General features: G+C 53.8%; 3 protein-coding genes across 4 annotated transcripts; all 3 read left to right on the forward strand.

Moving 5' to 3' along the window:
* The first annotated feature begins 8,525 nt into the window (after window positions 1-8,525).
* HNRNPL (heterogeneous nuclear ribonucleoprotein L) lies at window positions 8,526-21,251 on the forward strand. Of its 2 annotated transcripts, none has more exons than XM_054010250.1 (13): window positions 8,526-8,678; window positions 9,999-10,117; window positions 10,315-10,552; window positions 11,088-11,173; window positions 11,925-12,021; window positions 12,759-12,831; window positions 16,320-16,391; window positions 16,487-16,767; window positions 17,590-17,711; window positions 17,832-18,033; window positions 18,974-19,031; window positions 20,148-20,243; window positions 20,928-21,251. In XM_054010250.1, the coding sequence occupies exons 3-13, from the start codon at window positions 10,328-10,330 to the stop codon at window positions 20,984-20,986; spliced, it is 1,371 nt and encodes a 456-aa protein (XP_053866225.1). In that variant the 5' UTR covers window positions 8,526-8,678; window positions 9,999-10,117; window positions 10,315-10,327; the 3' UTR covers window positions 20,987-21,251. The 2 variants fall into 2 exon arrangements, with proteins under 2 accessions (XP_053866225.1, XP_053866223.1); XM_054010248.1 differs by having other exon boundaries at window positions 8,527-8,678; window positions 20,136-20,243.
* A 3,126-nt stretch (window positions 21,252-24,377) lies between these two features.
* On the forward strand, window positions 24,378-35,778 carry ECH1 (enoyl-CoA hydratase 1). Its single transcript, XM_054010272.1, has 10 exons — window positions 24,378-24,479; window positions 27,314-27,491; window positions 29,761-29,849; window positions 30,350-30,474; window positions 31,684-31,732; window positions 32,216-32,280; window positions 33,610-33,680; window positions 34,364-34,435; window positions 34,891-35,041; window positions 35,511-35,778. Exons 1-10 carry the CDS (start codon window positions 24,434-24,436, stop codon window positions 35,613-35,615), a joined length of 951 nt encoding a protein of 316 aa, XP_053866247.1. The 5' UTR covers window positions 24,378-24,433; the 3' UTR covers window positions 35,616-35,778.
* A 4,372-nt stretch (window positions 35,779-40,150) lies between these two features.
* LGALS4 (galectin 4) lies at window positions 40,151-47,637 on the forward strand. Its single transcript, XM_054010271.1, has 10 exons — window positions 40,151-40,258; window positions 41,613-41,701; window positions 42,820-43,024; window positions 43,814-43,948; window positions 44,464-44,493; window positions 44,918-44,953; window positions 45,460-45,489; window positions 45,927-46,015; window positions 46,619-46,784; window positions 47,392-47,637. The coding sequence occupies exons 1-10, from the start codon at window positions 40,214-40,216 to the stop codon at window positions 47,536-47,538; spliced, it is 972 nt and encodes a 323-aa protein (XP_053866246.1). The 5' UTR covers window positions 40,151-40,213; the 3' UTR covers window positions 47,539-47,637.
* Window positions 47,638-56,226: the final 8,589 nt, after the last annotated feature.

Below are 56,226 nucleotides of genomic sequence, written 5' to 3' on the forward strand. Positions count from 1 at the left end.
GACAGGTGAATAGGGGCCTCCCTTCCCCACAGCCACTCGTCTGGTTATCACTGCAGCTCTGGCCCCAGCTTCCATTCCCAGAAGATCTAGGGCTGAGGGGGCGATCGATTACGTAGACTCAGGGTGGGGAATGGCTCTGTCGCTGCTCCCTCAGGCTCTCTCGGCCAGAAGGGACCATTGTGAGCATCTAATCTGACCTCCTGCACCTTGCAGGACACAGAACCTCACCCACCGACTCCTCTGATAGACCCCTAACCTCTGGCTGAGTTACAGACATCCTCCTAGCATGAGTTAGATTCTCTGTCACGGGAGTCTGCCATTTACGCTCGTTTAAACCCGCCACTGCCCTGTGCCCCGGAGCCGGCTTCTGCAGGGGAATGGTGAGTTCGCATCCCCATTGCAGAATCATCTCATCTGGGCTGGCTTCCCACCCCACCGCTGGCTTTTCAGATGCTGGGCAAGGCTCGGGAAGTCCTCTCGCCACACACCACCGAGCGGGGCGGGTTTGGGAAGCAGCACGGGGCATCCTTCCTTGCCGTGGGACCCTGGGCGATGTAGGACCGAGCGCTCAAAGCTTCCTGCTGGCCTACCTCTCCCCTTCCCCCAGCCTGCTTCTCTGGCCCCATGTTGGAAACGTCTCCGCTGCAAATTAAGCTCAGGGTTAGTAGAACTCGAGTGAGCAGCCCCTGGGTTTGTTAACCTAGGGCTTGAGCGTCTTGCCCGGGTTTGTAACCAGGTTAGGAAGTGTTGAACGCTGGGGCTCCAGCGTCTACACTACATTACGCCGGCCTGAGTCCAACCAGCCGTATCCCAAACTTCCTGTGTTTTCGTGGTGCAGGGTGGGAAATCTTGACTGGCCAGAAGGCAAAGAAAGTCAGCCTGTGGGATTATGGGATACTTCTGATGGATTCCCCGAGTCCAGTGCGGCTGCGTCTACACTGCAAAGCAATAGGGCTTGAGCCCTGAGTTCCGGCTTGACTCTGGCTCGGACGCTCTATCCCCGTGGGATCCTGGGACCCGGGATCAGCGCAATTTGTGTGTCGGCAGAAGTGGGGTTAGGCTTAAGCCCCAGGTTCAAACTCAGGCTCATGGTGCAGTGTCGATGCACCCAGCAGGTGGAAAGCGGTGTGGGCCGGATGCAGCATGGGCAGTTCGTTCCCAGGGCTCGTTTGCTTCTTGGCCCTCGTGCCGAAGTTGCCAGTCAAGGGGCTGCCGAACACTAACAGGGAGGGGGAGATCAAGGGGGGCACGTGTGCCAGGGTGTGAGCTGAGACTGGCCCAACTCATGTCACAGGTGAGCCAGCAGTAACATGATGGCTACGGGAGTAGAGCGCTAAGGCACGGATCCTGCAATCAGCTGAAATCAACGGAGTTAGGTGCTTAAACACCCGCCAGGATCTGGTCCAAAGCGTCTGTTCAGCCTTTCTGGACAAGCCCTAGGGAATCTGTTTCTTTGGCTGGCGGGATACACTCATTTCAGCTGGTTGGGGTGACCTGGGGACCCAAGAAACCCCCCGGTCAGCCCTGCTGCTGTCCTGTGTTCCCCTGCAGAGCTGCTAGCCCCTAGCCAGACAGCAGTAGCATGACCCCCAACTAAAGAACCCTGCGATTGCAGGGCCCCGGAGCCGGGCTGGCAGCCATGTCAAAGGTGTTTCCTCAGTCAGCTGTGTGCTCTGTACCTCTGGTCCCGCTGGGGTGGATCCAACTCAAATATTAGATTGGGGGGGGGGGGATCTGAGTCCTTGAAATGTCCTTTGCCCCATGGAGCAGCTGATTCCCCTTGTTCAGCAAAGCTAGGGTGAAGCGAAAGGTCAGAGTGGTGTTTGCAAAAGGCAGAGGAAATCTCTGATGAGTGGCAGCGAGGGGCAGGGGGGCTGGAGGGGGATGAGTCACGGTAGATGCTGCTCTCAGCTGTAGGGTGCCGAAGCCAGTGACGGAAAGGTACTGATCTCTGACATCTGGGGCCCTCGTGGCCTCTCGCTCCTGATTTGCAACTTCCCCTGTTCTTCCAGCCCGGGGTTCCCCAGCTCTGCTGATATACCACAATCCCGATCCACAGCCCTGCCTGGGGTCCCGTTACACCGCTCCCTGCCGATGCTCTCGACACTCCCCCCTCCCCAGTGCCCCCCACTCCCTGCTTTGCCGATGCCCGGCCTGCAGCCTCCTCCTTTAATGTTTGTAAAGCCCTTGGAGCTGCTGGGGCGGTTGTAGTGGAGCTAACACAAGACTGCAAAGACCCAGGCAGGTGGGAATAAGCCAAACTGGATTGCACCTCGTTGCGCCGGAGGGAGGTTTGAGGGGTGGGTGGTTGGCGGGGAGAAGGGGATTCAAAGTCAGTAGCAAGGTCTTGCAATGGAGCCAGCCACATACAGAATAAAAGGCCAGCGCTTGTTTGCAATCGCTTGGCCTAGCACGGCTGTTCAGGGCGATGACCTCCTAGACAGCCTCTGCAGTGCTGGTTTAAACCCAGCAATCCCAGCCCTTGCCCTGTTTTCCAGGAACACGCCCGTCCGGGCAGTCTTTGAACCTGGCCAGTCTCGTGCCAGAGTGCGTGGAGGGAGGGGGGCACCCAGGAGCCTTTCAAAAAGAACAGGAAACGGTTCCGATCTTGTTAACCCCAGGCTGGTTCTCAGATGTCCTGTACCTTCCCCCCTCCCCTGGGGGGGATGGCAAAACTCCTCTGGGAACAATTGCGCTAACCCCCCTTTCAAAGAATAAGCTAGAGACGGGATGTGCCACTCAATGGAGCAGCGGCGTCACCCAGGGAGGGGGCTGGCTGGGCACAGGCTGATCTGTGTCAGCGGGAGGTAGGGTACCAGACCGGAGAGGCCTGATTTTTCCCAGCCCTCTGCTCCTGGGATGGTCACTCACCAGGGCCAAGTGAGGATGAAACACTTCCCAGTCGGATTGGTGACACTGGGCATTGGTGATGGAGAATCAGGCCTGAGGGATGGGCACTGGAAGTCTGGCGGGATACCGCAGAGCCAGGGGATGTTGGAGATGGTCTGGGTGCTCTCGGTACACCCCAGTTGTGTTGCAGCTTGGCATGCCAGAGCTCTGGGCTTATGGCAAAGGGGGCACATGCCCCCCGCCCCTCCCAGAAGGAGGCATGTGTAGCTGATCTTCTCAGAAGGGGGCGTGGGGCCAGAGGACTTCTTGCCGCAGGGGTTGTGTACCATGCCCATGCCAGCAGCCCCTGCCGGATCCCCCATACCTCCAGCACAGCCTGAGACTAGAAAGTGTTGGGGGGTGGGAACGTCACTGATTTGCTGCCCTTTTCAGTGTCCGGGCAAGGGTTTGGGTAGTTAGTACAACTGCAGCCGCCGGGTCAGATTCACGGGCGCGTCAGCCCCAGGCCTGAGCGTGAACTTGGCAAGCCAGGGGAACCCACAGGCGCCTTCCCCTCCCCTCTGCCCCCTCCCAGCTTCAAGGAACTTCTAGCTGTCAGCCTCTTGACTGTGCCCCTGGGAGCAGGGGAAGGGGATGGGAGCGTGGGCCCATCCCTGGGGATTGCCACAGATCCGCCTGAGCAAGCAGGGGGGAGCGGGCGGGGGGGAGCGGGCGGGGGGGGGGGGGGCGTTTTCCAGGAGCCTGACGCATGCTGTCCGTTATAAGGGCCGCACATGGACCAGCAGGGAGCTCAGCCCATCCGTGAGCAGAGTGGCTGGGAGGGATTGGCTGCACCCCAGGGAGCGCTCGCTCAGAAGGGAAGGTCTGGGAGAGCCGCGCCACAGCTGTGAGGGGCTCACACAGGCGGGCAGGGAGGAGAGGCAGCTGTCACCCCATCTCCTCTCCCTTGTGTTCCTGCTTGAATTGCTGGTTGGCTTTAAACCCGGGGCGGTTTAGAGAGCTGGCTAGAGTCAGGTACTATGAAAGCAACTCAGCCCAGACCCACAGCCCCCTGCTGTTTCCATCCTCAGCTGCCATCCCCCAGCCCCGGGCTTCCCCCATGCCACCTGCAGCTCCTGCTCCCCACCAGCCAAGAAGAAAAGCGGAGGGAGCAGCTGTCCCCCCAAGCCATTCCCAGGTGGGCCGGGTTGGTGAGGACAATGGAAATACCCACAGCGGGAGGTCATGTCCCGCTGCCTCATTTTGCTGAATGATCCCCATGACTCCAGTCCAGCGTCTCTCCATCCAGACAGCAGCAGGGCTGACCACTTCCTGCAGCTTGCACAGGTTTAAAACCCAACGCCTCCCACAGAGCCTTTAACCTCTAAAGCACCCGCCTAGATCCAGCCTGGACCCTAGTGAGCGACTGGGCCGGGGGCTATCTCAAGCGGTGCAGGTGATACAGGACAAAGCCACCTCTGGTTTTGTCTCAGGACTGGACACAGGACAAGCCATAGACAAACAGGGCTGCCCAGCTTCCCACTGGAGAAATGGCCAGCCTACCGCTGAAAAACCTTTCGTCTAGTGGAGAAAGGCAGAACGGAAATCCAAGCCGAACAAATTCAATTGAGAAATACAGCACCGATTTGATTTAACAGTGTGGGTAATCAAGCATGGGGAACCAACTCCCAAGGGAAGGTAGGTAGTGAGGTCTCTGTCTCTTGATGACTTCAGATCAACACTGGTTTCGTTTCTGGACGAGACGCTTTAACCAACCAACCATCGAGTTGTGGGGCTCGATATAGCGATAACTAGGTGAAATTCTCTGGCCTGTGGGATTCAGGAGGTCAGGCTCAATGACGTAAGATCTAATGACCTTCTGACCTAAAAATCTATGACCCTGAGCCAATCACTTTCCCTCTCCGGGCCCCCAACCCTCTCTCAGTCTTGTCCATTTAGACTGGAAGCTCGCTGGCGCAGGGACTGTCTCTTAGACCAGGTCTACTTTGGCCGGTATGATAAAGTTGGCTCGGGGTGTGATTTGTTTTTAAGGACGATTTTATATCAGCAAAAGCCCCAGAATGGACAAAGTTATACTGAAAAAATGTCCTTTTACTGGGATAGCTAATTTTGTTTCAATGAACGGGTCTAAACCAAACTGGCAAAAGCACACTGCTGTTTGTAGTTGCTGTATCTGCTCTAGGATGGTTTGAGGGTAACACCAAATCTTTTCAGTGTGGGCTAGACCTAAATCACCCCCCCTCCCCCAGCTGATTTAGCTGTGCCAGCAAAGTCTCCAATGGAGTCACAACTGTGCTGATAGATGAGAGTGTCTGTTGGCTTAGCTGATGTTGTTTAGGGAGCTGGCATTGCTAAGCTAGCAGAACTCCTTCTGTCAGCACATGGTGTATCTACACTATGCCAGCATAGGCTCGGTAGTGTAGACGTGGCCTAAAAACTGTCTGTCCAGCGCTCACCACAATCGGTGCCACAACGAACACTGCTAGCTGGCAGACGGAGTTGTAAGAAGCCTGTTTTGCTGCCCCACATGCTGTCTCTATCCTGAGGATAAATATGGGACTCGGGGTCATTATCTCAGCACTTAAAAGCATCAAGGAGAATTTAACATTTAAAGGACCTTGCTTGGTTTAATCCTTCTTTTGATCATCCCTGCAATACATTTCCTCAGCAAGAACCCTTCCCAACCCCATAACTCCCTACAAATGGCTTTTATTGTTCCCGCATCAGCATAATTGCTCGTGTCTTACCCCTCTGTAGAAACCTCGCCATCTCTGAAGCACTGTAGGCAGGATGAGTCAGTCGGGGATGAGCTGTTTTAAATATGTCCCTTTCTGATGGGGAAAAAATGCTTCCCACAAGAAAAGGAAGTTTTTTTTTTTAACCTTCTTAATTGGGTAAAGATGTTCTCTTGGCATATTAAAGAAACCACCAGCTGCAGAGATATAATAATGTGGGGTTTGTGGAAAGCAGAGGAGAATAGGCAGGAACTGTACAGGGACCTTGCTCTCCAACTAGAAGTTATTTTGTAAATGTGATGACTGGCTTACAGGATCGGAAAATTAATCTGTCTTTAAACCTAACCTTCCTACCCAGCAGGACCTTGGCATTACACTAATAATATTCCCTGCCTGAAAAAGCTACATTAAAAGAATGATGAAATGTACAAATCAGTGAATGCCAAAGGTTGCCCGTATCCCCTTAACTCTGCCCTGGCCCCTTTGAGACAGCGTTCTGCTGCTGTCTGGAAAATGGTGCCCCAAGCTGCCATTTCTTTGTTTTGCAAATTCCATACCAAAAACTATATTAAAATAATGTTAAAGTTGCAAAGTCAAGCTCTCGAAAGGAAATGCCAAAGAGAAGGTTGCCTGTAAAACTCTGTCCCCATCTATGTGCATTGTGTGTTTAGGGCAGGTCAAAAGTTTTCTGCTGAAAATATTTTTTGGTGGAAAATTGGGTTTTTGATTAAATGATTTTTTTCATGAACAGTGTCTGCTTCCCTTGGAAAATTTCAGTTATTTGTAAAAAAAACAAAACAAAAACAAATGCCCCCAAACCAGAAAGTTTTTCAGCCAACCCAGGAAATATTTCAATTCAATTCAATGCTTTGCAGTGCTTCATGGGTTTTGTAGCTTGGGTGCCTCATGTCATCTGGACTCCCCAGTCAGATAACATCTCCCATGGTGCACCAGGGCCCGGGACTCCCATCATGCAGAGAGGGGCCTGCGGTGCGGGCCCCAAAGAATTTACAATTTAAGCGCAAGACATCCCATGGAGACATCCCCTTCTCATTGTCCAGCATGTGCACTGAATGAGGCAGGGGGCTTGAGAAAAAAAAATAGTATGTGCTGATGCAATGACAGATGGTCTCAGGGTACAGGTGCAAACGGGCAGAGTTCAGGTTACATGGGGAACCGTGAAACAGCTGAGCTGCACGGGGATGAGCTGATGAGAGGTGAAACCACGCCACAGTCAGAACCTCACCAGGCTGCATGCTGGGCCTTGAGGAGACCCCTGGGCTGAAGGCCATGGGCCCCTGGGGCTTGAGGCAACCCCCCAGCTTGGGCTCCCTGAGGCGACCCTCGCCCCTGCCTGGAGCCCATGGCCCTCATGGCTTTGAGGCTGCCCTGGGGTCTCACAAGGCTCCACCCTGGCTGAGCCCCTCCCCCTCAAGCCAGACTCCCCCCCAGGTGAGCCCCTCCCCCTCAATCTCCCCTCCTGGCTAAGCCCCTCCTCCTTCTGACTGAGCCCCTCCCCCTCAAGCCGGACCCCCCCCCAGGTGAGCCCCTCCCCCTCAATCTCCCCTCCTGGCTAAGCCCCTCCTCCTTCTGACTAAGCCCCTCCCCCTCAAGTCAGACCCCGCCCAGGTGAGCCCCTCCCCCTCAATCTCCCCTCCTGGCTAAGCCCCTCCTCCTTCTGACTAAGCCCCTCCCCCTCAAGTCAGACCCCGCCCAGGTGAGCCCCTCCCCCTCAATCTCCCCTCCTGGCTAAGCCCCTCCTCCTTCTGACTGAGCCCCTCCCCCTCAAGCCAGACCCCCCCCAGGTGAGCCCCTCCCCCTCAATCTCCCCTCCTGGCTAAGCCCCTCCTCCTCCTGACTGAGCCCCTCCCTCTCAAGCCAGACCCACCCCAGGTGAGCCCCTCCCCCTCAGTCCCCCCTCCTGGCTAAGCCCCTCCTCCTTCTGATTGAGCCCCTCCCTCTCAAGCCAGACCCCGCCCAGGTGAGCCCCTCCTCCTCAATCTCCCCTCCTGGCTAAGCCCCTCCCCCTAACTCCTCCCACCAATGAGGGCCCCGCCCAGGCCTCGAGCGCAACGGTCTCTGTCCCAGGTCAGCCCGCCCCAAGCCAGCAGGAGACACCAATGAAACGCAGGGGTCGAGGCTGACCTCCAATCAGAGCCTAGAACAAGACAAGTTGGCGCAGGAGGGCGCGCCGAGGAGTTGACAGGCAGGCAGTTGAGCAAATGAGCGTGGCCAGGGCACGGATTCTCTGGTGAGCGAATAGCTAATAGGATTAACAGGCAGGAATACAAGCCAATCTTAGTGAAGAATTTATTGAGTGACGTTCAGACTAACCAATACAGTGAGGGAAGCGGCAGAAGAGCTATGCGATCAGACCAATCAACGCCCAGAGTTTATTGACTGACGTGCAGACTAACCAATGGAGTGTCGGAAACGGCAAAACCGTTGAGAGGATAAACCAATCAGGATCAAGGGTGTTTTGAGTGACGTGATGACTAACCAATGGAGTGTCGGAAGCGGCCGAAGGGAGCCAATGGCTTTCGGTAGAAGAAGGCGGAGTCTGTGAAAGGCAGTGAAGATGGGTGGGAAGCCGTTTAGACAGACAGCGAGATTAGCCAATCAGCTCGGTGGGCGGGAGGCTGGACGCGACTTGCAGCCAATGGAGCGTGGCGAGGGCTATGATAGGCAGGAGAGCGGCCGAAACAGCGCGGCGGTCAGGGGACGGCTGAGCCAATGGCGACGGAGGGCGGGGTGGCAGTTGGCGAGGCGAAAGGACTGGCCAATGAGCGTCGAGGGGGCTCTGAGTGGCGTGGGGCCGGCCCAATAGGGGCGTGTCCGGGCACAGGCTCAGATTCAGGCGCCATGTCGCGGCGGCGGTGGCGGGGTCCGCAGAGCGCGGAGGGCAGCGGCCGGGGGGGGGAGATGGTGAAGATGGCGGGCGCCGGGGGCGGCGGCTCGGGCCGGTATTACGGCGGGGGCGGCGAGGGCGGCCGGGCCCCGAAGCGCCAGAAGACGGAGAACGCGGAGCAGCAGCAGCAGCATGGCCCGGGGGGGGGCGGCCCCGGCGGCGGGGGCCCGGGAGCGGCCGGAGGGGTGAGGGCAGCGGGGGGGGGGGGCGAGGTCAGGGAGCGTGTGGGGGGAGGGGCCTGAGCACGATGTGGGGGGAGGGGAGCAGCGAGGGGAGGGGCCCATGGGGGTGGGGGGGCTGAGAGGGGGGAGGGGCTATGAGGGTCTGGGGCCCGAGGGGGGAGGGGAGGGACGGGGGGAGGGGCTATGAGGGTCTGGGGCCCAAGGGGGTGGGGGACTGAGAGGGGGGAGGGGTCTGGGCACTATGGGGGGATGGGGGGGAGCAGCGAGGGGAGGGAAGGTGGAGGGGAGAGGCTTTGAGGGCCTGGGGCCCATGGGGGTGGGGGGCTGAGAGGGGGGAGGGGAGGGACTGGGGGAGGGGCTTTGAGGGCCTGGGGCCCATGGGGGTGGGGGGCTGAGAGGGGGGAGGGGTCTGGGCACTATGGGGGGATGGGGGGGAGCAGCGAGGGGAGGGAAGGTGGGGGAGAGGCTTTGAGGGCCTGGGGCCCATGGGGTTGAGGGGCTGATGGGAATGGGACCCCAGTGGGTGCAGGGGGAGGGGGCCTGTGTAGGAGGCAGTCGGGCAGGGAAGGGGCAGAGAGCTGGAGGAGAGGGGGGGGGCAGTGGGGTGTGGGCAGGGAGATGGTAGGTGTGCAGATGGGGGACAGTGGGGTATGGGGAGAGGCCAGGGCCAAGAGGGGGACTTTGTTCCCCCCCATCCATTGCTCCCTTGGGTTTGCAGGGTATCTGGGCAGCTTGGTACCTGCTGTGCCCATAGGACAAAGATCAGACCCACCCATAGTACAAGGCCTGCAGGGGAAGCTTGTGGGGATCTTGGTGTCTGGCAGCACACAGGGGCCGAGTCCAGACTCCCTCCCACCCCGCCCGTTTACACTCTGCCGGTCTTTGTGTGGCGGTACATAGAGGGGAATAAAAGATGGTTCGCCCAATGCGTTGGGGGCTCAAAGCCTGGGATCATCTCTAGTGTGAAGGCATGAGGCTTCCCTGCCATGTAGGGATTCATGGGGCTGTCCCTCAGCATTCTGGGAGAATCTTCACTGACTCTAAAGCAGGGCCTCAAGTGGAGCTGGGAGAAGAAGAGTGTCTCAGTCTATAGGCCTCCAGCAATCTTGTCTCTGCAGGGTTAGCATCCCTGAATCCTCAAGGTCTCTCTCTTGGCAGGCAAAAAGGGTGTGTGTTTCAATCATGTTAGCTTAATGTTCTTGAAAACCCCTCTTTGTGCGTAAGGTGCAGACTAATGCAGGTGCTTACATATTAAAGCTATAAAATGTGAGCTTGAGTTAGAGAGAGAGTAAAACATCTTTTAAAATACTTATTTGCCTTTAGGAAAACTATGACGATCCCCACAAAACTCCAGCTTCTCCAGTTGTCCACATCAGGGGGCTGATTGATGGTGTTGTGGAAGCTGATCTTGTGGAGGCCCTGCAGGAGTTTGGGCCCATCAGGTAAGGAAAACGTGTATTCATCAAGCAGGGAATTTGGATCAATGTATGAGTCAGTACTAAGTTCAGCTTTCACATTTCTTCTTGCATTAATTTTAGCTAGACACTGAAAACAATAGTTGTTAGTACAGTTAAATGTTATTAGCCTGCTCTCCATTTGCTGTATGTTTGAAAACTAACTTAGGTTCTCTCCTCCCTAGTTATGTGGTGGTGATGCCTAAGAAGAGACAGGCCCTGGTAGAGTTTGAGGATATTCTCGGTGCCTGCAATGCTGTGAACTATGCAGCAGACAACCAGATCTACATAGCAGGGCACCCTGCATTTGTCAACTATTCCACCAGTCAGAAAATATCCCGCCCTGGAGACACAGATGATTCAAGAGGAGTCAACAATGTGCTGCTCTTCACTATCCTAAACCCCATCTATTCGATTACAACGGTGCGTGGTGGTTCTAATTCCAGGTTCCCTTAGTGTGATAGACCTCTCTAACCCTGGAGCAATCTGAGTCCATCCCTGCAGAATGCATCATCGCCCGAGTACTTGAGTGCATATACCAATGCAAGAGGAAGTTTGAGACATGTTGGAAAATTAATGTACCTCTGTTTGTTTGGGATCTTGCTTAGGTATCTGAATTAGTTGGTGCAAGCCTGCCTAACTGGGTGGAATGGGATATTCTAAGGCAAATGTAAGGGGATAATGATTAAGCTGAATCAAAATGAGAGAGTCTATTTGCAGTTTTGGATGAAGAAAAATTACTAGCTAGCCATGTAGAATATCGACTCTATAAAACCTCAATCCTCAGTTGCAGTGGTCTTGCTATCCCAGTGCTTTTGAATGCAGACTGTCAATTGTATCCACATCGTGTGATGAGGCTGCAGGCAAGGTCTGCTGCAGACTGCTTTCTATGCGATGTCATTTCTTAAACTCTTCTTAAAGCGTTTCCTATATTGTCTTGTCTCCTTCCCTTCCACAGGACGTGCTGTATACCATTTGCAATCCATGTGGTCCTGTGCAAAGGATTGTTATTTTCAGGAAGAATGGGGTCCAGGCCATGGTGGAATATCCTTTTTCACGTGCTCTTCAATGTTTGTCCATATTTTATCCCACTAGAGTTGTTCCTAACTCAAAGTGTTGGGTTCAGACTGAACTGTTGAAGTGTGCAGATTATAGCAGATTAGAAACCCTCTCGCTCCAGTGCTTCTCGTCAGAATGCTTCTACTCCAAGTGAGACGTTATTTTGAATGTGGGCACAGGGGACTTGCATTTTGCACATGCTTAATTTAGAAATAATATGAAAATTCACTATTCTTATTGTGGGTATGGCTTAGTGACTGCAACAGGCAGCTCAGAGCAAGAAAGTTCTGTACTCGCTCCTACTAGTGACTTGCATCTGAAGAAGTGAGGTTCTTACCCACGAAAGCTTATACTCCCAATACTTCTGTTAGTCTTAAAGGTGCCACAGGACTCTCTGTTGCTTTTTACAGATTCAGACTAACACTGCTACCCCTCTGATACAATTGACTGTTTACTCTGGACAAGAGTACTTTGATCCCTCTGCCTTAAATCTCCAGCTACAAAAGGGATATTATGATTATACTCATGGTTTGTAAAATGTTATGCAAGCACAAAATATTATATGGAGCCCTTTTAACAGCAGAAGAAAGAACAGGAAGCAGACATTAGCAGCCTGCATACGTGAGGATCTCCTCATGATTGGTTATTGGATCAATTATCCTGCTCCTAAAGAATTGCTACACATGTCTGTACTAAATATACTAAGTATTCTAAAGATTTCCTTAATGTACTAAACGTTTGACTCTGTGCAGAGTGCGCAGAGAGCCAAGGCATCTCTGAATGGTGCTGATATTTACTCTGGGTGTTGCACTCTAAAGATTGAATATGCCAAGGTAAGTGTAACTGAAAACATGGATAGGTACTTGATGAGTTGCGCCTGTCAGTATGTTGGATTGAATACAGAGCGTCTGTACAAAATTGTATATCAGAATTGTGGAAAAGCTAGCTTAACTCTCTCAAACTCACGCTTTTTCCACAATGTTGTCTTCCTTATCAGAAATACAGACCTGTACCTCTGTGGATATAAAAATAAACAGGGAGACAACGTTAGAGCAGGAAACTTAGGGCTCCTTTCTCCTTACATCCTTGGGAGGAAGAGTTTTCTTCTAGTGGTTAGAACAAAGGAATGGGAGCCAGGACTTGTGGGTTCTGTACGTGGTTCCACCACTAACTTCCTGTGTGAGCTTCAGCAAGTAACTTCTCTCTTTTTGAAAATGGGAATAAGTGGTTTGAGCATTGGCCTGCTAAACCCAGGGTTGTGAGTTCAATCCTTGAGGGGGCCATTTAAGGATCTGGGGCAAAAAAATTGGTCCTGCTAGTGAAGGCAGTGGACTGGACTTGATGACCTTTCAAGATCCCTTCCAGTTCTATGAGAGAGGTATATCTCCATATATTATTATTAACTTTTGAGGAAGCTGGAAGGCTTATTTAGTGTGAAGTTTGCATTGAGATCCTTGAGTGAAAGGAGCACTAGCATGGCTATCTCCTATAGGTTTTTTTAATTGTTCTGTCCTGCCTAGAACTCTGACCGTGCGAAATCGAGTAATGGTAGGGGTGGTTGTTTTTGCAGCCCACACGTTTGAATGTGTTCAAGAACGACCAGGACACCTGGGATTACACAAACCCCAATCTCAGTGGACAAGGTAACCTTGATGGACTGCTTTGTAACTATACACAAACTTTGTCAGTCAGTTGACTCGCGCACTTCATATCTGACTCATGTTATGTAATGCCATTGGCCTGCCTCCTAACTTCAGTTAGAACTGTACCTAAATTCAAACATGATGTAGGCCAATGCAAAATAGAGTGCTTGTTCAGTTTATCTTAAAATCAAACGCTTGTCACTAGGGCATCTCACGGGTGGCTTACATTATGTATTTGCTGCCTGACTTCCATCAGTTAAATGTTAGGAATTAAGGAACCTTATGCATAAGGTTTTAAGGAGTTTCTGGGCCTGGGCAGTCTTCAGGGGCAAGCGAGGATTTAGTGCCACGGCTTTCTTACATGGAAGACTTACAGCTTGTCACCTGATGCAGCTACCGGCTGTTCGTGCCTGACTTTCAAAACTGAGCTATTACAATTGCTAGTCTTTTCATTATGCTAGAAAGTAACAAGAAAATTCTCCTTGAGCTGTTGGATAGTTATCACACAGCTGAAGGATAGTGGAATGGGTTATAATTCACAGGCGCGTGGGTGAACATTTTACACAAATGTAACTTGAACGTGGAGGGAAATGCAAAAATCTGTAAGAGACTGTCTGGTCCCATATTTGGAAGCATTGAGGAACAGATCCCTTTCCTTTCCAAACTGAGTGCAAATTAGTTAAACAGAATCTGTGTGATGCTGAACAGTGATGTGTATTATTCAAATTGCAGCCATAGATCTCTACTTCAGACTGTTACAATTACGGTCAAAGCTTATCTGGAAACCCCTTGCTTGGGTTTTTGAAACTTATGCATACTGTGTGGAGGAGGATGAAATAAACAGCTGGTGTTGAGTTACTGTTTGAGCAGCTCTCGCATCAGTTGAAGTGGTTGCATCTCTTATGTTTCCCTGTATTTTTATTTTATTTAAATGGTACAATCTGCTTGGCAGTATTGTCTTGCTTCGTGTTTTAAAACCAGGGTGTGGAGCTATTTGTGGTCCCAGCTGATTCAAGTTTAGAGGGTCCCTCGAGAATTGGGTGTGCTCCCTTCAGAGAGATTGCTTTTGTCTCCTCTAAGGAATCTTAGGACTCCTGCCAGTCCCTGCCATGCTGCATTATTGCCTCCAAAGGCAGTTTTTTCCTCCTCCTTTCATGATGAGAGGTGCAGCCTCCATGGGCTGCGCAGTGTGGCCCGAGGTGCTGAGTAAGTGCCTGGCAGGCTGGAGTAATTCCCACGTGGTGGACACCCCTGTTTTTAAAAGAAGAAAACTTATTAATATACTGAAGCAAGCAATGGCATTACATGACTTAACAAAAACATAAACAAATTTCTCCTCCAAGGTACATAACTAGAAGATGTGCAGAGCCGCAGGGGCTAGTTGCAGGGCTGTGCATTTATTTAGATGCATCTTGGCTTTCCTGACATGAGGCTGGGAAATGAGGGCGGTGTATTCTCCTGGCCTTTCCCAGCTCTGAGCAGTTATTACATATAACCCTGGGGGACCGTACTACAGTGGACGTCCCGAATTGGCTGTGGCCTGCCTCTGCACATTCCTCACACCACACAGTGTAGAAACCTCACTAGCTCTTCCTGGAGAAAACATGCATCATCCTTACGTACCAGAAACAGCAGCAGATTGAGCTCATTACATCAAGAACACAACACCGTGGTCCAAGAAACATCTACAAGCACAGAGAGAGAGAAAGAGGCGCACCATGCCACAGCAGACATTATTCTTACTAATCAAAGCAAACAAAACTCTGAACCCAAGAATGTACACAGAACTAGGAAACACAGAACAGAGGGTTCTCAAAACAAGTCCACCAGCGCATTTCGGAGAATGGAATAGATCTCAGTGGCCATCCAAGACATAGGATGCTCTCCATATCAACATGGTTTGGTTTGGGAGGGCAGTTCTTTTGGTTATACTGCTTTCCTGCAGTCCTCAGCTGCCAACATATCAGCGCCAAGTGGAGACAAAAAAAACAAAAACAAACCAAAGGCACACAGATACCTAAGAGGCTGTAGCTGGGGTGTGCAGTCTGGTGCACGCGTGCATAACGGGGGCATTTGACCCAAGGCACATTCCATTACAGAGGAGACACGCACACTGGAGAACTACACAGAGCCAGAAGCACCATTTTGTTACAGCACCACACAAATTCAGGAGATGAAACATGGAAGGAACACTCTCATTTATACACCTTTATGTCCTCTTTCTTGATATCTTCTGAGGACAAAACATCTGTGAGACCTTTTTAAAGATTTTACTTTTTTAAAAAAAAATTTTGTAGCAGTTTTGTGCCTTTGACTTGTATTTATGACTCTGAAACCATGTGATGCAGGGTCGCAGTGTATGTTTGATGGGACGCCATCTTTCAGAACTGTGCTAACTCACTGTTGAAGCGTCCAATGGTAAGAGAAATACAGAATTTTTATGTGACAATGGACATTGTACTGTGTACTCCTGCTGTAAGTAGCCCTTTTCAATCTTTGTAATGACTGATTGTTGGAATAAATCTGTATGAAACTCAGTTGTGTTTTAAAAAACAAAAGAAACTGTATGGTTACGTGAATGTTACGCATTGTACATGATGGCTCATTTTAACTTATTACTACTGTTGCTTTGCTACCATGCTTGTATAAGTCTCTCACTTACTCCCTCTTCCTCTGTTTGGGTGGGGAGATATTTTGCCATATTTTTTTTCCCCATTGCTATAAAGAATTAGCAGTGTCCTGGAGGCAGGTGTACTTCAGTATTGTTTGAATCACGAAATCAACTGGGACACTCTTCCTTTTGTTTCTTTCCCCGGTCAGTCATGGCTACCTTGTAATCAGCTTTGAAATGTGCCCAGCTCTCTATTCAGGTGAAGCTGGGAAGTCCTGTCTTTGTTCTAAGCATTTTATTCAGACACCGATTGCGTTACAAGATGCTGTAACTTGTCTGTGTAGGTTCAGAAATAGAAGTTGTAATCTTGACTGTGTGATGGCAGTTCTAACAAATGAAACTGCAAGTGTGTGTCCTACGAACTAACCTCTTGTTAAAATAGGCCAGTCTGGCCCATTAGCCTAGGGCAGCATCATGTAGTTCCGTGGCTGGATCTCAGCAGAGACAGCGCTGCCCCAGCCAAAGGGGCATGTGGTCTGTGCTTGGAGCAGGGTTGGAAAACTCTGGTGGGAGCTGGAGCCAACCGTCCTTGGCCTTTGAGGAGAGTCAGTCCTCATAATACCAGGCCTTGGGTGAAATGGAGACCCTGTGGGAGAGGGGAGTTTAATCTCCCCCTGCCAGATAAACCTTAAAGTGTTGGAGGCAGTTGTTGGCTAGAAAATGATTAAGACCTCCTGGGCAGCTGGGGTTACTATGTGATTTAAAAGAAGCTAGGACTTAAATGACTTTGGTAGCATACAGGTAAACCCCAGGAATACAACCTATTGAAGCATTGTTCCTCTCTGGTTCAATTTTTAACCCATCCTTCTTTGTCTAGGGGATCCTGGCGGTAACCCTAACAAGCGTCAGAGACAGCCCCCTCTACTTGGGGACCACCCTGCAGAATACGGTATGGATCTGGTGCGCAGGGTGGCTTTGGTAGGAGGGTTTTGCTCTAATATTTACGGCTTTCACGTGTTGCCTCTACTCCTGGTGTCTCCACAGGAGGACCTCATGGTGGATACCACAGTCATTATCACGATGAGGGTTACGGCCCTCCTCCACCTCACTATGAAGGGAGAAGGATGGGCCCTCCTGTTGGTGGCCACCGCAGGGGCCCAAGCCGCTACGGCCCTCAGTATGGACATCCTCCTCCCCCTCCTCCGCCCCCGGAGTACGGCCCTCATGCTGACAGCCCTGTGCTGATGGTGTATGGCTTAGACCAGTCCAAGATGAACTGTGATAGGGTCTTCAATGTCTTTTGCCTCTATGGGAATGTAGAAAAGGTGAGAGGGGAAAACGAATGGCTTGTTCTCCTGGTCTTGTGTAGACTGATATCTTTGATCCTTGACACAGTCTGGCAGAGAGTTCTGGTTCCGGTGCTTGGGCTTGTGATTTTTGTTTCTAAGTAGCCTTACTTGCTTCCCACCAAGTCTGTTGGGCTTGGCTTTGAAATTGGTGGTGTGCAATTTGGCTGTGGAGGCAAACTCCTTTATAGCGTCCTATGATCTCTGCTTGAGCAATTAGGGCTCAAATAAGCCAGAAGAGTAAATCTGGTATGCTGGGGCTGTGTGATAGCTCCTCGTTTGCAAACAGTCTCCAGCAGGCTAACTGAAAGTACCCTCTGCCTCTGGAGACACAAGGTTGACTGGAAGAGTGCAGCAATCGTGGAAGAGTTTGTGTCTTCAAAATGGTGGGGGCATGGGGGTTAAGGGATGGATGGAGCAATCCACTAAACTCAAATGAAGTGAAATTAAGAAGCAGAGCTTGAAGGCGGATTCTGAAATGTATCGGTCTGAAGCAGTTTAGTTCAAATGTGTAAAACCCAGGTTATTTGCAGTGTTGTAGCTGTATTGGTCCCAGGATATTACAGAGACAAAGTGGGTGACATAATATCTTTTATTGGACCAACTTCAGTTGGTGAAAGAGACAAGTTTTTGAGGTTACACAGACCTGAAGAACTGTATAAGCTCGAAAGCTTGTCTTTCAGCAACAGAAGTTGGTCCAATAAAAGATATTATGTCACCCACCTTTTCTCTCAAACCCACGTGATCTTCCTGAAGAATGTAAATGTCCTGTGCTCACATCAAGGGTGTGTTGTATCTTAGGTGAAGTTCATGAAGAGCAAGCCAGGCGCAGCCATGGTGGAGATGGCAGATGGCTACGCTGTCGATCGAGCAATCACCCACCTCAACAACAACTTCATGTTTGGACAGAAGCTGAATGTGTGGTGGGTCTCTTTCCAGATGCTTTGTGGTCTTGATGTCTTGTGAGATCTCACGGTGGGGAGCTTGATCCCCAGCAGAAAGCTATGCATATAGTGACAAGCTGTGCATTTCTCTGCTTGTAGTGTATCCAAGCAGCAAGCCATCATGCCTGGTCAGTCGTACGGGCTTGAGGATGGCTCGTGCAGCTACAAGGACTTCAGTGGCTCTCGAAATAACAGGTTTTCGACCCCAGAGCAGGCAGCCAAGAACAGGATCCAACATCCTAGCAATGTGCTTCACTTCTTCAATGCTCCTCTGGAGGTGACAGAAGACAACTTTTATGAGGTAAACTTGATCAGACTGTACAGTTTCCCTCAGCTCTTCGCTGTCTGATTAACATTCTTCCCTCTTCATGGTACAGTCTCAGATTTGAGTCTCGTACCTTGCTTTTCCATACAGCTCCTAGCTTGGTGTGGGACTCCATCCTGATGGACTCCTCTGGGTTCTGTTGGAAAGGACACATTCAGTAATATAGCTATTGTTCATGTGTGCTAGAACATGAGAATGGGACCCAGTTTTCCTGGGTAACCCTTTTCCACTGAATCATTGACTTGCTCAAGGTCACTTCCCATCTCTTGTCTTGTTCCCCCTCTGCCAAACAGAAGAATTTTGACCTCAAATGGTGGTCAAGTCTTAATATAATGAACTACTTTGAGAGCTTGAGGGGATTGTCACTCAATGAGCACATGTACACACCAAGCAGAAGCCTTCCGTGTTCTGTCTCTTACTCAGTCGGTTTTGCTCTGTGTAAGCGGTGTTCTGTTTCATAAGGCACAACATGCGGGGTTACGCTGTAAATTGCGAACGTTTCCAGTGACCCGTAGCGTGTGTGGGGCTTTAAAAAAAGCAAAGATAAAATTCCCATATGATAGCTGGTTTTGATAAGACTTAGTTTCTGATTTGGTGCCCAGACTATTCAATGGTACCTTTCTGAACTGGAAAAACTCTTGCAACTTTTCAACTGGAGCATTCTGATATAGGCACCGTAACGAGCAACCAAAGTGTCCGCTTAGTTGGAGTACATGGAAGGGTGTTAATTATTTGTATTACGATAGCACTGAGCAGCCCGCTCATGGATCTGAATCCCATTGTGCTAGGCGAGGGATAAATTTGTAATCTATTGGCCTGATGAAGTTTGGCTTATAGACGATTGAGCTGAATTTACCCTTTGATTCTCAAAGCTGTTGTGTTACTATCTCTGAATACTTGTCTGTCTTCCCACTAGATCTGTGATGAGCTGGGAGCGAAGAGGCCAGCTTCTGTCAAAGTGTTTTCAGGGAAAAGTAAGTAAGCCTTTAAACATGGTGACACTTCCCTTAGGGACCAGGAAAAAATGGTTGCTTAGTCAGAGGTGGGCTTCTAACTAAAGGGGCAACAAAATTGTCCTGGGAAACCTTGGGGATGCTTGTGGGTGGCTGTTTGACAGTCAGGTCTGGAATGCAGGTTTTAGTGTAGTCTTACTCCTCCTGCTGGTAAGGTTGGGTCACAGGTGATAAATTGCCTGGTACTGCTGTGTTTGAGTGGCACACCCAGCTTTAATCATTAGACTTGCAGTTTTGAACTGCAGTTTAGCGCCTTGGCCACCAAGCCTTGATTTAGCAAGCTGTCCGCACATAAAGGGAGATGAGAATGAACGTGCATTAGCAGAAGCCACTAGGGTTGAATTGTTCTGCTGAGCAAGCATGGCTCCCCGTGATTTCCCCTTGTCACACTGCCTTTCCATCAGAGGACTGGCTTAGGGGATGGGAAGACGAATGAGTACCTGTGAATGGAACGGAACCGGACCATAAAAAAACGGGGAGGGTAAGGAAATGGCTCGAGTGGAACCAATCCCATTAAACCGCTAGATTCAACCCAACAGAACCTTACTGAGTTTGGGGTGTGGGTGGCTGGGTGGCGGTGGTGGCCTGTGATAGACAGGAGACCAAACTAGATGGTGTCCCTAGCCTCTGTTTGCCAGAAGCTGGGAATGGGCGACAGGGGATGGATCACTTGATGATTACCTGTTCTGTTCATTCCCTCTGGGGCACCTGGCACTGGCCTCAGAAGACAGGATACTGGGCTACATGGACCTTTGGTCTGACCCAGTGTGTCTGTTCTTATGTTCTTAGATGATCTGGTGGTCCCTTCTGGCCTTAAACTCTGACAATTAACGCCTCCCTCCTTAGGAGCAAATTCAATAATATGCATTTAAGGGAGGTGTTGCTGCTCCCTCAGAGCTGCTGTTACATTGCACGAGGCATCCTCTGCAGTGTTCCCAGTCCAGGTGGCAGGGGCCGATCAGAAGGGGGGCAGAGCTCTTGTATAGCGATGTGGATCATTAGAATGTGCTGTTGTCCTACCTTGTCCTGCTTGTATAGTGATGTACGCACACTTGTAACCTCCAGTGTTCCGTCCAGGTGAAAGAAGCTCCTCTGGTTTGTTGGAATGGGATTCAAAAAGCGATGCGCTAGAGACCCTGTCATTCCTGAACCATTACCAGATGAAAAATCCAAGTAAGCTGTGCTGTGCTTGCACTCAAGCTTTGGGGGGCTCTTGTCGTAATCTGTCAGTCTGGGTTCAGGAAGAGGGGACCGTGATGGAGCATATGCTTTCCTGTTCTCTTTGACAGCCATCTGTAACTCTTGTCAGCAGCCAGACTTGGTTAAGCTACAGTTACGATTGCTGATGCTTATCGCAACTTCCCATACAAACAACTGTAAGCCTCACCGGCGAGTTTTAACAGGATGTGGTCAGAAGCCTGGTCCATTAAATGCTGTGATTCGTTGTCATCTGAAATTTCCATGGCTTTTGTCGGAGGGAGTTGCTATACTAATGTGATGGAGCGTTCCCATCTTCCCCACTTCATGCCTCTGTTTGAACTGAAATTCGGCATGCTGCACTCAACAGATCGTGTGGGTGGGAGGGTGCAGGGTCCTGCTGCCTAGGAGGGAGCTGGGACTTCGGAGGGTTTTATTCTCTGCTCTGTCATTGACTTGCTCAGTGACCGTGAACAATCCTACTTAATCTATCCACCCATCTTCAAAAAGGAGAGAATACTTCTAACCTCCCTGACGGACGAGTGGGACTTAATGCACATAAAGAGCTTTTAGATCCTTTATACTAAAAGGTGCTAGACATGAAAATGTAAATTTCTGGGGCAAAAAATAAACCTTTATCCTGGTTTGTTCTCATCTTAGATGGGCCGTACCCGTACACGCTGAAACTCTGCTTCTCAACTGCTCAGCATGCCTCGTAAGTGCTGCCCAGGTTGGGCCAGGAGCAGGGGATTCCTTCCGTTCTTTCTGCTGCCTTTGAAAAAGTTCTTGTATTCCTTTTTTTAATGCTCCAGTTTAGTAGAGGCTACCCATAGCGAAGACATGTCAACTGGGAGAGGTGAAGCGGTCTGTCTCCCAGATACCTTCAATTTTTAAAATTATTGTACATGTGATTTGTTTTTCCGTTCAGATTTTGTGCTGCCCTGTGTTACTGGCACATTTCAATAAAACCGTTTGGAAAATAAATATTACTTGTGTTTGATCCTAAATATCAGAGTGGCATCAAGAGTGTGTTCCCTTAGGCTCTTGAGATTAGCAAACTGAGAATGGTCTGCGGCTTTCCCATTCATCGTAGGGAACAAAAAGCAAGTCGTAAGTGAGAGCTTCAATTTGTGACATCACTCACCAGTGTAGGTTTGACATGAAAGACTTAGTTAGTTTGAAACTAGCCCAAACCTTCTCCTGAGATAAAGTGTTAATATCCAGAGAACCACTTGCATGTTCTTGATGTTCCTCACTTTCTGTTTTTTCAATTTTTGAAGTGCTATTACTGAGAACTGTACTGCTAAATAAAGCTTGTTTTCAAAGAGAATTCACCATGAGTGGGATATGGAGATTTGTTTGCCATTAGATGGAAACCTTATGCCATAACTATGCATGGTGCTTTAGGTGGAAACCTTACCTGTTAATGTATATAACACCATTAGTACGCAGCATGCTTTGGAAAAGACAGTGTCCCTTTCTGAGCCTGTATGATAGATTAACACAGACTACAACTTGCCAATTAAAAGAAAACTGGAATCTGTCTTCTAAAAAAAGAATTCCTGAGTCCGATTTAGAGTGAATAATGAATGCTTTGAAATGTAATTCATTGAGGAGGTTGGGATGATTATTTTTCAGAATGTTACAGACAATGACTTAAACAGATCTGGTGTTAAAGTAACAGCATCTTTCATCATGAAGTGTTCTACTACTATGCAGCTCCAGGGAAATGCAGCCGTCTTTGGGGTGTGGGTGATTGGCCCTCCCCCACCATCGGGCAGTCTGGCACTGCGGGAAATCCCTTCTTTGAAAAGTATTCAGTGGGATTTCTGATGTCTATGCCCCTGATGAGGCTTCTCAGGTTTTCTCTGAAAACCCTGCATGTGTGACTGAGTCAACCCAGAAACTGGTGTCCATCAGTAGTTCTGGAAAACACGGTGTACAGAAAGCTGACTAGGAGTTGGTGCTGTTTCCTTGTTTCTGTTCTTTCAATTATATTAAGTAACAGCTAAAAACACACTCACTCCTTAATGCTACTTCTCCATGTAAGCAATTGCTGGAGCTACTGTAGCAATGCCATGCGACAGTGAATGGGAGGAGGCCTGCACAGCCATGAGACTGGCCGTATTCAGACCAATGGTCCATCTAGCCCACAATCCTGTCTTCAAGAATGGCCAGTGCCAGATGTTTCAGAAGAAATGAACAGAGAGCAATTATCAAGTGATCCATCCCCAGGTGCCAGTCCCAGCGTCTGGCAGTCAGAGGTTTAGGGACACCCAAAGCATGGGATTATGTCCTAAATTCCCTGTAAACTACGTGCCCACACAGCAACCTATTTAGCACCGTGCAGGAACTCAGGAAACCTGGCTTGGGGAGGGGCGCCCCTCAGCTGGCCCCAACCTAGCCCGCTCCACAAGTTGCTGCGGTGGCCCAGCCAGAGTCCTCACACCCCTGCACCCCAACCCTCTGCCCCAGCCCTGAGCCCCCTTCCACACTCCAAATCCCTCTGCCCTACCCTCAACTCATGAATTTTGTTATGTGCTCCAATATGAAGGTCGTGTCACATCACCTCCATATTGGTGCACATCATAAAATTCATTCTGCACATGGGTAGGAAAAATTAGAGGGAACATTGGTTGTGTCCCTGAACATCTTGGCTAACAGCCATTGATGGACCTATCCTCCATGAACTTATCTAATTCTTCTTTTTAACCCATTTATCCTTTTGGCCTTCACAGTATCACCTGGCAACAGGTTCTACAGATTGTGTGGAAAAAATACTTGAAGCTGCTGCCTATATCTTTATTAGATGAGTCCTGGTTCTTGTATTATGCGAAGGGATAAATAATTCATTTTTGTGACAATCATAATTTTATAGACTTCTAACATATCTCTCCTAATATGGAAGCTGATTCATTCCCCGTTCATCGTTTTTTGTTACCCTTCTCTGTACTTTTTTCTAATTCTATCATCTTTTTTGGAGATGGGGTGACTAGAACTGCATGTAATATTCAAGGTGTGGGATTTATACAGTAGTAATAGATTTTCTTATTTTCTATCCCTTTCCTAATTGTTCATAACACTGTGAGCTTTTTTTGACCGACGCTGCATATGGAGCGGATGTTTTCAGAGAACTATCCACAATGATTCTAAGACCTTTCTTGAGTGGGAACAGGTAGTTTAGATCCCCTCATTGTGTATATGTAGTTGGGATTAGGTTTTCCAATGTGCATTATTGGCATTTTAGAATAGTATCATGAATTGAGATGGTCTATCAGATGCTATAAAGCTTCAACTATGCAAGAAAATTCTGCCTCATTAAATGCTTTTTTAAAAAAAGTTGCACCTTTAACTTTAAATGTCTACTGGGGACATTTAATTTGGTTTAATTTAACCCAATTAGGAACAGGTTTAAATTAAATGAAGCTGCCCCAGCTGTCCATGCACAATTACACCTCTTTAATACTGTGCCCTTTAATTAAACAAGCTGTCCCCTTGCGTGTTCAGGGGACGCTAGACTGTGGGTCGGGGAAGGCGTCTTTGTGGCCTCAGCACCTTAAGGAGGCATCGCTGAGTAAACCCTTACTTCCAACAGCTCCACAACCGCAGCTGGGAGTCACCAGAACCCGGGGCCCGCCCTGCTTCTGGGTCTGTACGATGCCATCCGAAAATGAACCTAAAAGCCCCCCAGAAAGGGGGGATGAGCGGGGAGGTTTAGGGGGGGTTGACAAAGGCTGGGTTCTCTTGGGCTGAGTGGGATGCTGCAGGTGGGGCAGCAGGGAGAGGGATGGGGTGGGGGGTGGGCAGGGGCTGGGCCCCCTTGTGGGGGGATGGGAGAGATGAGCCCTTAGGCCTCGCACTGGCTGTACGCCACCACCCCCCTGGGGAGCTTCATCCAGCCTGCAGCTCTCCCCCATGTGGCTCTGGGTACCACTTCCGCCTCTGTAGGTGTCATGGCGGACGGGCCTCCTTCCGCCTCGCTGGGTGTTATGGCGGAAGGAGGGGGCGGGGCTGAGAACAGGCCGCCATCTTTCCTTCGGTGCGCCCTTAGTGAAAATGGCGGCGGCGGGGGCGGGGCTACGGGTCAGGTGACTAGGGGCGGGGCGGGGCTCCAGCACTCGGCGCGCGCGACGCGGCAGGCAGCGGGCGCGGCGCGAGAGGCTCCGATGGCGGCGGTTGCGGGCTCCGTCCTGAGGGGGCTGCTGAGGAGACGTGAGGGACAGGGACCCTCTGACCCCTCCCTGACCTCTGACCCCTCCCCTTGCACCCTGACCTGCCCCCCCCCGCCGTGTCAGCCATGGGGGCGAACCCCCCCTCATGTCCAGCCCCCCCCCAGTTTAGGAGCCCCCCCCCACTTCGCCCCAGGGTCACCCCCCCTCCTGGTCCTGCCCCCCCCAGGCACCTCGTTCTCTCCTGCTGCTGACCCCCCCCTAATTTCAGGTAGCCCCCCCCTGTGCAGGCTGCCCCCCCCTCCCTGTGCAGCCCCCCCCCCCAGTCAATAGCCCTCTGGCAGCTGGGGCTGGATGGGCGGGGCGGGGCGCCCTACAGAGGCGGCGTGAGCCGGTGGGTAGAGCACAGGCCTGGGGGTGCAAGTCCCCGCCCCCTGCCTCAGTTTCCCCACCTGTACAACGCAGGGGGGGACCAGGCTACCCACCTGCTCCGCGTGGCCCACGCGGATTCTGACCCGCCGGGCGGCGTTAGCCGTGCGTGCGTGTGCCCGGCGCCGTGGACGCGGTTTCTGGACCCGACGGTGGAAGCGTTTATCGGCCTGGGCGGATTTGCGTTGAAATACGTCGGCGGGTAGCTGCGTGGATCGGCTGGGCCCTCGCGAGGGAGGACGAACCAGTGGTTAACATGCTGGGCCGGGCCTTGAGAGAGCTAGGTTCAGTCTCCCCTGCCCCCTCTCACCCCCCGGTTCCCCTGTGTGATCTGGGGCAAGTCCCTTATTCGCACCGTGGGTCAGGCCTGGCCTACGCTAAAAAGTTAGATTGACCCTCAGCTATGTTGCTCAGCGGTGTGAAAAATCCCCCCCCCCAAGCGATGCAGTTATGTCGTCCTAACCCCCCTTCCCTCCCCCGTGTGGATAATTCAGCTGACCTAGCTACCACCTCTCGGGCAGGTGGATTGCGTACAGGAGAACCCCTGCCATGGGTGTCGGTCGTGTCTACGCTGAAGCATTTCAAGAGCAGACAAGCCCTCGGTTTTCCCAGTTGTACAATGGGAATACCAGCCCAGCCTGGCCCTCTCTCACTGGAGGATTGGGCAGTGCTCAGATACTACAGTAAGGGGCGGGGGGCGCGGTGGTGGCATAGAATAGAAGTACTGAAGATAGCTAGATCGGGATCTGCTCCAATTCCCAGGGCTTCTGCGTGCGCGGAATCTTTCCGGAGAAAACATTTTGCAAACAGAGGCGAAGCAGGGTGGCCTGAGCACCCAGGCTCGGCCCCGGGGAAAGACTTGGGCAAGGAGTTACCTGTTGCCCAGTTGCTTCTGGGTGCAAACAGCTCTGAACCTCTCTCTCCCCCGCCCCTCCAATGTGAACATGCTTTTTATGAGCCAGACTCCGAAAGCCTGTTCAGAGGACACTAGGGGAAAGGTTGTGTCTCAGATAGCACTGCACTGACGTGCAGCGTTGAGTATTGTCCCAGGAATGCATGGGATGTTCAGGGGGTTTTATGTCTCCCTTCTCTTACCCCTTCCCTCCAAACATCCGAAAGTCCTTTGTGGACGTGAGTGAATTCAGCCTCACAGCCCTGTGAAGTAGCTCAGTGTCCTTGCTCTACAGTTGGGGAAACTGAGGTGCAGAGTGGGGATGGGACTTGCCTGAGGTCACAGAACAGGTCGGTGACAGAACTGGTCCCGATAGGGATGGTTAGAGCAGGGGGGGGCTGGGAGTCAAGACTCCAGGGTTCTATCCCAGCTCTGGCAGGGAAGTGGTGCCTAGTGGTTAGAACAGGAAGGGTGGGAGTCAGGACTCCTGGGTTCTATACCTGGTTGTGGGAAGACAATGGTGTCTAGTGGTTAGAACAAGGCGGCTGAGAGTAGAGACTCAGGTTCAGTTCTTAGCTCTGAGAGGGAGTGTGTTCTAGTGGTGAGAATAGAGAGGGATGTGGGGCTAGGACTCTTGGGTTCTCTTTCCAGATGTTGCAAGTCACGTCCCCACTTTATGCCTCCGTTTCCCCAAGTTGCAAAATGCAGCTAATGTTGCTCCCCCTCATGTGGGTGGTGAGGATTAAGGCACTGCAGATGAACAAGGGAGCAGTCTGCTCGTTTACATACAAATAAAGCTGTTCAAGTTGTGCAGGTTTGAGATCCCCTAGGAAGGACGGAGACAAGTCTGGGGATTTTTTTCAGAGATAAAATTGGGGGAGGGGGACCACTGTGTAAATAAAATTGCATAATAAATTCCGCACCTAGAGGAAGATTTTAAAAAAGCACCACCTGGAAAAAATTAACCCACCCTCCTCCTTTTCTCTAACGACACCAGCTTCCTTATGTGCTCTGTGTCTTATCGCTCCATCTCCATGCAGCTCCCTGGTTAATTATTCTTCCAAACCCTTGCCTCTGTCAAGACGCATTGAACCTTGGAGGCAGCACTGAGCTTTAATCTTTGCCTGGCGAGGAAAACCGAGGCTGAGACACTGTAACTTGGGTTCCATCATTTGGGCTGCGAAATTCTGACTCAGGCACTGACTTTCAAAAGGGCCAAGCCCAGAAGAGCTCCGACGGCACTGAATGTGCCCGTAGGCCCCTTTGTGCTGTGCAATATGCAGACAGCCTCTGTGTCAGAGCTTACAGATGAAATAGACAAGGGGTGGGAGGGGAAACTCAGATATGGGGGAAAAGGGATGTGCCTGAGGTCTGTGGCAGAGCCAAGAATAGAACCCAGGAGTCCTGAGTCTCCTGTGCCCTATCCATTGGGCTACACTGCTCCTCTTATGTTTACCAAACTCTGCCCCATTTAATAGTGCAGCCCAGTATGCCCCCAGGGAATTCTCCTGCGCTGGGATCCCTGATGTTAATAGGCCGCGTTTCTCTTTTCCCAGAGCTGTCCGCTCAGAGTCAGCCACTGCTGAGCTTCAGAGCCATGTCGTCGGCCCCAGAGCAACCCCCTGCATCTCACAGCTATGAGACTCTGAAGGTGTCCCGGGTGCGGGAGAAAGTGTTCCACGTGGAGCTGAACCGGCCGGACAAACGGAACGCCATGAATGCAGTCTTCTGGAGGTAATCCTAGAATCGCTGGTGGAGGGGCCCATGAGAGATCCCCTAGCGCCCCCCCCCCCCTCAATCCCCTTATGCTGAGGCTAGATTGTGTCCCTAGACAACAAGAAACAAGCAAGGAGAGGGAAGCGGCCAGTTAGTGGCTGTTCTTGTGGTGTCGACAGCACACGTTGCTCTGCCAGGCGGTGGGTGAACTGGGTCAAATCTCAATCAGATTTCTGCCCCAGTGAGCCCAGAACCGAATGTGACCGCATCAGGGTGGGGCAGCATTGGAGTGCAGTGGTTCTCACCCATTCTGGGATTAGGACCAAACCTTGATGGCTTGTCGTAACCCGGTAAATAGCCATAGTGCTAAAATAAACCAAACACATCTGGCTTACTACATATTTCTTACCCTTGCTGTAGAATATACAAATCAATGTGATACGTACTAAGTACACCACGCGTACCACAGCAGTGGCTCCTGTCCCAAGGGCTGGCTCGGCTCTGCTCCCCGCTCCCAGCGTGGCGACCTGGGGTACTGGGACGCAGCGCCACTCAAGTTTGGCCCAACCACCCCTTTGTCATGATGGAGGGGTAGATGGGCCAAACTTGCAACAATGTGCCCCATGTAACAGTGCTCGCAGTGGGGAGCCATGCCCAGCCAGCCCCACGGGACTGGAGCTGCTATTGTGGGATGTATACACAGCGAGCTCTGCAACCCTCCCACCCCACCCTGGGGGCAGGACACTCTCCCTCCCCCCATGGACGTCCTGCCTGGCCATTTGACACATTCTAGTCACGCACGTTGGAGTTGCAACTTAGGGGTTGAGAAACCCTGGAAAGAGGGGATGTGTCATGGGAGGAAGCTGTACTGGGAGAAGCCACAGCTGATTTCCTGAAATGGCTGGGAGCAGTCCTGGTGAACTGAAGAGGTCTGGTGAAAGGTAGGTTTGTGTTTAGGGGCTGGGGCTCAGAAGACATGGGTTCGATTCCTGCCTCTGCCGCGGATTCCTTTTCAGCACAGCTGGCCTATAAAGCCCTCTTCTAAAGCAGCACGTTTCCTGGTGAGGTGCTGCCGATAGGATGTTCTTAGCTGGGTTCGCTGTTGCTTTACCATCCTCACCCTGAGTTGGGATGTTTCCATGTCCTTCCCCAGTTTTAGCCTGTCTGATCCCACACCACCCAAGAGATCAAAAACAAAGGTGGGGTTTTGATTCTCTTGCGCTCGTGCTGTGCCATGTGTCTCCTCTAAGCCAACTGTCTTTGCACTGTAAGAGCCTCGTCCCCAAGTCACGTCCAACAGGTAGGGAACTGGCCTTGAAACTTGTTGGAGCCGGTTGGGTCTTGTCATCAGACGCTACCGATGTAGTGCTCAGCTCTGTTCAATGTTGATATCAGTCGGCTGCGTGCGTGTTCCCTCTGTGTGCTGTCCCAGCTCTGCGCAGATCACTGGCACAGCAGACCCTGAGAGACCCCCCCCAATGACCACAGACTCTTGTAAGGTACGAAGGCACCCGAGCCAGGTTTATTGTCAAAGAGAAACACAGTCTCCAGCTCCCTGAATCAGATATCCAAGGTGCTGCTAGCTAGTACATATGTGCTCCCTGACAATGGACCGGCTCAATCAGTGGCGGGACTTTCCCTAGGCCAGACAAAGACATCCACTCAGGGATGCATTCTAATACACAGGTACAAACAGATTACACATCACTCCTGAGTAGCAAGGTGCAATCCCTCGACGTAGCAAGGTGCCGCCTCTCACCTTGTACATGTTGGTTCAAACAAAACAACTCTGTCCATCATATTCCCCTTTTGACCCTGTCTTTAGGATGGGTCGGCTTGTTCCTTGTTATCGGTGTGGAACGTTCCAGTATCAGAGTGTCCGGGTACCTCTAGTGTCCAGTATCTTTTAGGTGTGTGTATTTTTGCAGCATCAGCCCTTTCCTTGCCAGCGTCTGTGAGCAGGGTCTGCCTCTGGCTCACAGCTTAACTTTGCTTTACGTTAGCAAAGTTTTGACCATTACTTTCATTCAGGCCTTAGGCCTCATACCGGGCCTCTGATACCAAGGTTTATATCTCAGGGCTTCCTCTTACTACAGGTCTCAGCCTGGTGGGATGGTGTCTGGATCAGCCAATGGGTCGGAGTCTGAACTCCTTTCTCGCCCCTAGAGAGTGAGCGGGGTGCGCTCAAGAAATAGGGATGAGGGTTTTTGTAATTTTTTGGGATGGCTGAAGTAACTGTTCCTCTAGCGAGAGCCCGGTTGATCTCCCGTTGCTCTGATCCCTGCAGGGAGATGGTGGTGTGTTTCAACAAGATCGCCCAGGACTCGGAGTGCCACGCAGTGGTGGTGTCGGGTGCCGGGAAGCTATTCACTGCAGGTAAGGAAACCCGAATGTGCTGGACGCGGGGAGAGCCTCGGATGAGCGGCTTATGTGTCGTGGAGATGGGATGGGTTCCCTGCCGGCCGGAGGCCAGCTCCCGGGTTGCGATAGTGACCAGTCGCTATGCAAGAGGTTCTTTCAGTGGACATCGTTTGACTTAGGAGTGGCACTGGGCCAGTCTCAGCATCGCCTCCCCCGGTGTGGGGCTGGCAGGACTCTTCTGGGCCGGGCCAGTAGAAGCCATCCTGGGCCAGTCTCAGTGCATCTCCCCTGGTTGGGGCAGGTAGGAGCAACACCAGTCTCAGGCATGAGTCTCCTCCCCCTGTCCTGCATGACCCGGGGGCCCTGACCTCACCACTAGCAGTCAGTGTCTTAGCAGCTGAGTGTCCAGGTCCCTAGATCTGGGCCTGCAGGGCCACAGGGAGGTCGATCGGTAGTCTTGTGATTGAAGTAGGGCTGTCTGTGATTTCCCTCCTGCCCTCACCCCCCTGCCGTAGGCATCGACCTCATGGAGATGGGCAGCGTGTTTGTGATGGTGGAAGGGGACGACACGGCTCGCAAGGCGTGGAACCTGCGCAAGAAGATCAGGGAGTATCAGGAGAGCTTCACGGTGCTGGAGAGGGTGAGAAGGCTCGGCAGGGACACAAGCCAGGCAGATGTTCTTGCCTGGTGTGGACTAGGAGGGAAATGTTTGCTTATCTTAATCGTGTGTATGAAATGCAAGTAGAAAGCAGGCCTTAAAGCCTAAACTTCAGGCTTCAGACTAGCTAAAGTTAAGTTTGTTAGGAGGAGTAAATAAAAAGTATGAATAGTTGTGACACCAGCCACAACCTTGAGTCATGGTCATCAATGTGTTTTCGTTTTAACAAGTGGTGTAGGGGAATTTTTAAATGGTTTGAAATATTAGCAACTGCAGAATTTGCATTGATGCGAATGATAATTAAAATATTATTAATAGCCAATAACATATTTGAGTATAAAAATTAAATATAATAGCAAAAAAATTAAATTTAATATTAATCAGCCTATAATTCAGTATAAATAGGGTAGCTCCCAATTTATAGAACGCTTCATGCACAGCTTAAGAAAAAACCCTTTACCCATTTCTTCATCAAAAAAATGAATTGCCCCTTAATGTTATTTCATCTTAAAATGCAAGTATAAATATAACATTATTATGCTGTAAAGTCTTTTGTGCATGCTTGCTTTAGTATTATCGTATCATACATTCTTAAATTTCATCTCTCGTCGCTTACAGTGTTGTTGTAGCCGTGTTGGTCCCAAGATATTAGCGCGACAAGGCGGGGCAGTGCAACTGTAATACCCCTAACAGTAATAAAAATGTACAGCACCTGGCACAATGGGGGCTGGGCCATGACTGGGGCACCAGGGTGCTAGCGTAATATACCTAATAGCAATAAAAATATACAGTGCCTAGCACCATGGGGGCCTGATTGATGACTAGAGCTCATGGGCCCTACGATAATACATATAACAACAATAACATGGGATCACCGAGAACTGCATCCGAGCATCTTCCTGGCACTACCTCCCTGACCCCTGGCTAGCACTGTAGCTCCCTGCACCAACCCCCCTTGTGGGAGTGTTCCCTGCCCTTCTCCCATTGTATCGGGGCTTCCCTGCAGCCCCCAGCCCCACTGTCAGCCCTGAAATCTGGATGTGAACCAGAACCTGGCCCATCTGGACAGAGCAGGGCGTAGAAGCCCCAACGAGCCAGCGTCCCTGCTACCCTTAGTAGTGGGTTTCCGAGCTGGGCAGGGGTTGATTTGCTTTGGCTCCTCTGATTAACGTCCCCTTGGCTTTCTTCCAGTGTCCGAAGCCCGTGATTGCCGCTGTCCACGGAGGCTGCATTGGGGGAGGTGAGGCCCATCGGCTTGGGAATGGGGCTCCTCGTGGGGGTGAGATGGGCTGGAATCAGCAATAGGCCGTGGGCCTTTCGCGCCTAGATCCCTGCTTCCAAACGGGCACAGGCCGTGAGGGACTGAAGGCACCGGCTGTTCAGCAGCCTGTGTGCGATGAGTGTGCTGAGGGTGCGACTCCCAGCAGAGAGGCGGCCAAACTGCCCTCAGAACTGACACTAGTTGGCAGCCTCACAGCAAGGCCAAGCCGGCAGTTATATCAGTGAATCAGTAGGGGGCACCCTTCCCTCTGAGTTAGTATTGAACCCCACACAGCACTAGGGGGCGCCGTGCACCCATCCATATAGGGGATGCCCCAAGGGGAGTTTTTGTCCGAACCTCCCTGAAGACTTCGGGCACCAGAGAGAGGGAGAACGAGGAAAGGAAAGCGGAAAGGGTGGGAATGTTAGGCAGGACCAGAACGACTGTCGGTTCCTTTTGCAGGTGTAGACCTGATCTCTGCCTGTGATATCCGGTATTGCACCCAGGATGCATGGTTCCAAATTAAGGTATGACCCCAGCCTTCTGCTGCTTTTGTCGCTGGCTTTTTAAGCATGTTTTGGGGCATGCTGGGACAGCACTGTGCTTTTTTTGGCTCTATTACTTTGTAACATCCCAGCAGCACTGCTCTGTTTTCCACCCCGCAGAATATAAGGCATTTACGCAGCTGTGCAATTGTCCTCCAGAATCCGAGCTCCTTTGATGCTTCCCAGGGGTATCCAGGGTTTTCAGGCACCTTTACCATGAGGCAGTCTGGTCTGTTTATCTGCGCCCTGAAACCACCAGGCTCTGGCCCTGCTCTCTCTGTACAGGCAGTGATAGGCACACACTAACTCATGGGCCCTGGGATTATCCCTCTGGAGTGCCCAGCCCCTGCTGTGCAGAACTCTCAGATCCCAAAAGAAAAATACACGCCAGCTTGTAAGACTCAATGCAATTATGTAGAGTGAGAATAAGTTTATTGTCAAACAGAGATTCAAGTGCTAGCAAGTGAGAAGATTGGAAAGAAACGGTTACATATAAAACAAAATCATAACGCTTCTTAGAGCCTCCCCTTCTCTAACAGGGCATCCCCCCCGTCTCCTACAAGATAGCGGAACCCCAGTGTTTTCAACAAGTTTACTTCCTAGGTGAAAGGTGCCAGATTGTCGCTCTGCACCCCCAAATATACCAAAAACAAACCTGCGATGTTCACCTCAAAATAGGGCATCTCCTCTCTTCCCCTTTGGTTTAGCTCTTCTCGTTAATTTCCTTCTGACGTCTCTTCCAGCTCTTCACGGGCATTGGCATGCTAATAGACGCCTATTGTATGACACAGTGAGAGAAGTCTCAAGGCACGCTACCTTTGAGTGACCTGCTTTCAACTACAGCCCTAAAGAACAGAATTTTCAGCATATATAGAACTCCTCACTATTTTCTGTACTTAAATTTTGCAGTGATTACAATGACCAGTGTGACGCAGGTTTTCAGTAGAGGTCTTACATGACCCTTTTGGTGAGCCCATGGGCTCCCTATACCCTTATGTACCCCTGTGGCAGGTGGCATCAAGAAGTCCCTGAGTCACAGTTGCCTTTCATGGTTCTGCAGAACCCCTTTTGGGATTTGTACTGATGCCTGAGGCAGGAGAGATTCGTGGTTTAAGACCCGGGTTCCGTCCCTGCTGCCGTTATGTAGCCGGGGCCGTTTCCCCGCGGATCATGGTCACAGAATCACACCCACCCTGCCCCCGCACGGTGCAGCTCCCTTGTGTTTTGTGTGGTCCAGTGAGCTGACGCCCCTTCTGCCTCGCATCTAGGCACGAGGGTGTCTGATCCCTGCCCTTCTCTCCCCCCTTGCAGGAGGTGGATATCGGGCTGGCGGCAGACGTGGGCACGCTGCAGCGCTTGCCCCGGATCATCGGGAACCAGAGGTATGTACCTGTGGCCGGTTTCAAACGTGGGGACAGGTCAGAGCCTGGATTCTCCCCAGCCCCGTTAAAAGAGGCAGTCAGTTGACTGAGAGCTGGTAGATCCATGGGGGTTAGGTTGGGTGCCACAGAATCTGAGCATCAGCGCCTGGAAAAATGCCCCTTTCACACTTCTCCGGGCCCTGTCCTCCCTCACCCCAGGTCCCACCACAGCCCCCCATCGTGGGGAGTCGATTCCACCTTTGACCCCCAATTTGAGCATCGCTGACTCTTCCTGGCCATGCTCCTTGAATTGAATTGGCCACATTCTAGGCTGACTCATGCCTCTGCCCACGGGACCTTGCTGGGGAGGGGGAGTGGGAACAGCCCAAGGCCTGCGGCGCTTAGAGAGACTGTGGAGGGCTCCAGCCCAGCTGAAGGGCAAGAGGATTTAGGATCCATTCTCCCCCACCTAGTACTCCCCACTGGTCGCCCAGCACCCCTGGAACGTGGCTGGGTGTTGGGGAGTAGCTGTGTTTCCGGCAGGGCAGGGCCGCAGGCTTGCTGTGCTGGCAGAGGGAGAGGGGAGACGTGGAGGAGGGATCTGTACAGCGTAGCTGGCAAGGTGCAGCCTCTCCCCGAGGCGGGTGTGTGTGTGTCTGTGTCTGTGTCATGCCCACACCTGTCCCTGTGCTCTCCCTCCCCAGCCTGGTGAACGAACTGGCCTTCACCGCCCGCAAGATGATGGCTCCGGAAGCTGAGAGCAGCGGCCTGGTCAGGTAGCCGCCCCCATACGCATGTTACCCAGGGGGGCGAATGCCCCCCTCCTTCCAGAGGCAAAGCCGCCTGTGCTGCCAACACACAGGTGGCTAAAGGAGGCACAGAGAGGGCTTGGGGGCTTCTCCTAAACTTCCTACGTCTGTGGCTGTTGTGGGAGGAGACCCAGGAGTCCTGGCTCCCCTGCCAGAGCTGGGGATAGAACCGAGTCGCCCTCTGTGTGACTCCTTCTCCCGTGCAGGCTGAGGGCTTCCTTCCCCCCACTGCATGGGTTTATGGGGTAGAGCCACTGGGGTGTCCAGGCCACGCCCCCTGTCGTGATGTGCACGGTGACTGGCTGGAGACCCCGCGGCTGCGAACTGGTTCTGTCCCATGCGCAAGGTGGTGGCGCGGTGTCCCGGCTCTGGGGGTCGGAGCGCCCCCCTTAGCTTCACATGGCTCCTCCTCCTCTCCCCAGCCGGGTTTTCCAGGACAAGCAGGCCATGCTGGAGGGCGCCTTTGAGCTGGCGGCCGACATCGCTGGCAAGAGCCCCGTGGCCGTGCAGGGCACCAAGGTCAACCTAATCTACTCCAGGGACCACTCCGTGCCCGAGGGCCTGCGGTACATGGTGAGCAACCAAGCTGCTGCCCCCTAGCCCTGACCCACAGCCCCCTGGGGTCCCCACCCACAGCTCTGCCAGTGCCCCTCATTCCTGGCCTCTGGGCTTCCCACACACAGCTGTGCCAGTGCCCCTCAACCCCAACCCACAGCCCCTGCTAGCCCAGCCCTGGGCTCCCCCGGCACAGCTCTGCCGATGCCCTTCATTCCTGACCCCCAGCCCTCTGGGCTCCCCACACACAGCTGTGCCAGTGCCCCTCAACTCCGACCCACAGCCCCTGCTATCCCAGCCCTGGGCTCCCCCGGCACAGCTCTGCCGGTGCCCTTCATTCCTGACTCCCAGCCCTCTGGGCTCCCCACACACAGCTGTGCCAGTGCCCCTCCATCCCGACCTGCAGCCCCTGCCCCGGAGCTCTGCCTGCAGCCCCCTGTGGCTAGAGGCGAATGGCCCAGTGCGTTACCTGCCCTGCCTCCCCCAGGCCACCTGGAACATGAGCATGCTGCAGACTGAGGACCTCATGAAATCTGCTCAGGCTGCCCTGGAGAAGAAGAGCCCCAAGGACGTCCTGTACTCCAAGATGTAGCTGCGGCTCAGTCGGACTCTTTGCCCACGGTGCCTTTAGTGTGACCCCCTTTCTGGGGCGGGCCCTGGGGCCTGCACTAGCCCCGAGAGCTCGTTTCAGAGCAGAAGCAGCCACCAATGAGATCAACCCAGAGTTGTTATTAATAAACTGAAAGCCAAGCAAACCTGCCCTCTGCTGCATGAGGTCTGGGGCTGAGCAGTGGGGCCAGGGCCAGCCGTGAGCAGCCGCGTGGCCCAGAGGGAGGGGTCCAGGGTTTGAACATGGGAGAACGGGAGCCCCAGGTGGGGGCTGGACAGTGGCAAGGGGCAGAGGCCAAGGCCGGGAATAGCCTCCCCAGGGGGGCCGCTGGAAGGAGCAGCCACTGTAGCGGTTACCCAAGCGGCCGGGGGGTGTTTGGGGAGACACCTCCTCTTCCTGCCCCCAAGGTGGGGGAGGGGGAAAGCGGGACTCTCAGGCCTACACCAGGCAGCTGGCGGAGGCTGAATTGCAGTGTGAGCGACGCTGCCCCTAGGAGGGGGCACCAGCCCCAGGGGAACGGTAGGGCTTGGCCATACAGCAGGTGCTCTCTGCCCCCTTGCTGCTGGCTCAGGCACCAGAGCTAAAGTGGGGGGCTGGTGGGTGGGGAGCCCAACAGGGGAAAAGGGGGGTTGATGTGTCCCCTTAGCATGAGGGAGCCTTGTGGGTCCCTGCCGGGGCTCAGCCCCCTGCCTCCATGGGCTGCTTTCTTCCCCCCCTCCCCCCCCCCACGCCAGAGATGGGCATTTTGCAACCTCTCAACATCTCCCTGGAGCACCCAGTCCCGGGCTGCTCACAGACCCACTGTTCCCAAGGGAACAGGGGCCACCGCTTGTTCCTTACACGGTCGAAGGCCGTGCCCCTGAACACACGGCACCGCCGGGGGGGGGCTATAGTGAAAACAGGGCCATGTTTATTTAACAAACAGCTTCTGCAGCCAGGAAGCCACAATCCTAACCCCGGCTTCTCCGTCCATGGTCCTGCCACCAGTGTCAGCCAAGCCTGGCCGTGGGCCCCCTTCCACCAAACAAACCCCGTTACCAGGCTGGGTGAAGGATAACGGGGGAACTGCTGCACCCCCCCTTCCCCCTCCTCCCCAGCTGGAGCTGAAGCAGTTCATTGTCTTTACTCCCTGCGGTTCTGGGTTGTTTTCCAAAAGGACCCAAGTCTCCTGAGTAGCATTTTGCTGCGTCTGTCAATGGGTGACCGTTGTGAAATTGGCACGTGAGCTGCCTAGGAGTGAGAAGGGGGCTGTACCTGATGCCTGCCAGGCGTCTGTGCCCCCCTTTTTGGCAGACCTACAGCCCATAATAGTACAGACCCTGTGCTTTGCAGTCGGCCGCAGGCTTTCAGCAGAGACCTTAGGAGACACCCTGTAGTGACTACAGCAAGACCAGCGCCGGGGAGCCCTGTATCTGTGATGCACCTGCTGCCGTTGGCACAGAGCGCTCCCTGGCTCCCATGGGTGCTGAAATCCCCTCAGCAGCACCCACCAGCCAGCCAGGCTGGCGCCGCCCACGTGCACAGCGATCGCCAAAGCTGGCACAGCTCTGAGTTTTCTCCGTGGGGCTGAACCACAAATTCATTGCTTTGACCTTTCACGGCATTGAAAAGCTTCATTTCAGGGCACCAAAAATACTGAGCGTTTTTTTTCTCCTTTTCAAAGTGGGCGGGGGCTGGTTGGCTTGGCTGAAATGGGGCGAACTGAAGCGATTCACCGGCGTTTTGTGGGGAGTGGGGGGTTTTCACCCCGACCTGTCTGGCAAAACCCACCCGAATTCCGTGGTTGCCAAATCTGCGTTTTTGCAGCTGAAAACGTTCTCTCGGCGCCGACGCTCTCAGATGTAGCCGAGGCGGGTAAGAGACGACGCCAGCACGCTAAGCTGTCCTTTCTACCCCACTTCCAAGGGCCCGGGCACACCTGCCTACCCTGCCCTACTCAGCTGTGAACATTGCTTGTTACCTTGTGTGGGAGGGGAGCAATCAACCCATAAAATCCAGCTACTGGGAGAGCTCTGTGGGGGGAGAGGATGCGGCACAGAGCCAAGGGGCGCCGGCTCTTCCAAGCGCCCCACCTCTGTTGGCCTGTCCTCTGGCCCACTTAATGAGCTGCATGGCACAATCCTCCTGAGCAAACAGCGGTGAAGGTGAAAGGCTATTGGGTTCACTGCCTGGGAGACAGATGAGGTCCTTCCACGGTGGCACCATGCAACCTGGGGTTAAACTTCCTCGGGTGAGGGCAAGGCCTGGGCTGGCGTGCTGCAGCTTAGCGGCACCATCCCGTCTGCCGCTGGTGCGGGGGAAGGCTCACCCCTTGCCCTTGGAAGAGACTCTGACCTTTGCAGCCTGCATGAAGGAGCTAAACGTGGTCGGCCCCAGCTCCCAGCTGGAGCTGGGAGTGGGAAGTGACCCAGGGCCCTGGTCTTCTCCCCTCCTCCCCCAAGTGGCCACAGGGCACCAGTGCTGGGAGTCCGGACACCTGGGTTCTATTCGTGCCTTGGGCAAGTCCCATCTCTCGGTGCCTCGGTTTCCCCTCCCCTTCCCTAATTATTCAGACTGGGAGCACAATGGGGCCCAGATCTCACCTGCCACCGTAACACACCTAATAAGCACTACACTCGTAACACCAGACCTGACCCCCGCCTCTCACTCTGGGTCTTTGTGGCACCTGGCCCAATGAAGCCCCATTGTGGGAAGGGTGGGCTCCAGGGGCTGCCATAACTCCGGGGAACTGGCTCCGTGGGGGAGCAGGCAGGGCCCAGGATGTGGCCTCTTGGTAACCACAGACTGAAACACCGATGCCACAGCCTCCCTCGTGCACAGGGTGCGGCCGCACCAGAGTCGAGGGGCCTGGCCACAATGCTTAGCAATGAGGCAGCTAGTCCCTCCCGTGCCTGCTGCCCCCCCTCTGCCCCCCACCATGGCTGGGCCAAAGGCACCGGCCCATGGGGCCCACTGTTTGCTTTCTGCCATGCTGAGCCAGCCACCCACGGTCAGGCAGGGACGCTCCCCTTGTCAGCAAACAGCCCCGGGACGGCACCCAGCTGTCATCTGGGCACGGCTCTCTGGAGAGCTGCACCTCCTGGGGGAAAGGGCACAGGGAGGAACCACGCCCAGCCCTCCCCAGGTCTCCTACAGCATGTCCCCTCTGCTCCCCCAGACCCCAATCCCCTGCCTTGTGCCAGCACCCCAGATCCAATCCAGGTCACCCGCTACCCATGTGCTGGCTCCAATGCTAACTGGGCCCCCGCCTCTGGCTGGACATGCCGCCCAGCGCCCAGCCCTTTGCCTGTCCTAAGCTGCCGGTGCCCCTGCACTCTGGGATCAGCTGCTCTCACGGTGCGGGAGAAACAGGGGCACGGAGAGGGAAAGGGATCGGCCCAAAGCAGGGCTGCCAATTTTGGCTGGATGTATTCCTGGAGGGCTGGTCACATGACATTAAAGGTGAATCATTTACTTCCTGGAGAGTCCAGGACAATCCTGGAAGGTTGGCTACCCCCTAAGCCAAGGGGGAACATGGCAGAGCCCCGCCCAGTGCCACCCCCCACATCTAAGCTGTCAGCCCCGGGGTTGGGTCAATGGAAAAGCTGTGAGCAAGGATAGAACCCAGGCGTCCTGGCACCCAGTCACGCCCCCCCCACCCCCACCCCGCTCTAACCACTAGACCCCACTCCCCTCCCAGAGCTGGGGAGAGAACCCAGGCGTCCTGGCTCTCAGCCCCTCCCCCCCCGCTGTAACCACTAGAAACCACTCCCCTCCAGAGCTGGGGAGAGAACCCAGGAGTCCTGCCTCCCGAGCCCACTGCTCTAACCACTAGACCCCACTCCCTGTGGTTCTGGATGATGTACAGTTCAGGCACTAACAGTAATTACGTAGGTTCTACGTTACGGGCCTGTTTGGTATTTGTCGTGATGGGTCCCGGTCAGCCCAGCATTGCTCTCGCCTTTCCTGCGCTCTGAGCAGGCTATGGGTGTGAATTTAGTCCCCACCCCACTCTGCAGGGACCCAGCGCCCAGCCACCACAAAGGGGATGTCACTGGGATCTCGAAGGGAAACCGACTGGCCCAGCCCCGTGGTCACAGAACGCATGTGACACTGGACGGGGTCTCTGCTCTAGTCACGTTGTGGGGTGAGCAACTCCAGAATAGAACCCAGGAGTCCTGGCTCCAGCCCCCACCCTGCTTTAACCACTAGTCCCCATTCCCCTCCCAGAGCCAGGGATAGGACCCAGGAGTCCGGACTCTCACCCCCTTTCGCCCTAACCCACTGTACCCCACCTCCTACCAGACTAGGAATGGGACCCAGGAGTCCTGCCTCCCAGCCCTCCCCCGCCCCAGCTTCAACCACTAGATCATCATCAATTTGGCTTTGCCATTTCCACTTGGAATGGGGATTTTCCACTGAGCTGGGTGTGGCTGGGCGGGGGGGGGGTGACACCTGTCCTGGGCCAGTGGGCGGAGGCCGGCCGAGTGGCACGGCTGCCCCGCCTCCCACTCCAGTCCTATAAACCCCCTGCCCTCCGCTTGCTCCATTCCCTGTGCCCCGTCCTGCCCATTCGCTGCACAGAGACCCCCAACGCCCCGATGGCCTACGTCCCTGCACCTGGCTACCAGCCCATCTACAACCCGGTAAGTGTCACACACCCACACACCCGGGCATTGCGCTGAAACCCATGGCGGTTGCGCCCCTGAATAACCGTGCTCTCCGTTACGACCGGCACAAATCCAGTGGCGTCTCCACAGCTGGTGGAGTGGCTGCAGGTTTACACTCGGCTGGCCCCTGGATGGACGGTGGCTACCGATATCCAGCAAGACAGCCCTCCCCCTCGGCTAGCTCCAGCCGACCCCCTTGCCCCGCCCCCGTAATGCATGGCTGGGCCTTGGTGTCGCCTGCCTGTCGACGCTGGAAAGTTCCCAGGCCGGCTGGCGGCGAGCAGGGGCCTGATTCTGCTCCCCCACTCAGGGACGACAGCCCTCGACTGGCACTCTTGCCGGCCCCATCTCTTGGGGGGTCAGTTACACCATGCGAAGCTCCCCCAAACTGATGTGTAATTTACGCCCCGCTCCGAGATGCCGACAGAGAGCAGCTGGCAGGCACGGGCAGCCGGCATCGGTTCCTGCCCGAGATCCGATGCCGCCAAGGCAAAAACAAACAGGGGCTGGAGTTCGTTCCGGCCACCGTGGGGAGGAGGATGCTGGGGCAGATGAGCTGCAGTGGGGGGCTGGGGTGGGAACGTCTTAGACTCACCCCCGGGGAAATGCTGCTCAACTCACCAAAAAACGGAGCTCCCCGCAGCCTGCCGACGGACGCCGTCGCCGCTCAGATCCGGTCCCCGCCAGCCAGCCGGCTTTTACCCCGGGACCTGGGGGAGCCGCTCTGGAAGGCACCTGGCTAAGCGCCCAGGAGTGAGGGGGGTTAGGATGGGGCGAAGGCCGGGGCGGGTGCGAATCCCGCCCGATCCCCTGTGTGTTTCTGGCTCCAGCGATACCAGCCCAGCCGGAGCCCTGGATGGTCCCACCCAGCTCACCTGTGGGGATGGGAACAATTAATAATTAACACACGGTCCCTGGTGGCTCCTTTCCCCAGGATCCCAAAGGGTGGTACAGACGCCCGCTAACTAGAATCAGCCTTGGGAAAGGCAGAGGTTGCAGGCTGGGGTGTGTCCCCCCCCAAGGTGGTTTGGGGGGGGAAATGCTGCCAGCCAAGGAGCACCTTAAAGGAGCCGTGTCTCCCCCCAGACTCCTCCTGCAAAGCCATCAGTTTCCCCAGCCTGGTTCCTGAAGGGCTTCTGGTCAGATCCCAGCCCCAGGGGAGCAAACCAGGGAGAGGCGAAGCTGGAGGGCAGCGGGGCAATCCCCTGGCATCGCTAAAGGGAGCAGGGGGTGGGGACTGGCACCCAGCACTATGTGTCTACGGGGTCAGGGGTGTCACCGGTCAAATCCCCCCCTCAGCATCTTCTCTCTCTCTCTCCCCATCTCTCAGCCTCTCCCTCATGCTGTCCCCATTGCCGGGGGGCTCCGGCCCGGGATGGCCATCTATGTCCAGGGGATGGTGCCCCATCACACCAAGAGGTAACACTTCGGGCAGCGGGGGAGGAGAGGGGGACAGCTGGGCTCATGTGGGGCGCGGGGGCTGGTTAAAGAGCAATCCCTCCCCCAGTGCTGAGATGCAGCTGCCTCTGGGGTGGAGCCCGGGGGCTGGTTATACAGGGATCTCTCCCCCAGTGCTGAGATGCAGCCACCTCTGGGGTGGAAGGTGGCAGGCGTTTAACAGCCACACAGCACAGGCGTTTGGAGCAGGCAGTACGGAGCACAGCAGAGGGGATCTCGGGAGGCAGATGGGTCCAGTTTGGCCAGGCCGCGGCATAAAGCACCGTGGAATGTTTAACGAGGGTGACGACCTTGGGCTTGTGGCTCATTAAAACAGAGAAACGGGAACCTGCCACCAGAGCCTGCAGCCCCGGGCGCGGGGAGGGAATGTGGGGCAAAGGCCCGGAGCTCCCAGCCGAGCACAGGGAGGGACGGGGTGAAAGGGGATCTGCACCAGGGAGCGCACCATGTACACCTGACACACCCCTACGCCAGGGGATATGGGGGTGGGGGGTGGGCGGGGAGTGGTGTAGCACCTCCCAAACCAAAGCCAGTGTCATGGCAACTCCAGAAAGTCACCCCCAGGCCCGATCGCTGCTCAGAGCTGCTGCGGGCTAGTTAGATCTGGCTACCGGCCCCTGGTTGGGAGCATTCGCCTCACAACGCCGCCCCATTCCCTCTTTGGAGGGGGTCCCTGGACCCCCTCCCTGCTGCGACTACCCCTCCCCCGCGGGGGGGCGGGTGGAGGTGTGGATCCCTCCTTCACAAGAGAGCGAGCTCCTCAGTTCCCCCCTGCCCTTCTGTGTCCTTGAACGAAATTCCCCTCCGCCCTCCGCAGTATAGGGCCTATGACACACATCACAGCAGCCCGGAGTCCACCCAGGAGGGGTCAGCGGTGCCGCTAGATGGCTAGAAACCTTCTGAATTTCCAGCTGCAATTTCCCCGCTCTGGCCTTTACCCCCCCCACCCCCGGCAGGTATTGATAGCGAGGGACCAGATCCCGCCCCCGCCCCCCCCCACACACTACCTGGGCCTGGGCCAGACAACCCCAGCCCCCCCACAGCTCGCTCACCCCCCTGCTCCCGCACCCCCACCCCAGGTTCCGTGTGAATTTCTCCTGTGGCCCAGAGAAGGGGGCCGACATCGCCCTGCACTTCAACCCCCGTTTCGACAGCGGGGACAAGATCGTCCTCAACAGCTTCCAGCGGGGCAACTGGGCCAAGGAGGAGCACAAGCACGACATGCCCTTCCACAAGGGGCAGCACTTCGAGATGGTCTTCAACATCACCCCCGAGGGCTACCGGGTAGGCGGGGGAGGGGCATGAGGGATATGGAGGGCCGTGGGGGGCAGGTGGGGGCCACAACGGATATGGGGGGCCTGTGGGTGGCAGGTGGGGGGCCACAAGGGATATGGGGGGCCTGTGGGTGGCAGGTGGGGGGCCACAAGGGATATGGGGGGCCTGTGGGTGGCAGGTGGGGGGCCACAAGGGATATGGGGGGGGGCCTGTGGATGGCCACATTCTGAATTGGGGGCAGAGGGATAATATGCCATGAGGGGAGGGAATCCCCCATCTGTGGCTGGGGAAATGTGGGGGATGGGGAGAAATCCATGGGGAGGGTGGGCCCCACTGGATCGAGAGGGTGGGGGGAGATGGGGGGGACGATACCCCATCTGCAATTGAATGCTCCAGGCCAGTGGGCTGGCCTGGGAAAAGGGGTGGGGGGGTGACACCTCTCTCCCCCCATCTGGGTGAGGGGCTTTGAAAGGGGGAATTGTCCCCCCCACAAACATCCCAACACCTGCTCTCTAACATGGGGGGCCAGAAGGCCTCAACCCCAATTTCCTGCCACCCCCAAGTCTGGCACCCCCTGCCTGCGAGCCGGGTCCTGCCAGCAGGGGTCAGAAGGAAGCCAGAGGGGCTGGGGAGAAAAGACCCTCCCCCAGTTCCTACATCGGCAGCTGATCCCCAGAGTCTGCTTGGCAACCATCTCCCCCCGCCCGTATTCCCAGGGTGAACCCCAAGATATCAGGTCTCCCCTCCCCCACTCAGAGGGGGGGGGCAGATCCTGATGCTGCCTGTCTCCCGCCCCAGATCACGGTGAACGGGGCCCCCTGCTACGAGTTCCGGCACCGCATCCCGCCCGAGCACGTGCAGGTCGTCGACGTGGACGGGGACCTCGAGCTGCAGTCGCTCAACGTCATTGGAGGGGGCATGATGGGGGGCGGGGTGAGTGACCAGGGTGTGGGGGTGCACGGGCAGGCGGTGGAGACGCGGGACTGGGACGCTCACGCACAGCGCCGGCCCCGCAGCCAAATCGCGAGTGCATGGGTTGGTTCAGGGGAAAAGCTGAGAGCTTGGATGGTAGGAGAGCTGGGGATAGAACCCAGGAGCTCTGGCACCCAGCTCTAACCACTAGACCCCAGTCCCCTCCCAGAGCTGGGGACAGAACCCAGGAGTCCTGGCTCCCAGCCCCCCTGCTCTAACCACTAGACCCCAGTCCCCTCCCAGAGCTGGGGACAGAACCCAGGAGTCCTGGCTCCCAGCCCCCCTGCTCTAACCACTAGACCCCAGTCCCCTCCCAGAGCTGGGGACAGAACCCAGGAGTCCTGGCTCCCAGCCCCCCTGCTCTAACCACTAGACCCCCCTCCCCTCTCAGAGCCAGGGAGAGAACCCAGGAGTCCAGGCTTGACAATACCTCTCCCCTCTCTGTGCCCAGTCTCACACTTGTTTCCGTCCTGCAGGGGATGTATTACCCGCAGCCCGGGATGCTTGTAAGTACCCACGAGACCCACATGCCTGGGGCTGGGGCGGGGGAGATGCCAGCTCAGGGTGGGCAACTCAGGGGCACTCACTCCATTATCACAGCTACACGCCACCCCACAAGCTAGCCGGGCTTCCCTGGGCCCCCGCGCAGTCCCTCGCCTGCCGCAGTGTGACGAGCCCAGAGGGCATGGGAGGGGGGTGTCCTGCAGGGGGTCCTTCCCCCACACACACCCACAGAAGAGTCACAGGGACCTTCCCTCTGTCTTAGCAGCCACTTCCCCTAGGGAGCAGAGACCCTCTAGCCAGGATCCCGGGCCCCACTCCTCCTTGGATCAGACCCACAGCCTCAGCTCGCCCGGGCTTCTCGGAGAGCAATGCCAACCCTGCAGCCTCAGCCCCTGTAACCCCCCTTATATTGTCTTCATCTCTCAGGGCATGCAGCCGAATATGCCACCCACAAGCCTGCCGGTAAGTACACTGGGACCCGGGGAGGAGATGCAGCCACCTCGGGGCGGGGCGGTTTCTTATACAGCGATCACATCCCCCACTCTTGAAATGCAGCTGCCTCTAGGGTGGAACATGATAGCTGTTTATACAGAGATCATGTCCCCCATGACTAAAATGCAGCCACTTCTAGGATGGAAGGTGGCAGCTGATTATAGAGGGAATCCTCACCCAGCACTGAGATGCGACCACCTCTGGGGTGGTTTGCAGCTACCGTTTAACAGCTGCACTGCAGTTGTACACAGCAGTTTAAGACAGGAAGTGGAGGCGAATTCTGTATCCAACTGGAAACTGCTGGGGTAGGGGAGGATTTTTAGCTAAGGAAAGGCCAGATATTTTCTGGAAAACTAGAGAGGAGTTCTGTGGGCCGGAGAGACAGAGCAGAGACACCCCCAAGGCCTTAGGGAGGGAGGTTGGGTCCACACCATGGCTGGTCAGATTAATAACTCCTGGATTTCTCTGCCCCACAGATGATGGCTGGCCCCGCTTCTTTTCACCCGGTAAGCGCAGCAGCCTTGGGGTTTGCTCTGCCCTTTCGCTCCTGCAAGGAAGCCACCTTATGCTTTCTCCCACAACTCTTTCCCCAGCCCCGGAGTGCAGCCACCTCTGGGGTGGAACGTGCCAGGTGGCCAAGAGCCACGCTGAACAAAGCTGGTAGCAGGAAGAAACCCGCCCCCCTGCCGCCTCTGCCCCGCTCCCTGCAGCACAGCACCCCCTAGTGCCACACTGGGGTCAGCGCTGACTGTGTGGGGAGAGCGCCCCCTACAGAGCCCCCCGCTCCCTGCAGCACAGCGCCCCCTAGCACTGCACTGGGACCGGCGCTGACTGCCAGGGAGAGCGCCCCCTACTGAGCCCCCTCCCTGCAACACATCTGAGACGCTCCTCACCCCAGTACCGGACAAGACCGTTCTAGCCGGGGGTCTCCGTTCTCTTGCAGCAAGTCCCCTATGTGGCTAACTTCCCAGGCGGGCTGACAGCCAAGAAGACAGTGGTGGTGAAAGGATTAGTCCCGCAGGGCGCTAAGAGGTATGCAGCCATGGCACTGTCTTCAGCAGGGGAAACTGAGGCATCAGCAAGGGGGAAGTGACTTGCCCCCTGCCCCCTGGTTTCATGGTGAATCAGCATAGAGCTGGGGATAGAAGCCAGGACTCCCAGTCCCTGCCCCCGCTCTAACCACTAGACCCCACTCCCTCCCAGAGCTGGGGAGAGAACCCAGGAGTCCTGGCTTCCAGCCCCCCTGCTCCAACCACTGATCCCACTCCCCTCCCAGAGCTGGGGAGAGAACCCAGGAGTCCTGGCTCCCAGCCCCCTGCTCTAACCACTAGACCCCACTCCCCTCCCAGAGCTGGGGAGAGAACCCAGGAGTCTTGGCTCCCAGCCCCCCCACCCCCGCGCTCTAACCACTAGACCCTACGCCCCTCCCAGAGCTGGGGCTAGTCCTGGCTCCCAGGCCCTGTGCTCCAACCCGTAGGCCATGCTTTAGCACAGACTGCGCTTCTCCCATCAAAGTGCAACGGCCCCGTGTATCTGGCTACAGGCTTGTGTGTCCAGCCCTGCCCCCCTCCCCCAAAGCCACCCCCCCCCCACACACACACTCCCCCCAGCCTCACTGGTTCTTTGCCTCCCCAGCTTCTGCATCAACTTCAAGATGGGCTACTCCAAGGATATCGCTCTGCACATTAACCCTCGCCTGAACGAGAGGAGCGTGGTCAGGAACAGCCTCCTGAACGGGAACTGGGGCTCGGAGGAGCGGGAGCTGCCTCACAACCCCTTCCAGCCCGGCCAGTACTTCGAGGTGAGTAAACTCATCTGTGTGGCATACGCCCTATACCGCTAGCAGCTAATGGGGATTCTCCCTTAGTGCATGCCCAGGGTCTTCTGGAGCAGTGTGTGTGTGCGTGCTCATGCAGTCTGCTGCCTTCTACTGGATGGCATAAGAACTGCAAGTCTGTGTGTCGTTGTTCCTATACAGCTAGCAGCTAATGGGTATTCTCCGTTAACTTAAGTCCTGGGGCATTTGGAAGAGGAGGGGGAGGTAGGGATATGTGTGTGTAATAGGTACTGCTGCCCTCTGCTGGATGGAATCCAAACTGCTCATCTATGTATCATATGCCCTATACTGCTAACAGTTAATGAGGATTCTCCTTTAGCTCAAGCTAAGGGTCTTCTAGAGCAGAGAGAGAGAGAGAGAGAGAGAGAGAGTGTGCACCCTCTGCTGGATGGCATCAGAACTGCGTGTCTGTGTATCATAGCCCCTATACAGTTAGCAGCTAATGGGGATTCTCTGGCAGCACGGTCTCCACTAGGGCATGCTGCCTGCCTGGTCCCATAAGGGGTCAGCTCCTTCGCGGCTGTCCCAGATCGGTCCCTCTCACAGCCGCTCCCCCCCCCCCCCCCCACAGCTCTCCATCCGCTGCGGGAACGGACGTTTCAAGGTCTTTGCCAACGGGCAGCCGCTCTTCAACTACAACCACCGTTTCCGCGAGTTCCAGAAGATTGACACGCTGGAGATCAACGGCGACGTGGTCCTGTCCTACGTCCAGTTCTGAGCCCAGCCCCACCGCCCAGCGGGGGAGGGACACACAATGCTGCCCCCCCCCGCCCCCGGCCGGCATCGCAGACCCAATAAACGAGTCTGCTTCTTGCAATGATGCTGTCGGTGGCCTGCCTTCCCCTCCCCACGCCGCCTGCTCTGGGTGGATTCGGAGCCGCTCCCCTGTGTGTCATAGAGCCCCCCCCGCTCACAGCTGCTGGGGACTCTCCTCCAGCTGGAGCTGAGTTTGAGGCCTGCGCAGGGATGGTTGTGATGGCCTAGAGATGTTATAATGACCCTCTGACCCCTCCCACTCAGAGCCTGGCAAACATCACCAAATTAAGCCTCCCAGTCTCCCCCCTGACCCTCCTCTGGTACCAGGACCCCCCTCCCGATGCCCCATAGCCACCCTCACCAGAAGCCCCCCACCTGCTCACTCCCTGCCCAGCTGACCTGAGCCACCCTACAGCCAAGCCCTACAAACCCCATTCCCCAGCCGGCAACCTCACTGTCCCCACAGCCTGCCCACCCCACCTGGCTCTCCCCACTCGCCCCCGGCCTGGGCTCCACGTCCCTCCCCCGCGCTTCGCCTCTGGAACGGGTCGGGCTGCACCAAACCATCGGGGTTCGAAACAGAACGAGGGACGCCCAGGGGAAGGGTCCCCTGCTCCCGCCCCCGATTTGAGGAGCCTGCAGCCTCCACTCACCGCCTGCTCTGCGGCACTTCTCAGGAGCCGAGCAGAACCGTTCCCAGCCGGGGTCCGCCAGCGTGCCCGTCCAACGGGGTCTCCTCCCTCCATGGGGGGGGGGGATCCTCCACCTCCAGCTCGGAGCCGGGAAGGGACTTGGGCAAGGTTACACAGGGAGTCAATGGCAAAACTATCAATAGAACCCAGGAGTCCAGGCTCCCAGCCTCCCCCATTTCTAACTACTAGACCCTTCTTCCCTCCCAGAGCTGGGATAGAACCCAGGAGTCCTGGCTCCCAGCCCCCCTGCTCTAACCACTAGATCCCGCTCCCCTACTAGAGCTGGGATAGAACCCAGGAGTCCTGGCTCCCAGCCCCCCCTGCTCTAACCACTAGCCCTAGGGTGACCAGACAGCAAGTGCGAAAAATTGGGGCAGACGGTGGGGGGTAATAGGTGCCTATATTAGACAAAGCCCCCAATATTGGGACTGTCCCTATCAAATTGGGACATCTGGTCACCCTAACTAGACCCCACTCCCCTCCCAGAGCTGGGATAGAACTCAGGAGTCCTAGCTCCCAGCCCCCCCTGCTCTAACCACTAGACCCCACTCCCCTCCCAGAGCTGGGAGAGAACCCATGAGTCCTGGCTCCCAGCCCCTCCTGCTCTAACCACTAGACCCCACTCCCCTCCCAGAGCTGGGAGAGAACCCAGGAGTCCTGGCTCCCAGCCCCCCCCCTGCTCTAACCACTAGACCCCACTCCCCTCCCAGAGCTGGGGAGAGAACCCAGGAGTCCTGGTTCCCAACCTTTGCCCAATTCCTTCCGCCCATGCTGCCTCTTGGGTTTTTTCATCATAACCCTTTGCTGGCTGCTGCCCGGACACCGAGGCAGGACCAGCAGGAATCCAGAGTCTAAGCTCCATCTTGCAGCCGACGCTCACAGGCGGGAATGTAGTTCCCTTGTGGGGTTAGCAGGGCAGGGCTCGGGGCAGCCGTCAGCCCCACCACCTGCCAACCCCACTCCCCTTGGCCTGCCCCACCCAGTACCAGACCCTGCCCCAGGCGCCGCCTCCCACAGCATCCGCCTTGCTCCTGTTGCACCCCAGCTGCTGGAGACGGGAGGGGGTCGCACGTTTTGGGGCGCAGGCCGCTGGAGGGCGGCGAGTCAGCAAACCGACCCCCTTAACCACGCCCGTCTTGGGTCTGCCATAAACCGCCCGGCCACTGGAGGGCATCGGGCTGGCTCAGGATGGAGCTGGCATAGCGGGCTGGCCAGATTTGGGCAATTCCGCCCCTAACATGCAAATTAACACTCATTAGGGAGTGTCCCGTTCACACCCACGCCCAGCCCAGAGCGACTCCGTCCAAAGGGCATCGGGAAATGTTCAGCACAAACTCCCCCCACCAGGAGCCGTCCCCAGCCTCCAGCCTCGAAAATCTGTCTTGCAAGCCGCAGTCACGTCCGGGGGGCTTTTTGACCCTGCGTCCTGAGGGGCAGAAGACACTTGAGGATGTCTGGGCAGGTCCCTGAAATTCTTAGCAAAGGCCGGTTCCCAGGACTCAGCGGGCATGTGACATGATCCGAACAGCTGGCCCTCCCAGCCCCGTGCGGACCTGAGCTCCAACGCTGCCCCTGGAAATCAGGCCCTGCGGCATGAGAGTGATTCGCCCTCTCCACAGAGCTCTGGAGGAGGTGTCCCGCCTCACCACACCAGGGGACTGAGCCAGGGATAGCCGGGGGACGAGGGTTATGACTAGAAGATCCCGAGAGAGGGGATTGGCTACCGGCACGTCCCGCTGGTCTAGGGAGTGGGATCTGTGCCAATCAGGCCCCGCATGTGCCGTGTGAAGGAGCAGGGGACCCCCCACATCATCCCCACCCTGAAATGCAGCCACCTCTGGTGAGGAGTGTGGCGGCCAAGCGCACAGCCGTGGGAGAATGGGAAATCCAGGTCAAGGATGCAGGGACAAATCCATCTCTGCGGAAAGGCGTCCCAGGGGCGCTTTGATGCCTAGATCGAGCTGGTGGCATTTGAAGTTTGAAGGTCCCTGTGGGGGAGACACACACACGGCAACACCCCTGGAGTTCAGGTTGCTGGACTTGAGTGGAGAGGGTGGCCCAGGGAGAGACCGCAGACAGACAGACCGAAACATCACCATTTCCCCCAGCCTGCACTCGAGGGGAGGATGGGGGAGTTGGCCACGCCCCCAATCTGCCCCCTATGGGCCCGGGGGGGTGGGGGAGGGCAGAGAATATCACTGCACCTGAGCGTGACTGAGAATTGGGCCCATCAGGCCTGTTAGGAGATCCCTGCTTTGGGCCTCTTCACGCGTCAGCCAACACACGGGTGCCCACTAGCGCCCATTTGATAACAGACACGGCCAACATCTCCAGGAGCGTCGCCTTTGAGCAGTTTGGTTGTTAATTAACATCTTGTCCCTTTGGATACTGACCGATCTTCCCACTCCTCTGGCCGACTGGGCCCCTCTCCGCTGCTGAGTCTTCCCTTCTCCCAACTTTCTCTCTTTCCTCCACTGAAATCTCCACAGGCTGCCCCCGCCCATCACCTCCCACCGCTGCCGGTGACGGCTTGAGGAGTGTGTCTCTATTGATGTCACAAAGTTGTTATATGAAATCAACAAAATGATGAGGGGGCTGGGGCACATGACTTACAAGGAGAGGCTGAGGGAACTGGGATTGTTTAGTCTCCAGAAGAGAAGAGTGAGGGGGGATTTGATAGCAGCCTTCAACTACCTGAAGCGGGGCTCCAAAGAGGATGGAGCTCGGCTGTTCTCAGTGATGGCAGATGACAGAACAAGGAGCAATGGTCTCAAGTTGCAGTGGGGGAGGTCTAGGTTGGATATTAGGAAACACTATTTCACTAGGAGGGTGGTGAAGCACTGGAATGGGTTCCCTAGGGAGGTGGTGGAGTCTCCTTCCTTAGAGGTTTTTAAGGCCCAGCTTGACAAAGCCCTGGCTGGGATGATTTAGTTGGGGTTGGTCCTGCTTTGAGCAGGGGGTTGGACTAGATGACCTCCTGAGGTCTCTTCCAATCCTGATATTCTATGATTCTATGATCATCCCCTCATGGAGTAACTCGATGTGGCTATGGACTCCACCATTTGCGGACACGGGCTGAAGCCCCTAACAGACAAGGGACAATGGAGAATCGTTAACCGTAATGACCGTACTCTGACCAAATAACGGGCATGCCAAGGAGGATGGCTAAATGAAGTCATTAGATACTTGTACAATTTATTCATGACAGAGGAATCAAGGCGAACTATTCATACAGCTATATAACCACGCCTTTCTAGAAAGAGACACGTCGTGCAATTAATACATTGCTAAATAAAGCTGATCAAACAACTACACAAAAGTCACAAATTACACGGCTCTACGGCCAAAATGCTTCTGAAATAAATGTAGTCAAACTTGACTAATTCTGGGTCACTGAGAACGAAAATGATGCTTAAAATTGTTGATTGGCTCTAGTTTTCAAGATATGCTATTGGGTCAGTATATACGACCCTTGACTTGGGAATGGCGGAGGATAAGTGAGTTATAAAGGGAAGGGATCTCAATTTAAACCAGAAATGACTAAAATACATCTTTGACTGGATCTATGAATAAATCTATGACTGGGTTTGGACAGTACTTGCTTTTTAGGCACAACAATGAATGATGCAATCTGAAGCTGGTATTGTGTCATACATGATATGAATTGCATCATATTATTCCTAGAAGTCATGGATGATGCAATCATAACGAAGCTTACATCACTCTGCTGAACAAATTGCCCTATATCAGCTCTAGAAATCAGACAGTGTCGTGCTCTCTTATTTGTCAGTGTTTGATTTTGCAAAGGGACACATTTCTGTTTAGCCAAAGTGAGCAGAGAGGCCTCGTACTTGTGTGAACAGTGCAGATAACTTCTGCTATGTTTGTGGTGAAGTGACTTTTGCATCACAAAAGCGCAGTATAACCACTGTGGTTAAGAAAGCCTATCACCTTTATTTTGGCTGCAAAATTGGAGATCAGGACAAGAGGTGGGCCCCACACATATGCTGCAACACTTGTGCAACAAATCTTCGCCAGTGGTTGAACAGGAAAAGGAAATCTATGCCTTTTGCAGTGCCAATGATTTGGAGAGAGCCAACAGATCATACCAGCAATTGTTACTTCTGCATGGTGCCTCCAGTTGGGAAAGGTGTGTCAAAGAAGAAAAAAGTGGACTGTGCATTATCCAAACATTCCATCAGCTATACGCCCAGTACCCCACGGAGAAGGACTGCCGGTTCCTGATGCACCAGAATCATTCTCACTTGAGTCAGACGAGGAAGAGATGAAACTTCTGGTCCTGAGCCATCAATGTCACAGGACCCACATTGTCTCTCATCCTCCTCTGAACCACACCTCATAACACAAAGTGAACTGAATGACCTTGTCAGGGATTTGGAACTACCCAAGAGCAAGGCAGAGCTGTTGGGCTCCAGACTACAGCAGTGGAATCTCCTGGCAGGTGATGTTAGGATTTCCATGTTCCGTGACCGTCAAAAGGATCTTGTCCCATTCTTCTTCATGGAAGGTGATCTTGTAGCCTGCAACAACATCGATGGTGTGATGGCAGCCCTCAACATCGTTCACGATCTAGATGAGTGGAGACTGTTCATTGATTCATCGAAGACGAGTTTTAAAGCTGTTTTACTGCATAATGGCAATGTTTTGCCATCAATTCCAGTTGGTCATGCAGTCCATATGAAGGAAACCTATGACAACATGAAACAACTTTTGAGGTGCATAAACTATGACCAACATCAGTGGCAGCTTTGTGGCGATTTGAAGGTTGTTGCTCTCTTGCTTGGTCTGCAGACTGGATACACAAGTACTGCTGTTTTCTCTGCGAATGGGATAGTCGTGCAAGAGATTCCCACTACATCAAGAAAGATTGGCCACTCCGACAGTCATTGGAGCCTGGGAGGAAAAGTGTTCAGCATCCACCACTCGTTGGATCAAGGAAGATTTTGTTACCACCCTTACACATCAAGCTGGGTCTGATGAAGAACTTTGTCAAGGCCATTGACAAAACACAAGCAGCTTTCAAGTACCTCCGTGGAAAATTTCCAAGGTTAAGTGAAGCTAAGATAAAGGAAGGTGTCCTTGTTGGTCCTCAGATTCATGAACTTCTTTGAGATGATGCATTTGACCATGCACTGCGTGGCAAGGAAAAGGCGGCATGGAAAGTCTTCCAGTTAGTGGCAATACATTTTCTTGGAAACAACAAGGCAGACAACTACAGGTTGTTGGTGGAAAACCTCCTCAAGGCATACAAAAGCCTTGGTTGCAACATGTCACTAAAGATACATTTTTTGCACTCTCATCTAGATTTTTTTCCCACCGAACTGCGGAGCAGTGAGCGACGAGCACGGCGAGCGATTTCACCAGGACATTGCAACAATGGAGAAACGCTATCAGGGCAAATGGAGCCCATCAATGCTTGCAGACTATGGCTGGACAGTGACAAGAGATGCTCCATTTAATGAATACAAGAGACAAGCCAAGAAGTGCCGAGTAGACACTAAATAGGACTAAGCTAGGTAGATAATAGTTTTTTGCCTTTTGTTTCATAATAAATTTTATTTATATCACTATTTTGCTGATTTTTAAAGTGTTACATAAACAGGACAGGTGAAATATTATCATGTAAAGCAACCATAAACACATGAAAAGACCTAGGTTTACAATTTATGATTAAAACTCTACTAGCTACACAATATACATAGACATAAAATGTAAAAACTTAAATATCTTAGAAACAGTAGCCAATCAGGTGTTTTAATTGTCATATTTGAATTCAGCACATCAAAATACATAATAAATAGCACGTTTTATCTCTGAAGCAGACGACTTCTCAAAAATTGTAGACCAGTGTTATTAGAGAGCAAGAGAGAATCTAGAACGATAGAGCTAACTCCATACTGGAGGGGACTTTTCAGAGATGATCATGGAATCACAGAATACCAGCCTTCTCCCCCACAAGCACACTGCTGACTCATATCCAGCTTCTCGTCCACTGTAATCCCCAGGTCCTTTTCTGCAGAACTGCCGCTTAGCCAGTCGGTCCCCAGTTTGTAGCGGTGCCTGGGATTCTTCCGTCCTAAGTGCAGGACTCTGCACTTGTCCTTGTTGAACCTCATCAGGTTTCTTTTGGCCCAATCCTTCAATTTGTCTAGGTCACTCTGGACCCTATCCCTACCCTCCAGCGTATCTACCTCTCCCCCCAGCTTAGTGTCATCTGCGAACTTGCTGACGGTGCAATTCATCCCATCATCCAGATCATTAATACAGATGTTGAACAAAACTGGCCCCAGGACAAACCCCTGGGGCACTCCGCTTGATACCGGCTGCCAACTAGACATGGAGCCATTGATCACTACCCGTTGAGCCCGACGATCTAGACAGCTTTCTATCCATGTTATAGTCCATTCATCCAATCCATACTTTTTTAACTTGCTGTCAAGAACACTGTGGGAGACCGTATCAAAAGCTTTGCTAAAGTCAAGATATATCACGTCCACCGCTTTCCCCCTATCCACAGCGCCAGTTATCTCATCAGAGAAGGCAATCAGGTTGGTCAGGCATGACTTGCCCTTGGTGAATCCATGTTGACTTTTCCTGATCACCTTCCTCTCCTCCAAGTGCTTCAAAATGGATTCCTTGAGGACCTGCTCCATGATTTTTCCAGGGACTGAAGTGAGACCGACCGGTCTGTAGTTCCCCAGATCCTTCTTCCCTTTTTTAAAGATGGGCACTACATTCGCCTTTTTCCAGTCATCCGGGACCTCCCCCGATTGCCAGGAGTTTTCAAAGATAATGGCCAGTGGCTCTGCAATCTCAAGAAAGTTGTAAAACAGCAAGAAAGGGAAAAAAGGCTGATTCTCCACAGACTGTTACTGGCCAAATGGCAGAAATCCCCTTTGGCCCCTTGGCTGACCCGTTCTTTAACTATGGCACTTCTTGGGAAATCAAATGTCATAGACTATTAAAATCCATCACACTTCCTGGACTCAACCGGAGCACAACACGTTAGTGATGTATCCGTTCAGACTGAATTCCCCCCTCTTTTCCCGAGTCGCTCTGAACTTTACTGAAGCATATTAAAATGTCAAGTTGAGCGAAAACACCAATCAAAAGGCGCATGCCCGTCAATTGCTTTATCCGGCTGTTTACAAAAGCTGGGTTAGTTTCGCAGACAGCCTGGTTCCTTTTTAATTCCCTCCCAGGAACCAACCTTCCTCTTTCTACATAACGACGTCACCGTTTGTCTTTAAAAAATGCTAGACAGCTCCAATGCCTAACTTTGATACCAATTGCCCTTATTCCATGTGCTCAAAGTAACGTATTTCTTCATGGCCTTTTCTATTGATTAGTAATTAGCACCTGTTGCTTTTAGCTGTAAAGAGGCCTTTTAAGTTAAGCCCCGTAACACCTGTTCGCAGGCGCTCATTAGTAAAGTATGAAGGTTTTGGGGGCAGGATAATAATCCCCATCATTTACAAGACAGGAGTTTTACAGTAAAAAACAAACAAACAATAAAAAGTTTCAGAAGCCAAGCTCTACTTCTGTGACATGGAGGAGAGAGATTAAAACGGCCCCCTCCAGCCCTGGTAACTGAAGACACATGTCCCCCCAAGTCCCTTTCTCCTTTCCTCTAAGACGCAGCTTTAGCAAACTAATATTTCATCAGAGGATTAAAATTAAATACAAGGAGAACAGAAAGAAAGCATTTCCGAGCTATACTGTCCCAACCATTAAAAAACAACATACAACGTTTTAACCTTGGATCTGTACCTAACATCAGGGGTTTTCTACCTTTTTGTCATTTGCAAACCCCGAACAAATTTCAAATGGAGGTGGAAATCTTAGACGCAGTCTGCAAACCTCAGGGGTCCGTGGACCACGGGCTGAAAACCACTTATACCCTAGAGAGGCCAAGAACAGGAACTTGCAAGATTTCC

The sequence above is a fragment of the Malaclemys terrapin genome, chromosome 20, assembly GCF_027887155.1.
Source record: "Malaclemys terrapin pileata isolate rMalTer1 chromosome 20, rMalTer1.hap1, whole genome shotgun sequence".
NCBI classification, from domain to species: domain Eukaryota; kingdom Metazoa; phylum Chordata; order Testudines; family Emydidae; genus Malaclemys; species Malaclemys terrapin.

Excerpts from the sequence above, each read along its gene's own strand:
- HNRNPL (XM_054010248.1), top strand. The coding sequence starts at position 10,328 with ATGCCTAAGAAGAGACAGGCCCTGGTAGAGTTTGAGGATATTCTCGGT. Across the intron at positions 12,832-16,319 it reads CCCCAATCTCAGTGGACAAG|GGGATCCTGGCGGTAACCCT; the intron begins GTAACCTTGATG and ends TTCTTTGTCTAG. Across the intron at positions 20,244-20,927 it reads TTACCAGATGAAAAATCCAA|ATGGGCCGTACCCGTACACG; the intron begins GTAAGCTGTGCT and ends TTCTCATCTTAG.
- ECH1 (XM_054010272.1), top strand. The coding sequence starts at position 24,434 with ATGGCGGCGGTTGCGGGCTCCGTCCTGAGGGGGCTGCTGAGGAGAC. Across the intron at positions 29,850-30,349 it reads CGGGAAGCTATTCACTGCAG|GCATCGACCTCATGGAGATG; the intron begins GTAAGGAAACCC and ends CCCCTGCCGTAG. Across the intron at positions 34,436-34,890 it reads GAGAGCAGCGGCCTGGTCAG|CCGGGTTTTCCAGGACAAGC; the intron begins GTAGCCGCCCCC and ends TCCTCTCCCCAG.
- LGALS4 (XM_054010271.1), top strand. The coding sequence starts at position 40,214 with ATGGCCTACGTCCCTGCACCTGGCTACCAGCCCATCTACAACCCG. Across the intron at positions 44,954-45,459 it reads TGCCACCCACAAGCCTGCCG|ATGATGGCTGGCCCCGCTTC; the intron begins GTAAGTACACTG and ends TCTGCCCCACAG. Across the intron at positions 46,785-47,391 it reads AGCCCGGCCAGTACTTCGAG|CTCTCCATCCGCTGCGGGAA; the intron begins GTGAGTAAACTC and ends CCCCCCCCACAG.